Here is a 72089-nt window from a genome sequence, read left to right on the forward strand (position 1 = left end):
ACCATCTTTGCTCAATCTGAATTCACATTGTGTGCACTGAAGCCAGGAGGTGCAAGACTGTTTCGCTAGGTAGTCTTGCATTGCTTTGGCATAAACACAGACTGCTAAGAAGCTGCATTTCAAAATGACCAAATCCCCATAGCATTTTTTTTGCAATTTAACTTGGAATTTTAAATATTATTTAAGGTAATTGGCAAAAGAATCAGAGGGAAAAGAGGAGAATATTTTTTATGCACCAAGTTATGATGATCTGAAATGCGTTGCCTGAAAGGCTGGTAGAAGCAGATTCAATATATAACTTTTAAAGGGAATTCAATATATGCTTTAAGGGGAAAAGAGTGCAGCACTATGGAGAAGGAGCAGGGGACTGGGTCTAATTGAAAAGGTCTTAGAATGAGCCGATACAAGCACAATGGGTTAAATGACCTCCTTCTGGGCTCTATGACCCTGTAGTTATGATTGAAGCAACATCCGTAGGAACTTAAGAAATGGGAGCAGGCGGCCATGCAGTCCCTCAAGCCTGCTCCACCATTCAATGAAATCATGGCTGATCTTTGACCTCAACTCCACTTTCCCGCCCGATCTCCATATCTTTTGATTCCCCTAGAGTTCAAAAATCTATCTGTCTCAGCTTTGCATACACTCAATGATTGAGCAGCCTTAGTCCTTTGGGGTAGAGAATTCCAAAGATTCACAACCCTTTAAGTGAAGAAATTTGTCTTCATCTCAGACTTAAATGATCAACCCCCTTATCCTAAGAATATGCCCACTAGTTCTAGATGCTCTAGCCTGGGGAAACAAACTCTCAGCATCTACCTTGTCAAGCCTCTTCAGAATTTTATATATTTCAATGAGATCTCCTTTAATATTTCTAAACTCCAGAAGGTATAGGCCCTTTCTACTCAACCTCTCATCATAGGACACCCTCTCATCCTAGGAATCATCCTAGTGAGCCTTTGCTCCATCACCTCTAAGGCAAGTATATCCTTCCTTATAAAACCAGGTGTGGTCTCACTAAAGCTCTGTACAATTGTAACAAGACTCTCCTACTCTTGTACTCCAACCCCCTTGCAATAAAGGCCAATATTATTATATTAAAATTATACTATTAAAAATTAGCTGCCTCCAGGGCAAGGAGCAAAAATTTGTCTGGGTCCACCTGAAATGTTAACTTTCTACACAGCTACTGTCAGATCTGCTGGGTATTTTCAGCATTTTTTGTTTTTACTTCTGCTGTGTGCATATAGCTTTATGAAGGTGATTGATGGGGCAGATGTCGAGAAGATTTTTCCACATATGGGAGAGTCCAAAACTCGGGGCCATGAAAATAAGCTGGTCACTAATAAACCCAGTAAGAAATTCAGGAGAAACATCTTTGCTCAGAGAGTAGTGAGAATGTGGAACTTGCTACCACAGGGAGTCATTGAGGCATATAACATAGATGCATTTAAGGAGAAGCTAGTTAAATACATAAGAGAGAAAGGAATAGAAGGATATGTTGATAGGGTGAGATGAAGTAAGGTGGGAGGAGGCTTGTGAGGAGCATAAACACCAGCACAGACCAATTGTATTGAATGGCCTGTCTCAGTGCTATAAAATGATCAGCAATTCTAAGTAACTTTGCAGTTGTATAATGAAATCCATAGATCTCCCACAGATATGCTAAAAATGTAACATACAACGATTAACTCTAATAGAAAACAAACCAAATATACAACTACAGTCCATTGCTATTTTGGAATATTTCATACTCGCATTATATGGTTCCTTGTGGCTTTACTGGAAGGAAGCAGCATTTCATGTGGCTTGTGCTAATAGAACTACTCAAAAGCATTACTAAGTAAAAGCAAACTTGAAACACTTAAAAGAGGAATCAGTAACAGGCCAATTACAGCTGAGGTATAGATTTTAAACCCATTTCCTGCTGTAACAGTTTTAGATGAGTAGTTACTCTGTTTCTTACATTCTCTACAAAATGTCTCCAGTTTCATAATGAATCTTGGATTATCCTGTATATCCTGATTACTAGAAATATTCTAAATACTCCAAATGAGTCCCTGCTTACCAGCACCAGGGTTAGAAATAATAGGATTCCATCTGGCGTGCAAATCAAATGACAGTTTCCTCAGCACAAATTTAATCTTGTGGTCGTCGGATTTGGCATCTTGACTCAAAGCACCAAAAGCCATCTGAACTGATTCAAATTGTCCTTGAAGTGTAACAGAGGCTGATTATCTTAATAATGAATATGTTCTGCATGCAGTATTCATTCATTAAACTAAAGCTGCACACACTAACAGGCAGGGTAGGGACAGAGCGAAGTGCTGACCTAGGTCGCATCCACGTGACTGGAATGAATTTCAAAGGATGTTGGGGGATTTACTACTATAATTATCCAAATTTAGTGTAAGCAAGCATATTGGTTTTCAAAAGTGACGGATTTGAAATCCAGTATGAAAGGATTATTCAATGGGTTACTGTTGTGGTTATACTACAATTCAGGATTAATATATCCTGCACAACATGACAGGAATAGATTGTTAATATTAATAAGGAGTAAGGAAATAAGAAAAACAATGGATGATAGTCATTGCTGAGCATTTCCACCACTTTCTGTTTTTATTTCAGATTTCCAGCATCCGCAGTATTTTGCTTTTATTTTAAGGTGATATTCATTGCTTCTTAGTGGTCCCTATTTGCATTTGGATAAAATCAGAGTAGAGTCAGATCAAACAAAATGCAAACACTCTAATAATAAATCCAAACAATAGAATTAAGTTAATCAATATTTAAATTCAACTGAACACAGTAAAATTGAAATAAATATTGATAGATCCAACGAGACCCAATCTGCTTGTTTTTTAATGCTTACTTTTTATATACCTATTGGCATATTTTTTGGACTTTATTTTACTTTTTTTCCTCTTTACCCCTCCTAGATCCCTCTCTCCTGTCATCATGCTTCCTTTTATTCCTCCCCACTTGGGTACACTGCCCTTCAAAAACCCTGCCCCAAGCCTTCAGCAACCTCAACCTTCCTACTCTCCTGCCTCCGTCCCAGGGTTGACATCCTCTTAGATAAACTGACAGCTTCCCTCTGTGTTTCTCTGCCATGCTCTGAAGGGCCCAGCGAGGAATTATTTACGAGCAGCAACCCTAACTGCCCCATCCTACTTCCTCAAACATCTTCCCAACCAGCATACCAGCTGGGGGAGAATCTTTTCCACTTCCTTCCCATCCCACTCCCCCACCACCACCAACCGCACCCCCACCCCTTGCCCCCCCACTGGATCAGCTATCACCAATCCTCTCTGCATCTCTTTGCAGAATTTCCGTTTGTGATCAAGACCCTTGCCATCCATGAGATTATAATGGATGATTGCATTGACATCAAAGCCTTGACACAAACACAGCTGAGGGAGCATGATGCTTTCCCCCTAAATGGAGCCTCCCGCCTGATGATGTGTTCCACCATTTGCCCTTCCCAGACTGTCATGATGGCATTGTGACTCTTATCACCTGATCATACCTTGGGCTGCCTCCCCCTGCTCCCCTGGCAACTTCTCCTCCTTTGAGCATCTCAACTTGTTCCACCCCCTCACCTCTCATTTAAAATCCTCATTCTCTACCACCCACCCAAATACCATAAAGCTTTTCTCACCAAGTTATCCACTGCTTTCCGCCCTCAGCCTCTGCACCGAGCAGCTTCTCATCCTTTATAATTTCAAACTCCAACTCAACTCGCATGCTTTCTCGCCTCTGAGTTCACTGCCCTCCTATGCTCCGTGAATCTCCCCCTCCTTATAACCTCCCCAACCCATATTCGCGACGACCCCTTGATCTTGTCATCTTACATGGCCTCACTAATCCCTTTGTGTCAATCACAGATAAGGCCATGTCTAATGACTTTCTTGTATCGCTCTTCCCCCCACCCCCCACATTCCCCTTCCTCCTCCCAACCCTATTTCTATGTCTGCTTCTAGAAAAAGAATCTCTCCTAATTCACTTACAACTGTACTTTCAAAATCCCAGTGGTATAGCCTTTGGCCTAGCATTCATCACAACATTTCTGCAGCTACTGATCTCCTTAATCATATTCTCACCTCCACCTTTGATGACTTTGTCACCAGTAAAACCATTACCATCTCTCACCCTGGCCGTTCCCCCAGTATGGCTCTCATCTGTGCTCCTTTAAGCTTTAAGTCCAAGGGGCACAGACCTGAACAAATATTACAGACAACTAGTTAGTCATTCACTGCCAGATGTAGTTGGACCACATAAAACACTATCAGGTCCTGCTGTCATCAGCCAAAACTGTTCACTATTCCAGGATGGAATGCAAAGATAACTCACAGTTTCTTTTCCTTCCTGCAAACTGCCGCCTTAAACCATTCTCCCTGTCGCCTCAGCCTCATCACAAACAATAAGTGCAAGGAGCTCATCGACGTTTTGTCACTGAGATTGAAACCATATGTTCAGCTGCCTCTGTGCTTCCCTCCATTCCCCTAGCCCACCGGACCAAACTGTTCTAGGGTTCCCCCCTGCCCTAGCCCTGATTTCGCATCTTTCTTGAATTACTCTCCCATCTCCCCACATGCCCTTTCTGAGCTCACCTTGTCCTTGAGACCCACCTCCTGCTCTCTTGGCCCTATTCTCACTAAACTGCTGACCATCTAACTTTCCTTCTTGGCCCCGATGTTATCTGATTTTGTTAACAGTTCTCGAACCTCAGGTACAGTCGCCCTCTCCTTCAAATCTGCCATCATCATCCTAATCCTCAAAAAAAAAAACCTTGACCCCTATGTCCTTGCAAATTACCTCCCCATCTCCCTTTCCTCTCCAGAATCCTTGACTGTGTTGTCACCTCCATAATCCATGTGCATTTTTCCCAGATCCTTCCAATCAGATTTCTGCACCTGCCACAGTACCGAAAAGGCTTTTAGTAAAGTCACAAATGACATCCTATGTAACTGAGGGTGAGAAACTAATACCATAATCTTTGGCACACATGACCACACCATCTTCCTCCACCACCTCTTCACCGTCATCTAGCTGGATAGGATGCACTCACCTTCTTTCATTCTTATCTATCCAGTCATTGTCAGAGAATCACCTGCAGTGGCTTCTTTCCCTGTATCCTTGGCCCCTTCCTATTTCCCATCTACATGCTACCCCTCGGCGACATCATCCAAAAACACAGCTTTTGTTTCCACATGTTCGCTGATAACGCCCAGCTCTACCTCACCAACATCTCTTTCAATCCCTTCATTCTCTAAATTGTCTGACCTCTTGTTTCACACCAGCACTAGATGAACAGAAATAGATTCATAAATACCTTGCAACTAACTATTGGGAGTCACTAGCTGTGGAAAGAGGGAAATGACGACACATCCTGTGGATTGGTGTGCACCACCACAATGACCAGTGGTGACAGCAACCTGACAACAGGTGGCAACGTCGAAAACAACAACACACAGCATCACTTGGCAGCTTCATGTGCAGCACTTGTGGCAGAAACTGCCTCTCAAGGATTGACCTTCACAGCCATTAGCAAAGTTGGACCTAGAGAAGACACTCCACATAAATAGATTGTCCATCATCTTTCATAGATGGAAGGATGCTAACTAGCTTAAATGTTGGGAAGACCAAAGCATTTGTCTTTGGTCCCTGCCACAAATTCTTTTCCCTAGCCAGTGACTCTGTCCCTCTCCCTGGCAACTGCCTGAGGCTGAACCAGACTGTTCACAACCTTGTTGTATTTGACTCCAAGCTGAACATCCAACCACATACCCGTGCCACCAGTAAGACTGCCTATTTCTACCTCTGCAACATAGCCCAACTCTGCCCTGCCTCTGCACCTGCTGCTGAAACGTTCATCTGTGACTTGATTATTCAAATGCATTCCTGGTCAGCCTTCCATCTTCCATTCTCTGTAATCTTGAGGTCATCCAAAACTCTGCTGTCCATGTCCGAACTTGCATCAAGTCCTGTTGATCGATCACCCCTGTGCTTGGTGACCTATATTGGCTCCTGTTTAAGCAGCGCCTTGATTTTAAAATTCTCATGCTTATTTTCAAATTTCTCCCTTGCCCCTTCCAACATTTGTAACCTCTTCCAGCCCTACAACCCTCAAATATCTGTGCTGCTCCAAACCTGGCCTCGTGCACAGCCCTGATTTTAATTGCTCCACAATCAATGACTGTGCCTTCAGCTGCCGAGACCCTAAGCTCTATAATTCCCTCCCTAAACCTCCCTGCCTCTCTACCTCTCTTTCCTCCTTTAAGAAACTCCTTAAAACCTACCTCCATGATCAAGCTTTCGGCCATCTGTCCTAATACCTCCTTATGTGGTTTGATGTCAAATTTTATTTGTTAACACTCCTGTGACGTGACTTGGGACATTTTTCTACATATTAAAGGTGCTTTATAAATACAAATTGTTGTGGCAGTTATTTACATTTGCTGCAGCTGAGACCTATTACCAGCAGCAGAAAGTCAGAAAACCATCCAAATGTATATTTTCTTCCTCCAAATTTCTGCATATCTCTTCCAAGCTGATGACTAAACCAGTTTGAAAAGAAGCTCTGGAAATCCACTGCTTGATGTGCACTGCAGAATACAGATGGGGTGTGGTCCCAGTTTCAATTCATTGATCTTAGCCAGAATAATTGTGAGGGGGCTACATCTGCCCCCAGCAATCTTGATCTATCGAGGGAAATGTCAAACAGCTTTCCTGTTTGCTTCAGATCACCATGCAGTAACACATGATTTAAAAATCCACACATGTGGATGTCGGCTAAGGACAGGATTGGTGGTAGCTGCAATGCACCCTAAATTTCAATAGCTTGGCAATATTCACTGTCTGGCTTTCAGAGTGAAAATGGGTACTTGGACAAGGTACTGGGTGATTGTAGATGCCCACAGTATTAGTCCCCTCCATGTGAGGTACCGCCTTCTGGAGAAGAGAGGTAAGGGGGAAAATCAGAGGCAAGGGTTAGGAGAGGATGAAAACATTTTAAAATAATTTACTCACATTCTTAATCCTCTAACATGAATGATTTATTCTGGAGATGTTCACCTTTTAATATTTAATACCTTTTCACCACAAGGCCCTACTGCAAATCAGCTCTTAGATTAAGTCAAGATTATTTTTGCATGATTGAAGTTAGAGCACACTCCCTGTATTAGTATTAACAGAGCATACTTCAGTGCAGATTTTTATCTCACAGCAGGAAGCTGGCAGGAGCAGACACCCATTTCACCCAGGAGTATAAGTTGTAGGTCTGGCAGATGTTTAATACCACTGGTTAGCTGTTCACCCTTTTGGGGGTGAAAGTGACAGCTGGCCAGCATTTGGTCATGAAGATAAGGCAGCCCTGTAGCCACTCACTGACAACAAAAGAAGGCTGCTGAACAGAAGGTAAGCCATGGGTGGGGGGTGCTGGCAATGTTCTGAAAGTCTTCCAGGTGGCAGAGGGGTGGGAATTGTAATGAGAAAGTTTTTATGTTGTCTGGTGCAACATAAATGAGCTGCGTGGAGTTCGGTCGATTGAAGATCTCAAACAGGTTTATGAACAGCTAACAAGTATATACAGTGCAGAGCTATCTATTTACAGGACTTGCCTCTTGGTTTTACAGTTTGAGACTGGCATGCAGTCACATGACTGCATCCTGGTACTCGGCTCATTAGCATTGTTACGAGACTGCTCCGTTTCTTCTGTAAAATATGTCTTAAAGAAATTATAGTTGAATTCTGGACATTGAGTCATATGGAGATTGCTGAACTTTGTGTTTTAAAAAAAAACAAAAGGGAAGATCAACAGAAGGCCAGTTAGTCTTACTGGAAAGCATCAACCAGCAAGAGGTTGTGCTTGTGACTCTGAAAAGATGTCTGCAAGGGAATGATAAGCCAAGATTTATGGTTGTCATAGGACTTGTTTCTGGAAAATTTTAGTTTCATTTTTAACTGTTTAAAAAATCCAGTTGGTTTGGCTAAAAACAGAAGGAGGGAGTTGTTGTGGGCCTGCCAGGAGAAGACAGCTGATATCTCTCTTTGAAGAATCCCTGAATCTTTAAAGAATTCCTGCATCAAGTTGTACTATTTCTCTCTGTATTTGAAGAAACCTTTACTGCTATAGTGCTGCTATAAGGCCCAAGAAAAATCCTTGTTGCTGATTCCTGCTGTAAAGTCTGACTCGAGCTTTCTGTGCTGAATCTTTTGGAAGCCTACCCAAATGGATCATTAACATTGCCTGGAAAGAGCTATTTTAGGAAGATTCCATTGACAGCCGCCTATTCGCCTTTGGGACACCTTGCCAAAACAAAGGACTTTCATACCTTCTGTTCAGTCTGTGTTTTTTTTATTCCTTCTATTTCTTTGTAACAGCTGTAAACAAAAATCCCTGTTTTTCCCGGTTAACTGGTTTGTGTGTGTGCGTGAGGGCTAGGATAAAATAAGGGGCTTTAATAATTCCATCTGTGTGTATGTTTTACTTCATTATTGGTTACGACTTGGTTTATAATAAACAGATAATTTAGTTATTTATTAAAGAAACTTGGTTGGTGTGCTTTATTCTGGGGGAAAAAAAAGAGTATCTGATTGACAGTTTCGGTAAGTGGGAATAATTAAATATATGTTGTGACCTGTGGAGAAGTGGGACTGAATTAACAGTGCACTCCTCCCACCTCAGTCATAACAGCATACTAAGATGTTAAAGGAACATCACTCTTAAAGGCAATCACACAACAGGAGGCAGGGAGTCCAAGGTAGCAGAGACCTGATATTTCCTTGTGGGGCCCAGAGAAGCATTGCTGTCTCTCCTAGCTCCACAAACAATAGGCTTTCCATTTACCTACATTGGCTCACTGACTGCCCAACAGCTTTAACTGGCAGCATTGGCACTGTAGGTGCCCCATTCAGGAGTGGGTTAACATAACATTGGGGTCCTATGTGGCGGGCACCACATCCACCACCAACATTAGAGGTGTTAAAATGGGGAATCAGAAGGAACTATGCAAGAAATGGAGCCGCTCGATATTAACTGCTCTCCCGTTCCATTCCCATTGATTTGGGAGAGTTCCAACTCCCTTCCCCCACCCTTCCCCATTAATGTCATAATGCTGAATATAGAACATATTCGGTAAGTAGAAGATCTGAATAACTTGCAAGTACTGTAAGCACAAGTGAATTGTGATGATCTCATTTTGGAGAATGACTGATGTGTATTTCATGTTCAATTTAAGACTACTCCATTTAAACCATGTGATAACAGAGGATCATGTTTATTTTATGATTATATCAATTGTACTTCAGTCTGAATTTTATAAATGCGTGTCTATGTATAAAGTGGCTTCCACCACACTATGGGCAGATACAATCCAACAGGTGTCTATTAACATCTACTCATGGAGCTACCTGGACCTTAGAGTGCTGACAAGTTTAGCAAATGCCAACTCCCTGTGTTAGACACTTCTTTAAGAAAACAGTTTTTTGTTCACCACAGTTACATTACAATAACCAAGCTACTCGTTTGTCAGTAGTGTAATCATCTCTAATACTAATCTGATACATAAGATGAAGCACTTAAATACATTTTTAAAAATGACCTCTGATTGAATGAAAACTAGCTCCACATTCCAGTTTACCAACCAATGAGGTATGAGGTTCAACATATCCACATCATAAATATAACAATATCAATTTGTGACATTATTTCACACATCAAATACAGAAACACTTATTTCATCAACAGTGGCCTGATCAATACTTGTGTGCTTATTTGCAGTGCTGTAAGGTTTAATTTTCCAGTCATTGTACATTGCTGTTTGTGGGAGATTGCTGTGCGTAAATTGGCTTCTGCGTTTCGTACATTACAACAGGGAATCATAGAATCATAGAGTGGTTGCAGCACAGAATGGGTATAGCTATTCAGCCCGTCATGTCCATGCTGGCTCTCTGCAAGAGCAACTCACCTGATCCCACTCCCCTGCCTTTTCCTTGTAGCCCTACAAATTTTTTTCTCTTCAAATAATTGTCCAATTCTCCTTTGAAAGCCACAATTGAATCTGCCTCCACTCTCAGGCAGTGCATTACAGATCGTAAACACCTGCTGGGTTAAAAGGTTTTCCTCACGTCCCCATTGCTTCTTTTGCCAATCACCTTAAAACAGTGCCCTCTGGTTCTTGATCCTTCCACCAACTTCTCCCTATCTGCTCTGTCCAGACCCCTCATGGTTTTGAAAACCTCTATCAAATCTCCTTTTAATCTTCTCTTCTCCATGGAGAACAGCCCCAGCTTCTCCAATCTTTCCACGTAACTGAAGTTCCTTATCCCTGAAACCATTCCCATGAATCTTTTCTGTACTGTTTCTACTGCCTTCATTTTCTTTCTAAGTGTGGCGCCCAGAACGATACACAACACTCCAGTTGAGGCTGAACCAGTCTTTTATATAGGTTTATCATAACTTTCTTGTTTTTGTACTCTCTGCCCCTACTTATAAAGCCCAGGATCCCGTATGCTTTATTAACCACTTTCTCAACTTGCCCTGCCACCTTCAATGATTTGTGCACATATACCCTCAGGTCCCTCTGCTGCTGCACCCCCTTTAGAAATGTACCCTTTATTTTATATTGTCTCTCCTTGTTCTTCCTACCGAAGTGACTACACTTCACAAGCGTTTCATTGGCTATAAAGTGCTTTGGGATGCCCCGAGGTTCTGAAAGGCACATTATAAATGACCTCTCTAACTTCCTAGTGCTTGAAATAATAACAAGAACAAAACAACTTGTTATCAGTGTTGATTTGTTTATTGTATTGGAATTTGTAACTTACATCATTTCAACTGTTCAATGCCAGGAGCTTTTTGATTTACTGAATTTGGTATCCTATCTGTGGGCTGATTTGTGTTAGTAATAGGTTAATTAGTTGATTGAACAGATGGTGTGATCAGCCTATTGGTATCTGCTTCTTCTTTTAGCAATTGGGCTGTTGTGTGTATCAAGAGAGCACAAATTTGAGTTTACTAACTAACAGTCCCTATTGAGCACTGAGAGATTGTAGAGTGCAAAATTGAGCCCTAGGCAGGAGATCAGTCATGAGGTGTAGTTAGCCTAAAAATATATTTGAGGAGGTTAAATCTCCAAGTTGTTTTATTTTATTAAAATTTTGAGAACAAATAGTTAATGGGGGGAGAGGGGGGTGGGTGGAACAACTGAAACCTGGAATGTGTGCGGTACCCGCACCGTGTAGGAAGTTCTAGATGGTTCACTTGTCTGGCATAACCCCACATGTGGGAAGCTTGTCTGACTATTTATACTCAAACTCAAAGTTTTTGAACTTGAGAACCTGGGGATTTGCCGTAACAAGCAGGAGGCAGAATGGGTTTGTGGAATGCACATTCCAGGATGTGGTTACCCCTCAGTAAAGTGAGTTCATAAAAATGGGAAGTGATGATCATTTACCAGGGTGGTAGGAAAGGACAGAAGGCAGTGTAGGGATCCTTCCAAATGTGTTGAATTGACATCAGCACTGGATATCTATGATAATGGCAACAACTCGGAAGAGACACAAGTATCACTGTGTTGTTGCTGATGAACCAAAAAGGGAGGAATAAAATGCAGAAATGCAACAGCAATTTGGGATTCCATAACTAAAGAATTAGTGGGTATCTTTGTAGACACAACCGGGACTCCCAAATGTTGTGCTGCCTCCCAGGTGATCAGGTAAGGGTATATAATTCAGCGTAGTATAGAATATACAGAGGAGGAGCAAAAATGTCAATTATAATGGTGAAGTGCAAGGTAATGAAGAAAAACTGGAAAACAGTAAAGGTTTTCATAAACACAATGTGGAAAGAAAGGAGATTTTTCTAGGTAATGAAGGAATTGCAAAGATACTAAACGAGTGCTTTGGTTTTCACAGAAGAGTATGATGCTGAGAATGAAAGGGTACAATACGAAGAATGCCATATTGTGAGGGTATGTATATTCATTAAGATGATAGACATTAAGATGATAGAAGTGAAAGACTTTATTTTAATTGACCCCATTTTCTCCAACCTGTTATAACTACAGATTTAAAATGACATCATAGAGGTGCTCAAAATTAAGGTTTTGATAAGATAAATAAGGAAAAACTATTTCAAATGCTCTGCTGAGTTGGCAAATAGAGAGCATAAACATCACCCAAAGAACAAAGGGAGAAATTTGTTTCTTTTTTTATTATGCAGAGGGTTATTATATTTTATATTTAGAGATGCAGCACTGAAACAGGCCCTTTGGCCCACCGAGTCTGTGCCGACCAACAACCACCCATTTATACTAACCCTACAGTAATCCCATATTCCCTACCACCTATCTACACTAGGAGCAATTTACAATGGTCAATTTACCTATCACCTGCAAGTCTTTGGCTGTGGGAGGAAACCGGAGCACCTGGGGAAAACCCACGCAGTCACAGGGAGAACTTGCAAACTCCGCACAGGCAGTACCCAGAATTGAACCCAGGTCCCTGGAGCTGTGAGGCTGCGGTGCTAACCACTGTGCCACTGTGCAGTATATTGAATATCCAAACAGAAGCAGGGGTGGGGTGGTGGGTGGAATGCATAATAGCTTTTAAAAGGGAAAATACACATACTTGAAAAAGAAAATATAAAGGCAGGAGACTGAGACTAAGTGGATCACACTTTCAGTAAACTGACAAGTGCAATGGACCAAATTGCCACCACATGTGCAAGAAAACTCCAGGCCCTGAAATTCCTTGGCTCTGGGAAGGCAAGAATCATGATTTCTGTCCTGGGTGTAATTCCCTGCCTAAGCCACACCATCTCTCCACCTCCTTCTCCTCATTTAAGAACCCCTTTACACTCTACCTCTTTGACCAAGCTTTTCATCACCCCTCCTAATATATTTTCCTCGGCATCTATTTTGTCTGATATATGCCATTGCAAAACACCATGAGACATTTTTCTATAGTAAAAGCCTCACCTATACTTTAGTTACCTCTGAGCTTGGCTATTCCAATGGTGTCCTGGCTGGCCTCCCATCTTCCACCCTACAGAAGCTTGAGCTCGTGCAAACCTCTGCTGCCCGTATCCTAACTTGCAGCAAGTTCCGTTCACCCATCACCCCCCCGGGGCTCGCTGACTTACATTGACTCCTTGTCTGGCAATGCCTCATTTTTAAAATTCTCTTCTTTATCTTCAAATTCCTCCCTATCTCTTTAATCTCCTCCAGACCTTCAACTCTTTGAGATCTCCATGTTCGCCCAAACTCTGGAATTCCCTCACTAAATCTCTGTCCTTTTAAGATGCTCCTTAAAACCTACCTCATTGACTAATCTTTTGATCATCTGTCCTAAAATCTCCTTGTGGCTTGGTGTCAAATTTTGTTTGACAACCCTCCTGTGCAGTGCCTTGGAATGTTTTACTAGGTTGAAGGCACTACATAAATGCATGTTATTTAAAAGGGGGTTTAATCTATACTTGGACATAAAATATTATACCATCTTGTTTTCTGACAACAGCATTTTACAAGTAGTCATCTGGTTATTGAACCATGTTTGCTTGAAGCTTTTTAGCTAACACACCTATCCCCTGTAGCATGCAGCAATTTGCTGCTGTAGGAAAGGGCAAAGTCACTAGTTACAAATGACAATTATGAAATTGCACAAGATAATTCCCATCAGCAAAGTAACACCTGGCAGGAACAACGTGACAACGAACTGTGTGGATGAGAAATTGCAGAAATATATCGTCACAGTTGGAGGAGTTCTTTAAATGGGTGAAGTGCGTGCATGTATCAGTGATGCATTAACTGCCTTCATTCCAAATGCTGAAAGCGACAGTTCTGTCAAAATGTAGCTATTATTAGCTACAGAAGCAGCAAGTGCGTCACTTATTTGCTTTTTATTCTGCTGAACTATGGCTGATTGCACCATGATAGCATACCAGTTTTGAATCAAATTGAATTCCTCATTATTTTATTGCCAAACTAGAATGTGATAATAAGCACAATATGACAGTATTCAAGTATTGCTTCCTTCCAATGCAACATTTTTCCACTGGTTATTTCATTTAAAACACTGCAAAACAGTGAATTGAGTGGCTCAGTGGATTTGCGCACATGCCTTTCACCCAGGTGGTTTGAGTCCAGTTCACACTTAAACTCCTCTCCCTGCTAAACTATAAGGATCCAATGGGGCATTTAGTTTGGGTAGAATAAAGCTTGCTCGCGTTGTGTATAGATATACTGTGCCTGGATTAATCTGGCACAATCAGCATTTACATATAGTGCGTCTGCAAGGATGAGAGAATGCAGCAGGGAGGGCGTAGTTCTAAGGCTGGAGCAAGTATCTCTTTGTAGCTGGATGAGAAAAGTGGCCCGAGCAAAGATGTGTGAAATAATAAAAGGGAAGCCGAAGCATCTTTAAAATGACATGAATAGTTTGCTAAAACACTGTAATGATTTTACATCAGTGACATTGGAGGGTGCTTGAAGAAGAATAAGGAGGACATGTGCATTCATCATAGTGGTGTAACCAGAACCATCAAATGAACAGCATTCAATGACGAAGTCCATTGTGGGCTAAGAAGGAATAATGGTATTGTGGAGTTGAAACTTTTCCTCTTTGATGTTATAGAGCAAAAGATCCTAATTAAATTTGTTTTCAACTTTCTTTCCACTCTCCCTTCCTCTCTAGGGCTGATGGCTTTCACTCCTACTGGGGTATGGTACCATAGGTGCCAGTTGCTTCACACTGCCTCTCCCAACTCTATCTTCATGTGTACATAGACAGCAACGCCAGTGGGCTGCGCCGCTGAGAGAGAGCTTCACAGCGAAGCCTAATTCTGTCCTCATCCGTCATCTCCATACTTGCACTTTCCAGGAGGGATCATTTGATAATTCACAGGAGTAGCACTCTCCACTGTCATTTTTCACCTCCCTAACCTGTGCATGGAGGCCAAATGTTCCATTGGCTGAAATTAAACAGCCCATCCGAGATCTGGATTTGAATCTGGGACCTATTTTTCCTTTGATTTCACTACACACTTATTTTGCTGAGCTGTAGGCGGTGGCGTAGTGGTATTATCACTAGACGAGTAACCCAGCGACCTAGGGTATTTCTCTGGGGACATGGGTTCGAATCCCACCACAGCAGAAGGTAGAATTTGAATTTAATTAATAAATCTGGAATTAAAAGCTAGTCTAATGATGGCCATGAAACTATTGTCGATTACTGTAAAAACCCATCTGGTTCACTAATGTCCTTTAGAGAAGGAAATCTGCTGTCCTTACCTGGTCTGGCTGACATGTGACTCCAGACCCACAGCAATGTGGTTAACTCTTACATGCCCTCTGAAATGGCCTAGCAAGCCACTCAGTTGTACTTAACCACTACGAAGTCAATAAAAAGGAATGAAACCAGACGGACCACCCGGCATCGACCTAGGCACCGGAAACAACAACGGCAAACCCTGTCGACCCTGCAAAGTCCTTCTTACTAACATCTGGGGCTTGTATCAAAGTTGGGAGAGCTGTCCCACAGACTAGTCAAACAACAGCCTGACATAGTCATACTCACGGAATCATACCTTACAGACAATGTCCCAGACACTGCCATCGCCATCCCCGGGTATGTCCTGTCACACCGGCAGGACAAACCCACCAGAGGTGGTGGGACAGTGGTATACAGTAGGGAGGGATTGCCCTGGGAGTCCTCAACATCGACTCCGGACCCCATGAAGTCTCATGGCATCAGGTCAAACTGGGCAAAGTAACCCTACCGGGTAAACCTACCGCCCTCCCTCAGCTGATGACTCAGTACTCCACCATGTTGAGCACCGCTTGGAGGAAGCACTGAAGGTGGCAAGGGCACAAAATGTTCTCTGGGTGGGGGACTTTAATGTCCATCACCAACAGTGGCTCGGTAGCACCACTACTGACCGAGCTGGCCGAGTCCTAAAGGACATAGCTGCTAGACTGGGTCTGCGGCAGGTGGTGGGGAACCAACACGAGGGAAAAACATACTTGACCTCGTCCTCACCAATCTGCCTGCTGCAGATGCTTCTGTCCATGACTGTATTGGTAGGAGTGACCACTGCACTGTCCTTGTGGAGACAAAGTCCCGCCTTCACATTGAGGATACCGTCCATCGTGTTGTGTGGCACTATCACCGTGCTAAATGGGAAAGATTTCTAACAGATCAACAATGCAAAACTGGGCATCCATGAGGCGCTGTGGGCCATCAGCAGCAACAGAATTGTACTCAACCACAATCTGTAACCTCATGGCCCGGCATATCCCCCACTCTACCATTACCATCAAGCCAGGAGACCAACCCTGGTTCAATGAAGAGTGCAGGAGGGCATGCCAGGAGCAGCACCAGGCATACCTCAAAATGAGGTGTCAACCTGATGAAGCTACGACACAAGACTATCTGCGTGCCAAACTGCGTAAGCAGCAGGCGATAGACAGAGCTAAGCGATCCCATAACCAACGGATCAGATCGACGCTCTGCATTCCTGCCACATCCAGCCGTGAATGGTGGTGGACAATTAAACAACTAACTGGAGGAGGTGGCTTCACAAATATCCCCATCCTCAATGATGGGGGAGCCCAGCGCATCAGTGCAAAAGATAAGGCAGCAGCATTTACAACAATCTTCAGCCAGAAATGCCGAGTTGATGATCCATCTCGGCCTCCTCCTGACGTCCCCAGCATCACAGATGCCAAACTTCAGCCAATTCGATTCATTCCGCGTGATATCAAGAAACGACTGAAGGCATTGAATACTGCAAAGACTATGGGCCCTGACAATATTCCGGCAATAGTACTGAAGACCTGTGCTCCAGAACATGCCGCGCCCCTAGCCAAGCTGTTCCAGTACAGCTAAAACACTGGCATCCAGCCTGCAATGGAAAATTGCCCAGGTATGTCCTGTACACAAAAAGCAGGACAAGTCCAACCCGACCAATTACCGCCCATCAGCCTTCTCTCAATCATCAGTAAAGTGATGGAAGGTGTCATCAACAGTGCCATCAAGCGGCACTTGCTTAGCAATAACCTGCTCAGTGACGCTCAGTTTGGGTTCCGCCAGGGCCACTCAGCTGCTGACCTCATTACAGCCCTGGTTCAAACATGGACAAAAGAGCTGAACACAAGGGGTGAGGTGACATCAAGGCAGCATTTGACTGAGTATAGCAAAACTGAGGTCAATGGGAATCAGGGAGAAAACCTTCCGCTGGCTGGAGTCATACCTAGCGCAAAGGAAGATGGTTATGGTTGTTGGAGGTCAATCATCTGAGCTCCAGGACATCACTGCAGGAGTTCCTCAGGGTAGTGTCCTGGGCCCAACCATCTTCACCTGCTTCATCAATGACCTTCCTTCAATCATAAGGTCAAAAGTGGGGATGTTCGCTGACGATTGCACAATGTTCAGCACCATTCGTGACTCCTCAGATACTGAAGCAGTCCGTGTAGAAATGCAGCAAGCCCTGGACAACATCCAGGCTCGGGCTGATAAGTGGCAAGTAACATTCGCGCCACACAAGTGCCAGGCAATGACCATCTCCAACAAGAGAGAGTCTAACCATCTCCCCTTGACATTCAACAGCATTACCATTGCTGAATCCCCCACTATCAACATCCTAGGGGCTACCATTGACCAGAAACTGAACTGGAGTAGCCATATAAATACTGTGGCTACAAGAGCAGGTCAGAGGCTAGGAATCCTGAGGCGAGTAACTCACCTCCTGACTCCCCAAAGCCTGTCCACGATCTACAGGCACTAGTCAGGAGTGTGATGGAATACTGTCCACTTGCCTGGATGGGTGCAGCTCCAACAACACTCAAGAAGCTCGACACCATCCAGGACAAAGCAGCCCACTTGATTGGCACCCCATCTACAAACATTCACTCCCTTCACCACCGACGCACAGTGGCAGCAGTGTGTACCATCTACAAGACGCACTGCAGCAATGCACCAAGGCTCCTCAGATAGTACCTTCCAAACCCGCGACCTCTACCAACTAGAAGGACAAGGGCAGCAAATACATGGGAACACCATCACCTGCAAGTTCCCCTCCAAGTCACACACCATCCTGTTTTGGAACTATATCGCCGTTCCTTCACTGTCGCTGGGTCAAAATCCTGGAACTCCCTTCCTAACAGCACTGTGGGAATATATACCCCAAATGGACTGCAGCGGTTCAAGAAGGCAGCTCACCACCACCTTCTCAAGGGCAATTAGGGATGGGCAATAAATGCTGGCCTGGCCAGCGTCACCCACATCCCATGAATGAATTTTTTTTTAAATTAATTATTCCTATGCATTTCATCTTGTACTTCTCTATCATGGAAACAGCCTTTTTTTGCGCTCTTTAGTTTAAATGGATTCACTAACCTAAAATGGGTTAATTTAATGTGATGAACAAGGAATGCCATATGACCATGCTACATATTATTTAAGTTCATATCCCTATCAGGTTGAAGCCTTCAGCAATATTGTTAACTTACACAGACTACATTAAATTGCAACCTTCTCCTCCCCTCCCACACATGTACACACACATCTACCCTCTCTTTTATTCATTGCTGATATCAGTTCAAGATGTCTGCTATCTTCTATTTTGTCTTGATTGTGATGTTATTTACAATTACAGGAGCCCTTTTCCAGACTCTTTGTACACTTCCAGAAGAAGAAATTGCAAAATAAGTCAAAGAACATGACTTTGCTTTGTTTCAAATGTTTTTTTTTTAATTAGCTGTTTTTGTTCTATCACACTGATCTGTTTGCCAGTTTGGTTATACACCAGTTTTTAATATTTAAAACTCACAACCAAGTAGATACTGGATTAGTTAAACTGGAGCAATGGAGGTAATCTTTGGTATAAATTCATCTTGAAGTCGATGGAAAGAAAATCATATGGTATGCAAAATGTACGGCCAATTTGCTATCACCCATTTTGCACAACCTCCCAAGATTAATTTATAACCCTCTGCCATTATGCTATTAATACTAATGAAATTGCAATTGTTAATATAAGGGTTTCTTAGAAATGGGTTGGCAATTCACTTTAGCCTGAATACACACACTGCATTTGAAGCAGGATTCAGGTTTAGAATCCAGGCAAATAAATTTTCATATCCATAAAACTGCATAAGTGAAGGTTATGCCAGGACAAGAAGGTCCCAGCTTCAGCATGCTCAGCGTCATCTTTTCATTTTATCTATTTGCTTTTTGACCTTTATTCATGTCTTTTAAAGATAAAAAGTACATGCTGTCCTTTTAAATCAAGTTACTGAAAAGCATATCCAAAAACCCATATCTGAACCATAAGTACAGTAACTTGTGGTAGGTTGGAGCTGTCCTTGGCAGGGCAAATCTAAATTCGACTCCAATAAAAACAAAGTGCTGGAAATACTCAGAAGATCAGGCAGCATCTGTGGAGAGAGAAGCAGAGTCAATGTTTTAGGTCTGTCACCTTTCATCAAAAGATTAGACAAGAATTAAGTTTTACACAAGTGAAGGGGTGGGGGGTTTGGTGGGGAAAGAGAACAAAAGGGAAGGTGTGTGATCAGGCAGGAGAGATTAAATAACAAAGCTGTCATGGGACAACGGCAAAGAGTGTGTTAATGCTGCTGAGTATTTCCAGCACTTTCTGTTTTTATTTCAAATTTCCAGCAGCTGCAGTATTTTGCTTTTATTCTAGATTTGACTGTAATGCCTGAGTAGTAAAATTAAAACTATAGTTTTTCTGCTGCTTAGTTAGTCAGGGTCAAGTCTTTGATTTTCTCCATTAAAGCTGCTTTTTACAATCTTTATGGCTTGAAAAGGGAAGATATATATTAAACATTTCCTGGCTTCTTAGTAAATTCCCATCGCAGTCTTTCAGCAATTTTTCTTTGAAAACCAACTGAGTTAAATTTCAAAAATCTAAACGGCTCTACTTTTATTAAATTTTTTATTCCATTTGAATTTAATCAGTCTCTACTGCTTGCCAAGTGTAACCTTGGTTCAGTCACTCGAACTCTTGCTTTTGAGTTCAGAATCATGGGTTCAAGCTCTTCTCCAGGATTTAAATGCAATCCAGACTGACATCTAGTCGAGTAGTGAAGGAGTGCTATGTTATTAGAGGTGACTTCCTTTGGATGAGCTGTTAAGTCAAGGTTCCATCTACCTGGGCAGATAGGCATTAGAGATCCCATGACACTATTTTAAACAACAGGGAATTCTCCCAGTACCTGGCCAATATTCTCTCAACCAACACCACAAGAAGAAATAAATAGTTAATTCATTTCTCTGTTTGTTGGATTCTGGTATATATAAAATATCTGTCACATACCCCTACAACTATCATAATCATCCTGTGCAATTAAATACTTTTGAAACACAAACAGCTTTGTGATATCTCTGAGATGTGATGAGGTATGAAGAAATATGCATTTTTTTATTTTTACAGAGGTGCAGAACTGGTGAACCTGGGTCAATAGTGTGACCTAAAAACAAGAAATGCTGGAAATACACAGCAGGTCTGGCAGCATCTGTGGAGAGAGAAGCAGAGTTAATGTTTCAGGTCAGTGACATTTCTTCAGAACTGGCAAATATTAGAAATGTATAAGGTTATAAGCAAATAAAGTGGGGGTGGGGCAAGACAGAACAAAGGAGAAGGTGTAGACAGGACAAGGTCACAGAATAGCTGACTAGAAGGTTATGGAGGAAAGGCAAACAATATGTTAATGGTGTGTTGAAAGACAAAGCATTAGTACAGATAGGGTGTTAACGGACTGAACACCCTTCTTGTTTTTATTTCAGATTTCCAGCATCCGCGGTATTTTGCTTTTAATTCAATAGTGTGACCCTTGATCCTTTTTCCCAAGACCTCCAAAGGTTTCAATAATTTGTAATTTTAAAAAGAATATTATGTTCCTTAATAACTTCCCTCCCCCTCCCCCACCCCCAGGCTTTTCTCTTCCTTCCTGGCTAGTGACGCATCTGGGGGAACATCACCTGGTTCCTTACAATCCATCTATTTCTTGCTCAAATGTTTATTCTTATGTCACACTCTGAGAGCTGGGTTTTGTTCCCAGCCCGACGTTGGGCTCCATGGTGGTGGTGGTGGGGAGGGGCTGGGTCAGGAGATTGGAGCATCAGAGGCCCACCATGGAATCTGATGCCGTGATTGCTGGGCCTGATCTTTCCGGTGGTGGGGAAGCTCCATGATGGCCCTTCCGCTGCTCTGTGAAGGGACCGTGCTTTAAATATTGAAATGATCTGTTTGCATATATTTTAATGGAATTCGGCATGATCCAACTAGCTGTTTCCAACCTTCAGCTTGATGTGCAACACGCACATGCATTCACGTTCCCATCCTTGGAAAGCTGGTGCCATCGTGGTGAGAATCCTTGGCGCCTGCCAAGGTTGGTAGGTAATGCCCTGCTCTTAATCATTTTTTGCAGCAAACTCGGACATTAGCATTAAATTTAAATAGCCAGAAATGGCGGGGATGGGGGTGGGGGCATGGTGTTGGAACTCTGTATCCATTAATAAAGTATCGGCAAGGAGGGTGGAAGGGCTGAACTCTGCATTGCTCTGTTGGCAGGGGAGGTAGAAGGGGCCAACTCTGCATGTTTTGCATAGGGGAGGGGGGTAAGGGCAAACTCTGCATCTTTGGAACTGTCTGCAGGGCTGCCAGCCTTTTAAAAATGATGCCAACTCCTGCTCCTGGTCTCGGGTGACACGGCATCACCAAGGCCACCCCTGCCACTTGAATGGAGGGTGTGGGTGGCCATCATATGGCCAACATGCATATGTTAAAGAGCCGCTGGACGCAAGATCATGGCGGCATGTGGCCCATGCGTGCTAGCCACATTCTTTTCATCCGCCGCCACTCCCAGCGGCAGGAGGGTTAACAGAGGAGGCATCAGATCCATATAATATCTCTGCACATTTAAGGGTGAATTTATGCACACTCAATGTGCAACTGTATTAGTAGGGAATGCAAATTGAAAATCATGCTTAAGTGTTGGTGTTACAACCAGGTGAGGCAGGGGTCCCCTCTTAACGTTTTCCTGGTTTGGCCGTAACAGGGTTTAATTTTTAAAACACGTGTTTTTAGCTTCCCCTCAGTGAGTCCTTGCTCACTGCTTTCCTATTGTGATTGCAAAGAAATCAGGCAGACAGGCTTTCTCAAACTTACACATTTTTTGTTTAAATCTATTAACCTTAAAACTATAATTCAGTTAAAACTACGAAAGTTAGACGACGTGATCACGCTATCGTGCATACGCAATAAACACACATGCAAATAGATATAGAAAAGGAGAAAGAACCAAAGGGGAAAGGTTTGAAGCAGTGGATGGAATGTAGCTACTGGTTTTGGATTGGATGGAAAATCTTTGATTAAGTCTTGCAGTTCTCGTTGGGGCCCAGTGCACACTTTCAAACTTGTTTCGCTGGTCTTCTGTCTTGAGGCTTGAGATACTTCCATGGGTCCCTGGAACTTTGCATGAGAGAGAGAGACAGAGAGAGGGACGCTCTCTTCTTGAAGTTTACTTGCAGTCTCTAATAAAACTTCTGTGCGCACAATTCAATAAACTCTCATGTTGGTCAGCAGGTTAGTCATGTGACTAGCTCCTTATTTGGAACAGCCTCTCCTGTCTGTGGATTACTTCAAGTTCCAGGCACACTCAGGGTGGAGCAGGGTGGTGGGTGGTGGAAGGCTGACTCAATGACTCTCAGTGTCTCTTGATCACCACTGTGGATAAAATCCATCTGGCTAAGTGAAACAGGGAGTATTCCAACTGTCTTCTTCATGCAGCTATCTTTTAGAATGCAAATGTGCAGCCATGTTTTCAGCCACTGTCCTTTAGAATGCAAATGTGCAGCCATGTTCTCAGCCACTGCTGTGGTCTTTATAAGCCAGTTATTTCAAGTCCAATAACAGTTCAAAAATAATGTTCCATATGATGAAATTAATATGTCTCATTTTGACAGTTGTGGTTTCCGTCACAGTTGGTCAGTGAATTTTATGCATAATTTCCAGGATGGTCAATTGATAATGAGCAGGAACAATGGCAAATTTCCTCCTCCTTGTGCCAGGTGAATGAATATTGTTGATCGGCTAAATTTCTTGCTTTTCATTTACTTGTGTCTTTGGTTTACTTTACAAAGCTTTATGGACCAGGAGAGATCATAAATTGTTCCTTTTAAAATATAGTTCCAAAACTTGACTAAGAATTGCAATGTGCTTAAGGACCTCAATAATAGAGGCCACAGATATTGCAAAGCAGAATGGTTATGAATCTGCAGAATGTTGGCCTCCACTAACATGGAAAGTTTCCTTGGTGAGCAGAGGAGAAATCAAAATTTTTACTGTTGCATGGTCAGCAGACTTCAGTGTCAAAGTGCAGACACTTGAATTTGCAGGATTTTTTTTAACCACTTTAACTTCATCCCCCTCTTATGAATTTTCACTTTGGGGTTGGTCAGACTGCTTCCTAAACCCACTACTGGGGGGAAACGGTCACTCACTGGGATTTTAACTGGCATGGTGACAGATTCCCTGCCCAATTAAGGGCAGCAGGTGGCTCACAAAGCTAGAGGGCCAATCAAAGGCCTTCCATCTAGTGAGGATCAGCAGAATGCAGTAAATGGTAAGTAACTGAGAGGACACTTCAACATGGAGGCACCCACTCACCAACCTTTTAAAAAATTTAATTATAAAACAGAAAAAGAAGCTAAGCCACACTGTTGGGGAGTGAGGGGGAAGCCTCGGTGGTGATGAGATAGTGGGGAATCCCTCTACAGGGGAGCCTTTGACTGCACCAGGGCCCAGGCAGGCAGGGAGGGCCTGTAGACTTACCTGGAGCACTGGCCCCTCTGGCCTGCCACTGGGTGCCCACCTCCGGGCAGTTTAACTGCCCCCGTGACATCAGGAATACTGGAGGCTGACTGGAAAATCCAAGCTGGCCTTCTATAAATGCCCTTAACAAGCTTAATTGGTTGCCCACCTCGAACCCGCATCGGCAAAAATGGCCGGCACCAGGAACGGGGTCGAGAAACCAGTTCGATGGCCAGCGTTGGTATTTTCAGGCCTTGACCGCTTCCATTCTCTACCTCGGTGGGGCCTGAAAATCCTGACCCCCCCCCACCATTGGGATATTAACTTCAACTCTGGTCATCCTCGAATAGCTGCACCCAAATGTCTGAACTTTGACAGTAGGCTATACACTATTGGTTAGAGAGGATCACAGCCAAATCTAATCCTGTTTTCATGCAAAGTCCACATGCTCACTTCAGTAGTTGTTCCTGGATAGTGATCATAATCCCTTCCTTGATCTGGCTGTGATCAGCGAATGCAGTTCAGACTGAAAATTTAACGTGGATCTTGCTGGTCTAAATGACTCAAATACTTGCTGATTAAACTAACTGATCTATCATCTTTTACAATATTTTTCTAGCAGAGATTGTTTTCTAATGTTATAACCATGGGAGGAAAAATTGCTCTGCATTACAGACAGTACATGTGCTAAATGCGAATGAAGGTATAGCAATTTAGTGTATCAGTATGAGTTCAGGTCAGATGTTAAAACCTGTTAGCATAATGGCAGTCGACAGTACTACCTGTAATTGGCCAACACTGAGTGCTGGGCGATGCATATGTAAGCTGGCCACCTCCAGAAAGTGTGAACAGCCTTGGGTAGATGAGCACCTGGAGGAGGTGGTGGGTCCCTTGCTGAAGGAAATGCTGTCAAAAAGCAGCTAATTTTTAAATTAGTCCATAGCATCCACAACCTGTAATCTGTGATACAACTACAGTTTCTAACAAATCAATGAAAGAGCAACTATGGACAGTCAGAAGCACAACACCAGGATTCATGACTCTGCCTTAAGTGTGGACGACAAGTCATAGGAGCTTTAACACTAGTTGACTGATGATCTTCAATCTCACATCCCCATCAAGTTTATCATCAAAGCTGCCTACCTTTTGTAATATCACCTGTATATATCCCAAGGACACTGAGGAGAACTCCCCTGCTCTTCTTCTTCAAAATCGTGCCATTGGGTCTTTTATGTCCACCTGAGAGGACAGACGGAGCATGATCTTATGGCCCTGTCCGAAAGACACCACTCTCTCAGCCTAGAATTAAGGAGAAATGACCACGTATCTAGATTAAGGGCGGCACAGTGGCGCAGTGGTTAGCACTGCAGCCTCACAGCTCCAGTGACCCGGGTTCAATTCTGGGTACTGCCTGTGTGGAGTTTGCAAGTTCTCCCTGTGTCTGTGTGGGTTTTCGCCGGGTGCTCCTGTTTCCTCCCACCACCAAAAGACTTGCAGGTTGATAGGTAAATTGGCCATTGTATAAATTGCCCCTAGTATAGGTAGGTGGTAGGGGAAGATAAAGACAGGGGAGGATGTGGTAGGAATATGGGATTAGTGTAGGGTTAGTATAAATGGGTGGTTGATGGTCGGCACAGACTCGGTGGGCCTGTTTCAGTGCTGTATCTCTAATAATAATAAAGAGAAAGTTGTTGAAAGCATCCAGTATAGGTTTGAAGAGGGATGATTGTGCTTGACAAGCTACATAGGGCCAGATATATTCTGGCAATGGGGGTCCTAGTGGTGATCCAGAAGGTGGGGGAGAGACCCCACCTTGGACTTCTGTCAGATCCCTGTTGCATTTTCACAGCTGGCAGGCAATTAACTGCCTGCCGTTGGGGATGCTGTCCCTTTAAGGGACAAGATCTCGTCTCCAGAGCTGCCAGCCAATCAGAGGGGTACTGCAGTACAAAGACTGGAGAAGACCCTGGGAGAGGTGTGGGGTCGGGGTCACCAGGAGTGTTCAGGCAGGGTGGAGTTGTATTTGCGAGGGAACGGCTGTCGCTGGGGAAGCCCTTTGGGGGCCATGGATTCCCTTCTGACCACCCCCCCCCCTTTCCTCAACCCCGTTAGGAGGCCACAAGGCTTTACCTGGTGGTATCCCCCCATGGCGGCAGGCCCCACCACCTTCAACAAAATTGAGGTGGAAGCAGCCCTTAATTGGCCATTTAAAGGCCTCAATTGGCCAGGGGTAGGAAGGCCATCCTCAGCCTTCCCCACCCCGGACAAAATGGCAAGGGTCCTGGGAGATGTTGGGAACGGTGCCCCTGCCATTTTGTTTGCCCCCCCACCTGCCTCCATGCCCACTTTCAAGGGCAGAATAAAATCCTGCCCATAGAATTTTTTCAGGAGGTAATAAAGCCTTTGACATGGTACCACACATGGGATTACTAGTAAGATTAAGAAATATGGCATTGGGGGTGGGGGATAACAAATTGGATTAAAATTGGTTAGAAGGGAGAAAACAAAGATTAGGAGTTAAGGATTGTTTTTCAGAATAGTTGAAAATGGGTAGTGATATCCCACGATGTTAAATGCTGTTTACTGTATATATCAATGATTTGGATATTTTCCTAGATAGAGTCATGCCAACATTTGCAGCTGAAGGTGTAGGCCAAAGGGATATTGATAAGGTGAGGGAATGAACTAAACAGTGACAGATGGAATTCAGTGTCAGTAACTATGTGTATTTTGATTTAAAATAAATAACAGCAGTAATTATACTTTGAATTGAAGTAGGTTCGGTGCTTTGGAAGAGAGAAGGGTTTTACGGGTATAAATTCACAGGACAGTAAAAACAGTACCTCAGATGGATGAAGCTGTTAAAGAAAAGCTAATAGAATTCTACGTTTTTTTGCATGAGTTATAGAATATAAACACACAGGCATTTGGTGGGCTTGGCTGTTAAAGCAGTAAGAGGTGCACCAAGTGACCTAAAACAGACAAAATGTCCATATGAGACTATAGGAAAGTGGAAACAAATATATTGAATAGAAAGGAGATTGCCCTTAAAAAAAAGTCTGCCCTGATGGGAAAGTTCTCCACTTGCTACAAACACCCTGGATTGGATTTTGTTCTCCCCCAAACATCGGGTATATGCTATCACTTACTCAATTTTGCATTGACACTAGCTCCAAAGTGTCTAACCTGGAAGAGTTTTTATTTTTTTTAATTTAGAGATACAGCACTGAAACAGGCCTTTCAGCCCACCGAGTCTGTACCGATCATCAACCACCCATTAATACTAATCCTACACTAATTCCATATTCCTACCACATCCCCACCTGTCCCTATATTTTCCCTACCACCTACCTATACTCGGGACAATTTATAATGGCCAATTTACCTATCAACCAGCAAGTCTTCGGCAGGTGGGAGGAAACCGGAGGTAACCCACGCAGACACAGGGAGAACTTGCAAACTCCACACAGGCAGTACCCAGAATTGAACCTGGGTCGCTGGAGCTGTGAGGCTGCGGTGCTAACCACTGCGCCACTGTGCCGCCCTTTTGTATATGAGATAAAGGGAAATACACTGAATGATGTGAAACATGGGTGAGCGGGAGCAGCTTGCAGTGGCAGAAGGAGAAAGGCATTTGTGACTGGAGGGTCAAGAGGTGGTACCTCTTGGTTAACAAGACTGGGCATTTAGATCTCAATGGCCTTAGTTTTGATTTCTTTTTCCAACAAAATTTCTTCTGTACAGCAAAACCAATTCTGATAATGCTTGTCCCTTTAAGTTGCTGCAGGCCTTTAAATTCAATAACAGCATATTAGTTCCCATCTCCACAATGGGCAAGTTTTGAGACAGTTATTTCTGAAGATTGCAGTTCAATAGAAATATTAAATTGAGGTGGGGTCTATACTCATAATGTTAGGTGGTGTGATTCACACTGTCATGCTTTGTGTTGCATTTATTTGCCAAATCAGAATATGAGATGATGTTTCTTGGGGTTTGTCATGTGATTTACTCCTCCATACATTGAACAATTATTAATCTTTTCCTAGAGTTAGTAAACATGTACATTGGACTTCTTAATAGACCTTATCAAATAGATAGTGAGAACTACTTCTGCAGACAGCAAGTCTAACGCAGAATGCAACTTTTTATTTGCAAAATGTTGCCTGTTACCAAGTGAATGAGGGCTTTCTGGGTACATTAGCTTTCACATAATCCCAGTTTTTTGTGGGCTCGGTCAGCATTTATTGCCCATCCCTAATTGCCCTTCAGAAGGTGGTGGTGAGCTGCCTTCTTGAACCGCTGCAGTCCTTGGGGTGTAGGTACACCAACAGTTAACAGTGATATGAATCATCTCACTGAACATATATAGAGCAAAATAGGGTTTACTGTAATTGCACTTAAAAAGGAACATCCTACTCCTCATTTAATGCAATTTCAGTGGAATGAGAGTATTCTTTTCTCTCATGAAGGTCACCAAATGAGATAATATGCCAGCGCCATCTCTAATTTTGCCATACAATTGCATTAAATGATTGTTTCTTCCACCAAACAGGAACAACTATTAAAAAATGGACATTTGTCGTGATCAATAGAATATTGATTACATAAAAATGAATTAGCGATGGGATTGTCACAGTTATCATTTTTTTATTTGAATTTTTAATGTGGAAAATAATATGGCTTTAGCATTAGCAATAGTTGGTATTTGTCTCGTGAAGAATGGGCAAAATAGTTGATATGGAAGATACAAATGTTATTGGAGTTTCTGAAGAAATAAGCATGAAACGGATAAAGATTAAAAACAGAGGTAAAATGATGGGATAAGGATCTTAGTCACTGGTTGTAAAAAGTGGTCGGCATCCTTCCATCTACATGAGATGATGGGCATGCAGCAAATCAATTGGCGATGGGATAGTTTCACATGGTTGTAAAATTTGTGCATAAAATAACTTTAAGACAGTCCTAATTCCGTTGTTAGTAGATGTGGGTTCACAGCAAAAAGCCTTCCAGAATTTTACACAAATTGCCACCTAAATTGGTAATCTTAGTAAAAGGCCATAAATAAAATGGCCAAATTCAGTCTTGTGCAGCAGAGGTGTTTTTCTTAAGCTGAAGGAAAAGACACTGGGACAGAGCACAGGAAGCTTAGTTCTGCAGTTGCTGCATGCTTGATATTGACATTGGGCATAATGCAAAATGGGCTGCGGTGAGGAAATAGTTCTATTCCTCGGTACAATATCCCACACCTCGAGTACAAAAGTTACAAGTTTTATAAAGAAAGGATTCACTCTTCAAGGTAGAGATGACTAGTAATTTCAGTATCTGTTGAAAGGAGATGACAATTTAAAAACCAAAACAAAAATGCCTGCTTACCCTCATTGTTCATGAATTACATAAGAAAATAAAATGAGCACACTAACAGAACAAATAAGATAATCATTATATGCATCAATTGTCCTCAAAGATCATGTTACTCTGCAATTAACTTTAATGAAACAGATTCTCTGTAAATTGACCATAAACTGGTTTTGAATTATATTCCAACAAAGTGCATATTGTTGTCGGATTTCTGGTTCTATAATTGGCAAAGTTAATGTGTCTTTTCTTGCACAGGCTGATATGAGTGGCATTCCCCATCCCACCCTGGAGCTTTCCTGATGACCATGAAACAAATAGAAGTTTGCTGCAAGGTCCTGAGATGAACTGGAGCTAATTATTAAGGCCGCACATTAGCAAGTGTAGGTCTAAATCTAATAAAAAATCCTATTTGATGATCAACTGGAGATTCCAGTAAAGTATCCTACAGTAATCGGTAGAACTTCTCTGACTATTTACCTTATGGATGGCAAGGGATAATGTCAACAGGTCAACTTTTAAAGTAAAAATTTTAAAGTCGGCAGCAAACTTCATGATCAAAATATTGAAGGTCAGAGCTATATTACAATGGAACTCTATAATCCATTTTATGAATTTGTTGCAGACTGTCATGGGATCCATCAGTGTGCCTCCTGCTCAAAACTGAACTTTTTCACAAAACCATACATTATAGATTGTTGTTACAAAATGTGATTTAAGATTGTTTTCTAGTAATTATAACGAAGATATGCAGTGGTTTGAGGCTGTCTCTGTAGTGATTGACATTGGGCAAATAAAATTTAGCATGAACGCAGGGTAATTAAAATGGCCTTTGGTGGCTAATCGGTCTTGACCACAACAGGAAGAGCTGGAAGTTGTCACATTTCAAGATTACATTGTATCTTCTAATAAAGTTGGAAGTGAGGAAATATATTATATCATTGCAGCAGGACAATGAATAAAATGATAGAAGCTTTGTAAACTTGTTCCTTCAGCTCTGAAAACTAAATTAAATAAATCAAGAGACTTGTCTCTCGAAAGGACTTCCAGATCAGTTTCCACATTACCAAATGCAAAGTCTGAGTGAGAATTGATACTGACCTTTTTTTTGCTTTTCTGATAATCTTGTTGAAATACTAGTCCAGAACTTTGCCTTCCTGCCAGGGCACTGAAAGTGAAGGCGCTGTTACAACCCTTGCTGCTATGTGCTATCTAATGTATTCAGCAATATCTACCAGTGCTTCTCTAGGGATAGAAGAACTTTGGAGAAAAAGTTTTAAAGTTAGCAAACGGGAAAAGATTTTACCCCTGTGGTGCTGGATACTTGTGATTCTGTCTGTACATTGATAAAGAAGCTTTGGTTTTTAGTAATTCTATGTTTGGGTTAGTCTGGCTCGCAGACATTTCAGACTGTCTTAAAGTGCTTTACAGCCAATGAAGTAACTTTGAAGTGTAGTCACTATTGTAATATGGGATAAATGTCATGGGATCTCTGTTTATCATTTCATCTGAAAGACAGCACCTCCCACAGTGTAGCACTCCTCCGGTACTGCACTAGTGTCAGACTAGATTTTTTGCACTCAACTCCTGGAATAGGGCTTGAACTCCCAACATTCGGACTCAGAGGTGAGGGTGCTACCACTTATATTGATATAGGTATACATATTTATATTGAAGTCCATTTGCTAATCACACACCAGATCTGCAAGTTTATTCATGTCTTCCTATATTTTGTTGCAGTGGTCCTCTATTAACCATAACCTCCAATTTGGTGTGTGTATAAATTTTGAAAGTGTACTTCTGATTCCTGATTCCAAATTGTTTGTGTAAATGGCGAATGACAGTGGACTCAGCACCACTTCTTACCTTTTGCCAGCCTGAGTAACTGCCTTTAACCCCGACCCTCTGTTCTTTGTTTTGTGTGTTTGCTAAGGGGAAAAAATTTAAAATAATTTTTAAGAAGTAAATTAGTGTGTTACTTCCTTTTGATCTTGTTCAGTAATGACATTATTCATAAAATCACATAATTCCTCATAAATGAATACATCCATCTGGGAAATGGTCTTGGAAATGGAATAGATTAATTTTATATTGAAAACATGAGGAAATGTAATAGGTGCTAAATAAAGTAGGGGATTTCAGGTTAGCCTAAGTTACTTATTTTGTGACATTTTTCCTGTCATGTTCCAAGTGACATAGCAAATCCTCATAGCTCCCTATAATTCAGTGCAATGTTAGCTATTCACATTGTTCATTAGTGGCGGCTCGTGCTCTTTTTTGATCTTGTCTATTGTAATGGATGATTGATTCCTTTTTCACTTTGTTTCCTTAAATGATCATTATGGACTCCATTTCCAAAACACTGCCTTCTCTTTGAACGGTAGGAGGATAAATGTCCAGATCTCCCCTGCTGCCCTCATTGCCCCCCACCACCACATTGAGAGCAATATATTGCTCGGTGCCTTAAAGCTAATGGAGGGCTGCTGACATTCTCCCAATTATAACATCCTGTCTTTCATTCACAGGGCCCAGATGACATCGCTAAAGCAGATCTGTCTCTTAGCCGGCTATGTACTACTAAAATGCTTCAAGCATTTATACTGTGTTTTTCCACAATATTTTAATCAGAGGGAGAGGTGCACTTAAGCTTTCACCTTACATTCTGGAACATCAGTATAATTGACAGATGATTTGAATTAAAGGAAATGTTTGAGAACTGATGTCCGCATTTCAGACAATTAGGGCTGGAACATTGACTTCACATACATAATATATATATATATATATATATATATATATAGAAGGTATAGGTTACTTCAGTTAGATATAAATTTAATTTTCATAGAAAAAAGTTGAATTGCAATATCTAACCATTTGAATTAAGGAATTTAAGCACAGGAGATATTTTTGGCACAGTTCTATTTTGAATTAACAGATATTTCAATATAAGCAACTTTAAATTGAGAAGAGTAAACTGTGCATCCTATTTAGTTGAAATGAACAAAAGATAATTGGGTTCTACTATAGGTATATAAGTTTCAACTAGTCTATCTTATATGTAGAACATTGGAAAAATTAAAATTTAAATATAAAAGAATTAGAACCAATCAATTACTTTTATATAAACAATTGGGCCACAAAATTCGGCTCCTTGGTGCTATGAGTGTTGTTTTGCTCTGAAATAGCATCTGTGGCACTTCCAGTGTGGGCCATGCTGGATGCCTTTTTGGTGGGGTACACACACACTGAGCATCCAGCAGTAGTTTGGAGAGTAGGCAGGTTGTGATGTCAATCAGCATGTAATGCCGAGTTGACGCCAGCACTGCTGTTTTGAAGCTCAACATTCCAGCTATTGCCCTCTCTTAACCTCACACAGCTGAACACATGTTCATTAGCAGGAAGGCTCCTCACCAATGCAATTTAAAGGGATTATCAACTGCTTTCAGTTTAGTTGCTGGTTGAATCCTTCTGATTGTTGCTATGATTGTACAAGTGTTTGGTGATTACTAGTGTTCTCTAAAAGTATTAAAGTCTACAGGGAGTGGTGTGACACTTGCTGCAGACAGTGCAAACCACTTGCTCCCAGACATGGATACAGTAGTATGCAATCCCTTGGACTACAGGGAGTGACAGGGAGAATGAGCAGAGGTGACACAGAGCAGGACATGCTGCTGGAAGAGGGTGGAGGAATGAGGAAGGGGAGAAGCACTTTCAGCAGGAGGCCATATCTTCCCAAAGTGTTCACGGAGCAATTCTCCAACCTGAACCTCAGTGAGGAACAGTGGCTGGGATTTTCTCAGTGCTTTGGAGACAGGCTGGAAGGTTGGATAGTTGGGAAAATGGTGTCGAAAGTTGTTGGGAGGGAAGCCTAACACGTTCATGTCGCAAGCGGACATTACCAGAGGCAGCTGGGTGGGTGGGTGGGACAAGATCATGCTTGAACATGGCGGGAAGGTAATTAAGCCTGTTAAACAAGCAATTAATTGATTTTATGAGCTTTTTACCATTTTATGAGGAGCTCACAGGAGCAATGGAGCTTTAGAGCCTCGCCGACTATAACAAGGCAGACTCAGCAGAAGGTCAGTGCTGGCTGCAGTCTGCAGTCATTGCGAGAGGTAACATCGCTTGGTAGGTTAGGTGATATAGTGTTGACATCAATCGAGAGCAAAGTCCAGCACAGCAGAGGCATTCTGATTGTCCTCTCCAACTTGGCTCTTGTATATCCCTCTGGCTCCGTGCAGCCTGGAGAAGCACTTTTGGGGAGGCATCAGTGAATCATTGATCTGTCTTTGTCTATTTCAGTAATTTATTCAGCTACCAGGGCACCCTCGCTGTTCCCTCTGGGACTGCTGCCTTTACAAATACTGTTGGCTACCTTTTAAAGATAACACCAGCATTGCCTGAGCTGGGACCTCCCCGCCTGTGCTGCCTGATTGGATGGCTATCTTGCCTGATGGCCATTAATTCGCCAGCCTTGACAATATCGTGTTCAAAACTCCAACTCCTGCCGGCACGGCCACGCCACCCGGTCCCGATGTAGCGACTTCGTTGCTGATGGTAGAATCCCAGCCATGCTTCACTGAGACATACGTGCAGCATCAGAGAACCTTGGTGCATGTTCTCTGCCTTGTTAGACAGTAATTCATTCTTTATTCTCAGACTCTCTTCCACAAGCAGTTCCAGTACCTGTCCCAGCCAGAAATCATCACCTCTTTAACAGGTGCAGACTGGCTTTAAGTAGTGCAAGCTAGCTTTAAGTGGTGCTAACCCCTCATGAGCTGGGGCCCCTTACTGAGGCCGCAGCCACTTAACCGCACACTTAGCACTGGTTGCATGCAGCAGTCATGCAAATAGGCAGGCAGCACAAATTTGGTATGCTGCCTGCATTGGAAGCAATGGGTAAGAGTTAATCGCATGTCATGAACCCAGTTTGTGGGGGCCTGTCCAAGTTAGTCCTCTTGGTAATTAAACAACCCTCCTCTTTAAAATGTGAGACAGATCTGAGCAATACAGTTTCATTTTTATTTTATTTTTCTTTCAAGTTTCTATTTAAGGGTTTCAGAGTACACAACTCATAATTTTCTTTCCCGAATGATGGATAAAGAAACAATGCCCTTTATAATAGGCAATGAGTAAAAAACAGAGCCTGGTGTAATTCAAGAAGGAGGTGAATAGATATCATTGCATTAGATTAAGGGGAAATAACTAAGCCTAATGAGTCCAGGTCCACCCAAGAAAGCTTTGTGGTGATTCTGATCCACTTAGTCAGTAATGAAGTAGTCAGCTGTCCCTGTATGACATGGGAAATCTTTTGCAGCTGTAGGGTATTTTTACTGTCAGTATGTTGCAGGAGAGATGGTGTAAAAGGTAATATTACAAAAACAGTTCTGAATTAGAGCAGACAAGGTGTCTTTATTCTTTTTTGATGCCTCTTTCTCCTTTTCTTGGTCTTAACACTGCCATTAATTTCCAATAAAGGCTTTGTTTCCATAATTGATTTCAATCATGATCCAAATGGGATATTGATTCAATGCTTTTTCATGTACACCCAACACTTTGCAGTAATGCATGTACAAATCTTATTCCTTTCCAGCCATGTTTTCATATTGGTGCTCTACTAGGTAGGATGCAATGATCTGCAGTGGAAGGCTACTGGCCTCTCTTTAATTTGCACACTTTTAAGTTCACTTATGCAATAGTCTGCAGTTATTTTGAAGTTGCTAATCCTTTGTATTAGAACCCAAGGTGTGCCTTAGTGCAGATTTTGCACTTACTTCCGTGACGATGAGAAAATACTCCTGGGTGGAGAAACGTAACGGTGGCACTTTGTTTCAGGCTTGTAATTGACTGGAATAGATTACTATACATGCCAACACAACTAATATTCCAATTTGAATGAATCAGAAATCATTATCATAGATCAGGATCATCATTAAAATTTCAGTAAAGCTTAAAAGTGGATGATTGAAGTCGATGTGCAATCTCACTGTCACTGTTTTATTTTCTAACCAGAATTTTAGTAATGACAGGTATATGATACTCTACTGTGCCCAATTTAAATAAGAAAAATACCCAGCCGTTTGTCTGTGGGGAGCTTTTTGAACTAGTTAACATTACAGTGAAGTATTGGTATGGATCTGTCATGCCCAATGTTACTGATGGAATAAATTTGAGATAATGAATTAGGGGTACCACCAAAGAAGCATTTAGACACAACATTAAAACAGGTTGGTACCAATATATTAAATATAATGGAATCTCCATCATTTGTTACTGTGGGTAGTAGAATTTAGTCAAAGGTGGGAGAATCGTCAATTTTTGGTCTTGCAAATATGGTGTAATAATATCTGAAGCAAGAAATGAAGACCAGTGCAATACACAGCACCAAATTTATTTTTCTTGATGTGTAAGATTGATTTATTTTAAACAGGTATTTAGTGTTGGGCTACGCAATGTGTTCATATCTTGCAAGCAAAGCTTTGCCTAAGTATTCTGGCTGATAATCAGTAAGGAAGATAATGGAGTTTTCACTGTAAGTCAAGTGACAACATTGTACAAAAAATACTTGCATTTATATAGCGCCTTTGAAACCTCAGGACATTCCAAATCGTATTATAGTCAATGAACGTAGGAACACAGCAATGTGATATTGACCATAATCTGTTTTAGGAATGTGGATTGAGGGAAAATGGGGATCAATCCCTTACTCCTCTTCGAAATAGTACCATGGGATCTTTGAGAAAGCAGAAGGGGCATCTCATCCGAAAGACAGCAGCACTCCTTCAGTACTGCACTGAAGTGTCAGCCTAGATTTTTGTGCTCAAGTTTCTGGTGTGGGACTTGTTCCACAACTTCCTGACTCAGAGGTGAGACTGCTAACAATTGAGTCACTGCGTACATTATTTATCGCTCAGTTAGTACATCATCCATTAACTCTAAATTCTGAATTTCATATTTGTTTTGAAGTTTTCAAATTATCCACTTTCTATTATCTAATTAAACTTGATCCGTTTTTAAATTCCAAAAGATGTATAATAGAATTAGATAAATGTGCTAGTTTGGTGGGAATATCAAATCCTTTGCCATCTAGTGGACGTACAGTAATCTGATTTGATGAGGGGGCAGATGCATACTTATTTTATCTTCTCTTCTTTGGCCTCCTTGTCTCGAGAGACAATGGGTAAGCGACTGCAGGTGGTCAGTGGTTTGTGAAGCAGCGCCTTCCGTGTTGTTTCAGTCGCTGTGAGGCAACTATGGAGTGACCTCTCCATGGCGCATGCCTGGGCAAATTTATGGAGGTTGAGAGTTGCCCAGTCGTCAAAACCCCCCTCTCGGCCTTTCTGGTGGGGTCCAAAGGAGTGCAGGACACGACGTTTGGCACCAGTATGGCTGCAGGAACTGCCGGAAACATGCCAAAGGTGACACATGACCGCCTACGGGGTTCCGCTCCGGATTTTCTGTTAGGGTTTACTCCCTTAGCCTTATTTTATACTGGCAACAATACTAGTACAGTAACCAGTATCTGTTGGATTTCTGTGCGGAGGGAAAATGTGTCTTTGTTCTTCCATTAGTCCAGTAATAGGTATACATGTAATCCTGCCCAGTTTAGCAGTGATTATATCTGTTCTGAATTTTGCAAAGTCAGAATGTGGGTTTTCCAAAATAAAAGCTTGATTAAACTCGAACAAGCATCTGTTGCTTACAGGTGCTAAAGTCCATATTGTGGTGACATAGAAGTAAATTTTAGGCACATTGCATGGATGTCAGCTATTTTTATAAGGCTTTCAGAGGACGATAGTGTTGTCAGTTCCTGAAGTGCAGATCTTGCACAGCCAGCTGGAACCTTGATGTCATCCTAATGGCCGGCATCCATTAAGATGAACACTTGCTTTATTATTATTTGTGCCTTCTTGTAGTCAGCGGCCAGATTTTTTTTAGACTATGCCACGTGTTGTTAATTTGGGGCTGCCTCAGGCTACTCCTTTAGCGATGTCAGTTGCTACATTAAGTGGGCTAGGTGCCTGCTTTTTCATGGAAGCTGACTCCCATTACCCTGAAATAAAAGCAAAATACTGCGGATGCTGGAACTCTGAAATAAAAACAAGAAATGCTGCAACCACTCAGCAGGTCTGGCAGCATCTGTGAAAAGAGAAGCAGAGTTAACGTTTCGGGTCAGTGACCCTTCTTCGGAACTGACAAATATTAGAAAAGTCACAGGTTATAAGCAAGTGAGGTGGGGGTGGGGCAAGAGGTCTAGATTGGACCAGGCCACATAGCTGACCAAAAAGGTCACGGAGCAAAGGCAAACAATATGTTAATGGTGTGTTGAAAGACAAAGCATTAGCACAGAATAGGTGTTAATACACTGAATATTGAACAGCAGCAAGTGCAAACCTGAAAAAAAACAGTGGGTAAGCAAACTGAACAAACTAAGATGAAATGAAATAAATGCAAAAAAAAGATTGTAAAAAATGTAAAAAAGAATGTAAAAAAAAGGAGAATAATAATGAAGCGCTTTTGAGTTGGACCATATCTCTGTCTTCAGCATATGCACTCCCTTCATCTCTGATGGATGACAGATATAATGGACTAGATGCAGTTGACCTATGTAGAATGTGTAAGGACAGCACAGGACAGGCAGAGGTGGAGATACATGACCGTCAACCTTCTGGGAAGAAGATGACACCAACAAATGAAAAAAAATCTCTCTGAAGATGGAGTAAGTTAATAGTAGGCATGATATCATTTGGTTCAGATTATAAACTGTTTCATTCCATAGTAGCTAAAACATACAGAACACTGAATATGATGAAAGTTACTTGGCACAATCAATTCAACTTCTATTTCCCTCTTATTACAAAAATAAAGAACATGAATACATTAGGCCACTTCATTAGGCCTCCCTTGTCCAGGGCAAAGATTTGTCCATCACTTACTGCTGACAATTTTTTACAGCCTTGACATTGTCTTGACTGTCTGACTTTAGATGACTTTGTTTTTATTCCTTTCAAAAAAGCCTCCCTTCAAAGACATGCAGAGGGCAAAGAAAATTGTCAACACATAGGTGCTAATTGCCTCCGAAATGATCACACACTGCTAATGATTGGGAAAAGTGCAAAACAATTGTGAATCCCAGATTTAAATCACTTAGTCCATCGTTGTGCTGCTAACCGAACATGGGGTTATCTGGGGAAACTATTTCATTTCAAGCAAACTTCTGCCAAAAGTACATATTAAAATTGCTTAAATCCAGGTCTTTCTCATGGAAAAAAATGGTTGCATATTCCCAAACAGCAACAGCAAGGAAGAGTCATTTTTCATTTCGCCTTTTTGATTGTTGCTGGTCAGACTGAGACCAAAATGTGGCAGTAATCACACCTTGTGGGGTGATTTCATGATGTTCCACTATTACAAAGTCACCTCAAGCACCTCTATTATCTTTGTAGCAATTTTATGATACAATGCCAAGGACAGTCTGTGCATGTGCACAATATTGGGAGGTCGCAAAATCTGGTTGCGTAGCGGCCATACTTTTGGTGCTATGGGAACTTTAGGTCCAAAATGGCATCTGTGCCACACCTGCACACTCCTGGTGCGGGCTGTGCCGGATGCCACTACGTTAAGTGCATTAGAGCAGGTGCAGGGAGCGTATGCTCAAAGTACATTGAGTCAGCAGATCATGATATCAGTTATTGTGTAACACTGATTTGAGGCCAGTGGTGCCACTCTCAATCTGAAGGCTTCAGCTAATGCCCTTTCTTAACCTCGCATAGCTGAACATGTGTTCAGAAATAGTAAGACCACACCCACCAATGCTATTTAAAGGGATTGTCAACTACTTTCAGGTTAGTTGCTGATTAAGTTCTAGTAGCTGCTGCTGATTGAAAAGTATTTTGTGGTTTGTACAATTTTTAAAAGTTGCTGAAGTTTACAGGGAGTTGTGTGGCACATGCTGAAGGCCTTGGTTCTGCCTTCAAGGGTTCTGCTCAGGCCACTTGCTGCCAGACATGGCTGCAGTAGTTTCTCTCACTCTTGGCTGGCAGCATAACACGGAGAATGAGCAGAAGGTGACAGAGGAGAACAAGCAGCTCAAAACTGCCTAAAATACAAACTATTGGAAGCCACGAGATGAAAATTCATCATTTCTAAATCAAATATTTGGCAAATTGTTGTGTCTCTGGTCGAATGCATAATTTGCATATATAATAAACAAAATATATGTATTGACTTTGTGTTAGTAGACATTTTTTAAAAAAATAGACTTAATTCTGAATTAGTTTTTTATGATAATTTTGTCAATAAAGTCATCTTTAAAATCAACTTTAACTTAAGATGTGTAGGATAAAGACAATCTTTCCGTTGATGATTTTTGTGATTCAAAAAGCTTCTAATAGCACATTCAAAATAATGTATCATCTCGGCTATATTGGAAACTAAAATGGTTGCAACCATAAAACCTGTTCCGAGAACCAAAGGCATTATCTATAACCATGGTGTAGCTATACCACTCAAACAGGTTTATTTAGAGCACAGTCCATGGCAGATTAGTCCATGAAGATTAGTCCTTGATAGTATTGGTAAGAGTGACCACTGTACAGTCCTTGTGGAGACAAAGTCCAGACTTCACATTGAGGATACCCTCCATCGTGCTGTGTGGTACTACCAACGTGCTAAATGGGATAGATTTCGAACAGATTTAGCAATGCAAAATTGTGCATCCATGAGGTGCTGTGGGCCAGCAGCAGCAGCAGGATTGTACTCAATCACAATCTGTAACCTCATGGCCTGGCATATCCCCAACTCTACCATTGCCATCAAGCCAGAGGACCATCCCTGGTTCAATGAATAGTGCAGGAGGGCATGCCAAGAGCAGCACCAGGCATACCTCAAAATTAGGTGTCAACTTGGTGAAGCTACAACCCAGGACTACTTGCGTGCCAAACAGCGTAAGCAGCATGCGATAGACAGAGATAAGTGATCCCATAACCAACTGATCAGATCTAAGCTCTGCAGTTCTGCCACATCCAGTCATGAATGGTGGTGGACAGTTAAATAACTAACTAGAGGAGGTGGCTCCACCAATATCCCCATGCTCAATGATGGGGGAACCCAGCACATCAGTGCGAAAGATAAGGCTGAAGCATTTGCAATATTCTTCAGCCAGAAGTGCCGAGTTGATGATCCATCTCGGCCTCCTCCTGAAGTTCCCAGCATCACAGATGCCAATCTTCAGCCAATTCGATTCACTCCACATGATATCAAGAAATGACTGAGGGCACTGGATACTGCAAAGGCCCTGACAACATTCCGGCATTGTACTGAAGATCTGTGCTCCAGAATTTGCCATGCCCCCTAACCAAGCTGTTCCAGTACAGCTACAACACTGGCATCTCCCCGGCAATGTGGAAAATTGCCCAGGTATGTGTACACAAAAAGTAGGACAAGTCTAACACAGCCAATCACCGCTCCATCAGTCTACTCTCAATCATCAGTAAAGTGATGGAAGGTGTCATCGACAGTGCTATCAAGCAGCACTTGCGTAGCAATAACCAGCTCACTGATGCTCAGTTTGGGTTCCGCCAGGGCTACTCAACTCCAGACCTCATTAAAGCCTTGGTTCAAACATGGACAAAAGAGCTGAACTCAAGAGTTGAGGTTATAGTGACTATCCTTGATATCAAGGCAGCATTTGACCGAGTATGGCATCAAGGAGCCATAGCATAACTGAAATCAATGGGAATCAGGGGAAAACTCTCCACTAGTTGGAGTTGTACCTAGTGCAAAAGATGATGGTAATGGTTGTTGGAGGTCAATCATTTGAGCTCCAGGATATCACGGCAGGAGTTCCTTAGGGTAGTGTCCTACGCCCAAACATCTTCAGCTGCTTCATCAATGATCTTCCTTCAATCATAAGATCAGAAGTGGGGATGTTCACTGATTATTGCACAATATTCAGCACCATTCGCAACGACTCATACTGAAGCATTCCGTGTAGAAATGCAGAAAGACCCGGACAATATCCAGGCTTGGGCTGATAAGTGGCAAGTAACATTCACGTCACACAAGTGTCAGGCAATGACCATCTCCAACAAAAGAGAATCTAACCATCTCCCCTTGACATTCAATGGCATTACCATCACTGAATCCCCCACTATCCACATCCTTGGGGTGACCATTGACCATAAACTTAACAGGACCAACCATATAAATATCATGGCTACAACAGCAAGTCAGAGGCTAGGAATCCTGTGGTGAGTAATTCACCTCCTGACTCCCCAAAGCCTGTCCACCATCTACAAGGCACAAGTCAGGAGTGTGATGCAATACTTTCCACTTGCCTGGATGAGTGCAGCTCCAACAACACTCAAGAAGCACGTCACCATCCAGGACAAAGCAGCCCGCTTAATTGGCACCCTATCCTCAAACATTCACTCCCTCCACCACCGACACACAGTGGCAGCAGTGTGTACCATCTGCAAGATGCACTGCAGCAATGCACCAAGGCTCCTTAGACAGCACCTTTCAAACCCGTGATCTCTACCACCTCGAAGGACAAGGGCAGCAGATGCATGGGAACACCACCACCTGCAAGTTCCCCTCCAAGCCACACACCATCGTGACTTGGAACTATATGGCCGTTCCTTCACTGTTGCTGGGTCAAAGTTCTGGAACTCCTTTCCTAACAGCACTGTTGGTGTACCTACCCCACATGGACTGCAGCGGTTCAAGAAGGCAGCAAACCACCACTTTCTCAAGGGCAATTAGGGATGGGCAATAAATGCTGGCCTAGCCAGCGACGCCCACATTCAAGGAATGAATAAAAGAAACAAAGATGTTTCTCGTTAAAATAATCACTTGAAACTGTAAAGTGCAGCATAATGATTAGCCTTTTATCTCATTAAAAAAAAACAAGGCTCTTACTTTTCTTGAGTTAATTTTTTTTGGCTTTTTCTGTGTTAATGTGATTCAACTGGAAAAGGTTGGGAGCCACAAATGAGATGTTAAAGAGCCATATGCGGATCTGGAGCCGCAGGTGACAAACCTGCTGGCCTAAACAATGCTTCTTCTGCTTGGACCACTTTGGAGGTGCCCTGCAGTACTGGCCAGGATGTGTATCCTGATTCATTGTGGTCTGCTGCATGCTGCACAACCTCGCCATCATGAGGACACATATGGCAAGCAGCTAAGTAGGATGAGGCAACTAACGTTTCCCCATTTCCGGCCAGGCTGTTTGTGATCAGCTCATCTGGTTACGGTAACAGTGGACACAAACCCCAATTCCCCTTTCACCAACAGTCCAAAAGCTCACCAAACCTCTATCACTGACCGTCACAATGCTGAAATAAAGGACAAAACAACATAAATAATTCAAACCAACTTTATCAACCAAACAATCCAATGTTCCATACAAAAGTCAACTAATCATTCTTGTGTATTCCCTTAGTGCCTGTCTTAGTACTCTTGCATTGTGCTACCCCAGCTGACAGCAGGCTGCTGACTTTCAGTGGAATATTCTCCGGATGGCCTGGCAGATGACCTCGGACAGCTCTGGCCCTAGAAGGCCCAGCTTCAGACTGCATTTGGCATGGGTGACAGGCAACAGCAAGGGCACTGATGGAATGGCAGTGATGGAAGGACGAATGCTGTTTAGCATTCATACCCCATGCAGCTACTGCCACTGCAACAGAGCGGCCACCAGCAATCTTAGCAATGTCTTGGAGGATAGATTGCTGGACATCTGTGAGACCTGCAAGCCCCTTTGCACAGTGTTACATGCAGCCATGATGGCAGCAGTCTGAGCCTGTGCGGCAGCAAGCTGAGCTTGTGTGACTTCAGTCTGAGCTTCCATTGCAGCACGTAGATATTGGGTGGCTTCTGCTTATGCTGAAGTGGAAGCTGAGAAGTTGGCCATCAAGATGCTGCATCAAGGCCGGGCCCACTTCCACACTTAAAAGGATGGGCTCCAAGCTCTGTGCAAAGCCCTGTGCTAACTTGGTACTGGACTCCTCCATGCTCCTTGACAGTGACTGCATTCTTTCTGCCAAACCTGCCAATGCACCAAGCATTTCATTGTTTATATCCATCAGCCTTTTTCTCTTGATCGCTCCATAGTGGTGCCCATCCAAATCCTCTGAAGCTGAGCTTGTGTGCAGCTTTGCCCACTGGAGAACTGACACCTGTGCTACCCTTCTCCCCTGGCCTGGATGCAGGCAACACCTGCTCAGTGCCTCACTATGTACAGATCCAACGTTTTAACTACCCTCTAAAATACATGTCAATATCTGAGCTGGTGGCTGTGAGAGTGAGAACAGGGGATGGCGTTTCTTCTTCCTCACTGTGTTCCTGCACCTCCACTTCTTTATCTTGCACCACTGCCTACCCAGGTGGCAGCTTTGGGGTATCTGAAAGGAGAAAGGCTCAAGGGTAGGGTTGAGATGTGGGAAGGGAGGGGGGAAAGCAAAAGGTGCACGTTGACACCCATGTGCAGCCTGCATAAAAGAGATTGTGAGATGAGGAGGAAGTGGGACATGAGAAGGAGGATTAGGAATGATCATATTGTCATCTTCAATGGTTTTAGTGCTGCCATGCCCTCAGTCATGGCTGCTCCAATAATGTCGAGCACCATCTTCTCCATTGGTGTAAGAACATGCAACTATGCCTGTCCCTCGCAGATTAGAGCCTACTGGCTCCTGTTATGTACCACCTTGTTCTGCAAGAGAGAGGGAAGCATGCCAGAGAGTGTGGTGCGATATGTTTGTGTGGCGAGGCTGTCATGGTTGAATAACTGATATGTGTTACCTGAAATGTGACTGTAAGGCTTACAGCAGTACTAATTGTGAAAAGGTGAGATGAGGCATATGAATGTTAGGTTTGAATTGTGATTGATAGCGATTGCTGGTAGGTGAGTGATGGGGGTATGGTGCATTGAGCAGTGTGTGAGGATGGTGGGAAAAGGCATTTGAAGATGCATTTGCTAACTTTGGCCCCTCAGGTGAGGTCATCGAACTTCTTGCAGTATTGCATCCAGGTCCTTTGGGCTACACACCTGGCATTGTCTGCCATAGTTATCTGCTCCCACCACTTTCTGAGAGTTTGTCCAGAGGGAATACTGGCCCCCTGCGATTGTTGACATCTCTTGTCCTCTACACGTCTTCAACCAAGGCCTCCAGTGTCGCGTTAGAAAACCTTGGAGCCTGCTCGTTGTCATCATTCAGTGTTATTCTTGCTCACAGTCTCCTCATCAACCAGTTCCAGCACCTGCTGTAGCCAGAATGCCTGTCTGCTGCAGGTTAAAGAATGAAATTGCGTTGGAGGCAGTACAGAGAAGGTTTACTAGACTAATACCTGGAATGGTCGGGCTGTCTTACGAGTAAAGATTGGACAGGCTAGGCTAGTATCCACGAGAATTTAGAAAAGTAAGAGGTGACTTGATTGAAACACATAAGATCCTGTGGGGTCTTGACAGGGTGGATGTGGAAAGGATGTTTCCCCTTGTGGGAGAATCTAGAACTAGGGGTCACTGCTTAAAAATAAGGGGTCGCCCATTTAAGACAGAGATGAGGAGAATTTTTTTCTCTGAGAGTCCGGAGTCTTTGGAATTCTCTTCCTCAAAAGGCAGTGAAAGCAGAGTCTTTGAATATTTTTAAGGCAGACATAGATAGATTCTTGATAAGCAAGGGGGTGAAAGGTTATCGGGGGAGTAATCAGTTCAACCATGAACGTATTGAATGGCGGAGCAGGCTCGATTGGCTGAGTGGCCTACTCCTGCTCCTAATTCATATGTCTGTATGTAGAATGCACCTTCCCATTAAGAGGTGCAGGTTGGTCTAAGTGGTGCTAGCCTCTCACAATTTTGCAACCCTGCTCGGGCATACAGCCACTCAACAGGGCACTGTGTGCTGCCTGCATTTGAGATAATGGGTGTGAGCTAATTGTGCATAGTGATCTTCTTGTCTGTTTCTGGGCCTTATTGAATTTTGTGCCCTGGGTGTCTACAGTGCAGCAGTTTTTGTTGTTGTTCATCCTTTGATATCGAAGAAGACAGTCAGAATGAGCCTCTAAAAATTGAACAGATGATCCCGGATATATTAAGTTGGGAATCTTAATTTTTTTCAAGTGACACTTCATCAGCTGGCAAACATTTCCATTCAGTATCAGCAATGTGATGGACCTCATCGTAAAAAGTGCCTCCATGGATGGTTTTCCATCATGCTTTCTTGTCTTGTACAATTTGTTCCCTACTCAGGGAGGTCTGTTTTGCATTTTCAGAATCAGGTTTAAGTAGTCTTTATATCTCTTTTGCTGTCCACCATGAATTTCCAGTTGCCAATGCACCACAAAAGATCTTCTTCGGGGTCTGTATCTGACATTCATACCACATGACCTAACCAACATAGCCAAGCCTTCATGATCGCAGCAATTAGGTTTGGCACGCTACCCTTTTTTTGTTTAAGAACTTCTGTGTCAGGGATCTTGTCTCACCATCTGATCTTCATTAGTTGTCTTGGGTAGTTTCTTAAGTGATATGTATACATCACAATGATAGCCCTGTATTCTTTGAACTTGGTGTGTAGCAGCAGGTTTACCTGATGACTGGCTGCACTATACAAAGCTAGATACTGGAAAGAGCAGCTCATTTAGTTTCTTTCAATGTAGTATACTGTATTCGCTGCTCACAATGTGGTCTCCTCTACATTGGGGAGACCAAACACAGTCTGGGTGACCGCTTTGCGGAACACCTCCGCTCAGTCCACAAGCAGGACCCTGAGCTTCCGGTTGCTTGCCAGTTCAACACTCCCCCCTGCTCTCATGCTCACATCTCTATCCTGGGCTTGCTGCAGTGTTCCAGTGAACATCAACGCAAGCTCGAGGAACAGCATCTCATTTACCAATTAGGCACACTACAGCCTGCCGGACTGAACATTGAGTTCAATAATTTCAGAGCATGACGGGCCCCTCATTTTACTTTTATTTTTAGTTATTTTTTCTTTTTTCTTTTTTACATTTTTACAATTTTTTTAATGTTTATTTCATTTCATCTTAGTTTGTTCAGTTTGCTTACCCAGTGTTTTTTTTCATGTTTGTACTTACTGCTGTTCAATCTTCAGTCCATTAACACCCTATCTGTACTAATGCTTTGTCTTCCAACACACCATTAACATATTGTTTGCCTTTGCTCCATGACCTTTTGGTCAGCTATGTGGCTTTGTCCAATCTACACCTTCTCCTTTGTTATCTCTTTCCCCACCCCCACCTCACTTGCTTATAACCTTTGACATTTCTAATATTTGCTAGTTCCGAAGAAGGGTCACTTACCCGAAACGTTAACTCTGCTTCTCTTTTCACAGATGCTGCCAGACCTGCTGAGTGGTTCCAGCATTTCTTGTTTTTATTTCAGATTTCTAGCATCCGCAGTATTTTGCTTTTATTTTAGCTCATTTAGTTTGTTCTTCTGTGAAAATATCTACTGGACACCAGCAGTAGTGAATGTGCAGGTTTACTTTGGGCTTATAGACGGTTACATCATACCCATGCTTCAGGAACCAGCAGTGTAAACACCCAACTGAAACCAATGTAAAAGCAGCTCTTTCACTCTTTCTATCTTTTTCTTTCTCTTTCTATTTCTCTTTCTATTTCTATTTCTCTCTCTTTCCCTTTCACTCTCCTTTCTCTTTCTCATTTTCTTTCATAAATATAAACAAGCAGCAAAGATGCTTCTCTGCTCATTCAGTTGGAATGACATTACACTTCCTGTGCTAATGACACTGGACTCATCAAGGAATACATTTTGTCCTGTTGCACTAGTTTCCTGGTTTGCTTCGAAAGCGAGGATACATTTGCAGAGTAGTGGAATCATTAATTATCCATTACTTGGGGGTATTGTCACTCAAACATGTCAAAAGTAAAGGTCATCATTTGGGGAGTTGCATAGAGCACAGTGAATTGGGAGGATCATGAAGTATTTATTAGTTTGTGAGTTTCTGTGTATTTTTAGCAGTGATAGGAGGGACGAAATGCTCCTTTTAACCCTTTCATCTGTCAATTACATTAGTGCAGCAGCTCTTAGAATGGAACTACATTCTGATTGTTGTGAAGCTATCTTAGAATGTTTTTGTTCATTCAGTTACTGATTTATATTCAAGAAGTTTCTTCTGCATTGTATGCAGTTTACTGGAGTACATTTCTAAAAAAATCTGTCAAGAGGAGAAATGTTTAAGTTGGAAAGCAAAGCTGCAGCAGAAATAGAAACCTAGGCTTGTATGGCTTAGAATGCAGTTTTTACATATCCTAAATGTAGAGTTAATTATATTGTTTGCGTGACATTTGAGAGATACTATATTTCTATTAGCCATTTGTTATTCCTATCTCATAAGGTGCCAGCACCACACAATAGGTGATTTTTGAGCCATGTCTCTGATAATGACAATTCCTCAAGCTTCAATGTAAATTCTGATATCCAAGGCAAATGTAGTCAACGAGTGTGGCCGTTAGATGCGGTTGAAGCATGCTTGGTGCATTTATACTGCAATTTCCACTTTGTACCAACATTAAGCTTGCAGTGCAAGTCAGGAGTCGGGGAGCAAAGCAGATTGAGATGCCCAGGGACCAGAAGAGAGATAGTTCTGTACCTGCAGGTATTGTGTGGAGAGAGCTGCACACTGCTCTCCTGGGCATTATATTCGGACTTCCAGGCAAGCAAGAACCAAGCAGTACTTTTTTTTCTATTAATTCCTGGATGTTGGCGATGCTGGCAAGGCCAGTATTTATTGGCCATCCCTAATTACCCATGATTAGTTGCCTTCTTGAACCTCTGCAGTCCATGTGATGAAGGTCCACAGTCCAGTTACAAAGAGAATTTCAGGATTTTGACAATGTCGAGCTTCTTGAGTGTCGTTGGAGCTGCACTGATCCCGGCACATGGGCAGCATTCCATCACACTCCTGACTTGTGCCTTGTAGATGGTGGAAAGACTTTGGGGAGCCAGAAGGTGAGTTAGTTGTTGCAGAATGCCCATCCTTTGACCTGTTGTTGATGCCACAGTATTTACGTGACTGGTCCAGTTAAGTTTCTGGTCAATGGTGACCCCAGGATGTCGATGGTGGGAGATTCAATGATGGCAATGCCATTAAATGTCAAGGATAGGTGATTAGACGTTCTCTTGTTGGAGATGGTCATTGCCTGGCACTTATGTGGCACCAATGTTGCTTGCCACTTATCAGCCCAAGCCTGAATGTTGTCCAGGTCTTGCAGTACTTGCTGCATGGGGAGTTGCAAATGGAACTGTACACTGTACAATCATCAACACACATTCCCACTTCTGACTTTATGATGATGGGAAGGTCATTGATGAAGCAGGTGAATATGGTTGGGCCGAGGGCATTGCCCTGAGGAACCCCTGCAGTACTGGGGTTGATATGATTTGTCTGCAACAACCACAACCATCTTCCTTTGTGTCAGGTATGAGTCCACCGGTAGAGAATTTTCCCTTGGTTCCCATTGACTTCAATTTTGCTAGGGCTCCCTGATGCCACACTTGGTCAAATGCTGCCATGATTTCATAGGGAGTCACTCTCTCTCACCTCTGGAATTCAGTTATTTTGTCCATGTTTGGACCAAGCCTGTAATGAGATCTGGAGCTGAGTGGTCCTGGCAGAATCCAAACTGAGAATTGGTGAGCAGGTTATTGCTTGATAGCACAGTCGACGACACCTTCCATCACTTTGTTGATGATTGAGAGTTGACAGATGGGGCAGTAATTGGCCTGATTGGATTTGTCCCTCTTTTTGTGTGCACAACATTCCTAGGAAATTTTCCACTTTCTTGGGTAGATGCCAGTGTTGCAGCTATAGTGGAACAGCCTAATTATGGGTGTGGCGAGTTTTGGAGCACAAGTCTCAGTACCACAGACTGGATGTTGTTAGGGCCCATAACCTTTGCTGTATCCCATGTACTCAGTGTTTGTCACATAGAGTGAAATAAATTGGTTGATGATGGAATTCTATATTGGTGGGGTCCTCAGGAGAGGCCAAGAGGGATCATCAACTCGGCACTTCTGGCTGAAGATGGTTGCAAATGCTTCAGCCTTGTCTTTTGCATTCAGATGTTGATCTTTGCCATCTTTGAGGATGGTAATATTTGTTGAGCCTCCTCCTTCCATTATTTGTTTAATTGTCCACCATTCATGACTGGATGTGACAGGACTACCAAGCTTTAATCTGATCCGTTGGTTTTGGGATCACTTAGCTCTGTATATTGCATGCTGTTTCCACTGTTTATCATACATGTAGTCCTATGATGTAGCTTCACCAGGTTGGCATCTCATTTTTAGGTCTGCCTGGTGCTGCTCCTGCACACTCCTCATTGAACCAAGATTGGTCCCCTGGCTTGATTGTAATAGTAGAGGGAGGGATATTCTAGGTCATGAGGGTATGAATTGTGGTTGAATACAATTTTGCTGCTGCTGATGGCTCAATGTGCCTCATGGATAACCAGTTTTGAGCTGCCAGATCAGTTCTGAATCTATCCCACTTAGCATGGTAATTGTGCCACACAACACAATGGAGGATGTCCTCAGAGTGAAGACAGGACTTTGTCTCTACAAAGACTGTGTGGTGGGCCCTTTTATTAATCCTGTCAAGGGTGGATGCATCTGCAGCAGGTAGATTAGTGGGGAAGAGGCCAAATTGTTTTCTCTCATGTTAATCTTCTCACTACCTGCTGCAGGCCCAGCTTAGCAGCTGTATACTTCAGAACCTGGTCAGCTCAGTCAGCAGTGCTGTTACTGAACCGCACTTATTGATGGACAGTGAAGAAACCTCTCCCCCCCCCAGCACAGTCCCCCCGCATCCCAAACCAGAGTACATTCTGTGCCCTAGCTATCCTCATTTCCTTTTTCATGTGGTGTTCATGTATTGATTCATCAGCTGAGGGAGGGCGGTAAGTAGTAATCAGCAGGAGGCTTGTTTGCACATTTTTGAACTGATGTCATGAGACTTCATGGCATCCAAAGATAATGTAGAGAACTCACAGGGCACTCCCCTCCGGCCTGTGTACCACTGTGTCATCACCTCTGGTGGGTCTGTCCTGCTGGTGGAACAGGACATACCCAGGGATAGTGATGGAGGAGTCTGGGACATTGGTTGAAAGGTGGAGGAATCCGGGACATTGGTTGAAAGGTGGAGGAGTCCGGGACATTGGTTGAAATGTGGAGGAGTCTGGGACATTGGTTGAAATGTGGAGGAGTCTGGGACATTGGTTGAAAGGTGGAGAAGTCCGGGACATTGGTTGAAAGGTGAAGGAGTCCGGGACATTGGTTGAAAGGTGAAGGAGTCCGGGGCATTGGTTGAAATGTGGAGGTGTCTGGGACATTGGTTGAAATGTGGAGGAGTCTGGGACATTGGTTGAAAGGTGGAGAAGTCCGGGACATTGGTTGAAAGGTGAAGGTGTCTGGGACATTGGTTGAAAGGTGGAGGTGTCCGGGACATTGGTTGAAAGGTGGAGGAGTCTGGGACATTGGTTGAAAGGTGAAGGAGTCTGGGACATTGGTTGAAAGATGGAGGAGTCCGGGACATTGGCTGAAATGTGGAGGAGTCTGGGACTTTGGTTGAAACGTGGAGGAGTCTGGGACATTGGTTGAAAGGTGGAGGAGTCTGGGACATTGGTTGAAATGTGGAGGAGTCTGGGACAATGGTTGAAAGGTGAAGGAGTCCGGGACATTGGTTGAAAGGTGGAGGAGTCCGGGGCATTGGTTGAAAGGTGGAGGAGTCCAGGACATTGGTTGAAAGGTATGAGCTGTTCCTTGATGAGTCTGTGGGACAGCTCTCCCAATTTTGGCACAAGATGTTAACATGGCTGAATGTCACCTACCTAGTCTACAACCAGTATCTGCAATGCGAGTGCAGCCCCAGTCTTTTAGCCAAGTAGAAAAGATGGTTGCACTACCATTCGTTTGGTATAACTTTCCCCTCAACCTTTAGGATAGTGCCAACATTAAACAGTGGATTTCAAATAGTGAAGGTAACAAGTTTCAAGGCTGCCTTCAACATGCTTTCTGGAACAGAAGTGCTGTTGACTATTGTTAGTGGTTAGTATGTCTTAAATTGAGAAGTATGCCTGTACTATCCAGTACCTAATTAAACAATAGCACAACCCAGGGATATTGCAATACATACATACGAATTAGGAGTGGGAGTAGGCCACTCAGTCCCTCGAGCCTGCTCTGCCAATAGGAGTCACTTGTGATCTGACGTGGATATTGGGGGCAGGAATTTACCATGGTGGGGGCTAAAATAGCGGACATTTTTCCAACAGCGGGTTTGGATGTGGAGTGGCTGTCCTTTCCATGGAGGCCGGCAGCCGATTTGCATACTTAAAGGCCATATTAAAAGACATTTTATGGAGCCGCTGGCATTTTGCTAATGGCAGCGAGACCTCCGGCTGTGTGGGAAGGCCCCTAGCTTAATGGAGGTGGCCACTGTGTGGCAACCCAGGGGAGCCATTGCGGACAGGAAAGGCAGGCCCCAATGAGTCCCCTCCACACCCCTGGAAGGGGTTTCCCCTCTGGCCCTCGGCCCCCTGAATTTTCCACAAAATTCTCACAATCCATAATAAACTTTTTACAATCAGTTGTCTGTGAATGAACATTGAAAAGTGTCTTGTGAATCTGTTTGCTGTTATGACACTGTCCCTTTAATGGTGAAGTGTAGGATAGAATTCAAAAGCAAGAATGCTGCAACAGTTATATCAGAACTCAATATCCCCTTGGTCCTTTTAAGTGTTAATGATGCGCGATTACTCTGTCAACATTCAATTTGACACCAGTTTTCCACACACTTTCCATACTGTGAGAGTCCTGTCACCTGTGGCCCAGCATTCCTTTCTGATCTTCCACTGTTTGATTTTCCACTTTGCACATACACACGCTCTGCCAGGTTCTTCTGAGCCCAGCTGCTGTCGTTTAATCAGGTGCAGCTCTGGAAAAACACAACAGCCTCATGAGTTCAGAGCACCATGAATTGATCTGTGGGAATGTTAAAGCAGTTTTGTAATCTGTTTCCAGCCCCAGTAGAGCAGTGCTCAGAGGTTCATGACCTCCGGGAACCACACTTCTCTGCTCATGTTTGCTCATACCACCATAACTGAAAACACCAAGAGGTATGTGAAGACCTATAGCAGCTCACAGAACCCATCAAAAAATCATTCTTTGGTACCTTTAGATATCTGAAGCCTGTTGGCTTCAAGTGTATGTGCCATTGATCGCAGGAAAGCAGGCCATCTGTTACCAATGGTTTAATATAAAGCTATGTTTACCTAACCAAACTCAATCCTTTTCATAAAACCTCTCTCTCTCTCCACCACCCCCCCCCCCACCCCCCCCCCCCCACTCCTTCCCTTTGCCTCTTTCTCACTAAAGAGAAAAGCATGAGTTTCCTGTTATCTTCTTTAACCTTCCTGGTTAGACTCATGCAAGGGTCTCTTGAGAAGATGAACCTCAAAAAAAAAGCTATTGCTGACCTTACATCATTAGTATTTGGTCAACATAATTCATCTTTGGATACACAGTCTCTCTTTTTAAGAGTTTAAAATTACTTTTAATTTTGACTTCAGTGCAGACTTACAAGTCCAGACATTGTAAAGTAAGATAGTAACAGAACAGGAATAGACCAATCAGCCCATCAATCCTTCCCCATTATTTTATCAGCCACATCACAGCTCTATCTTTCGTGCCCATGATTTTGTTGCTTGCAGACTCGACTATAGTCAATTCTGTCCTCCCATCTTTCACCCTTCATAAACTTAAGCTCATTCAAAGCTTTCTTTGGGTGGTGACGTTTTTCTTGAATTTGGGTTGAACCAGTATAGCTAAGATTCTAAGTTTATTTCTTCTTGTTGGTGATTTCCCTGTTAGAAGGAAGAGTTGTTCTCTCTCTACCCTATCAATTCCGTTCATTATTTTAAACACCTCAACTCGATCATTTCTTAACCTCCTTATCTCCAGGCAATATAAGCTAGGTTTACCAGTCTCTCATTATAACTCAATCCCTTAATGCTACGTATCACTTTGTTTAATCATTGTTGAACCTTCTTCAAGGTCAGTATATCACTCCTACAGTGGGACACCCGCAAATGCCTGCCTCCATGTGAGGCAACCCAAAATTGGAGAAAGAAAACATTTAAATTCTCAAGTTCTGGTGGTGATTCAGGTAAGACATGTACTGCTTGTTTTCAAGTCCCTCCATGGGCTCACCTCTCAATATCTCTAAAACCTCCATCAACATTCTGCGATCTCTGCATTCCTCCACTTCAAGCCTCTTGCGCATCCCTGATTTTGATCATTCCACCATTGGCAGCCATGCCTTCAGTTACCTAGGCCTTAAACTCTGATGTCTCTCCCTGAAGACAAAAGTAGGTCCCTTATAGTCAGAAACAGGGGAATTTATTATGAGGAACAAAGAAATGGCTGACCAACTAAATGCATACTTTGGTTCTGTCTTCACAAAGGAGGACACAAATATCATACCAGAAATGTTGGGGAACACAGGGTTTAGTGAGCGGGAGCAACTGAAGGAAATCAGTATTAGTAGAGAAATGGTGTTGATGAATTGAAGGCCGATAAATGCCCAGGGCCTGATAATCTACATCCCAGATTACTTAAGGAAGTGGCCCTAGAAATAATGGATGCATTGGTGGTCATCTTCCAAGATTCTATAGACTCTGGAACAGTTCCTACAGATTGGAGGGTAGCTAATGTAACCCGACTATTTAAAAAGGGAAGTAGAGAGAAAACAGGAAATTATAGACCAGTCAGCCTGACGTCAGTAGTGGGGAAAATTCTAGAGTCCATTATCAAAGATTATATAGCAGAGCACTTGGAGAACAGTGGAAGAATCGGACAGAGCCAACATGGATTTACGAAAGGGAAATCATGCTTGACAAATCTACTAGAATTCTTCGAGGATGTAACTAGTAGAGTTTATGAGAGACAGCCAGTGGATGTGGTTTATTTGGACTTTCAGAAGGCTTTCGACAAAGTCCCACATAAGAGATTAGCGTGTAAAATTAAAGCGCATGAGATTGGGGGTAATGTATTGCGATGTATAGAAAATTCGTTGGCAGACAGGAAACAAAGAGTAGGGATAAATGCCTCTTTTTCCGAATGGTAGGCAGTGACTAGTGGGGTACCGCAAGGATTGGTGCTAGGACCCCAGCTATTCACAATATATATTAATGATTTAGATGAGGGAACTAAATGTAATATCTCCAAATTTGCAGATGGCACAAAACTGGGTGGGAGGGTGAGTTGTGAAGAGGATGCAGAGAGGCTTCAGGGTGATTTGGACAAGTTAAGTGAGTGGGCTAATGCATGGCAGATGCAGTATAATGTGAGGTTATCCACTTTGGTAGCAAAAACAGGAAGGCAGATTATTATCTGAACGTCTATAAACTGAGAGAGGGGAATATGCAACGAGACCTGGGTGTTCTCGTACACCAGTCGCTGAAGGTAAGCGTGCAGGTGCAACAGGTGGTTAAAAAAAACAAATGGTATGTCGGCCTTCATAGCGAGAGGATTAGAGTACAGGAGCAGGGATGTCTTGCTGCAATTATACAGGGCCTTGGAGAGGCCACACCTGGAAAATTGTGTGCAGTTTTGGTCTCCTTATCTGAGGAAGGATGTTCTTGCTATAGAGGGAGTGCAGTGAAGGTTTACCAGACTGATTCCTGGGATGGTGGGACTGATGTATGAGGAGAGATTGAGTTGGTTAGGATTATATTCGCTGGAGTTCAGAAGAGTGAGGGGGGATCTCACAGAAATCTATAAAGTTCTAACAGGACTTGACAGGGTAGATGCAGGAAGGATGTTCCCGATGGTGGGGGAGGCCAGAACCAGGGGTCATAGTCTAAGGATACATGTTAACCCTTTCAGGACTGAGGTGGGAAGAAATTTCTTCACCCAGAGAGTGGTGAACCTGTGGAATTCGCTACCACAGAAAGCAGTTGAGGCCAAAACATTGTATGTTTTCAAGAAGGAGTAAGATAGAGCACTTGGGGCGAAAGGGATCAAAGGATATGGGGAGAAAGCGGGAACAGGTTACTGAGTTGGATGATTAGCCATGATCATAATGAATGGCAGAGCAGGCTCAAAGGGCCGAATGGCCTACTCCTGCTCCTATTTTCTATGTTTTTATGTTAAACCTCTCCACTTTTCTATCTCCTGTCCTAAAATCTCCTTATGTGACTCGGCACCAAATTTTGTTTGAGAACACGCCTATGAAGCGCCTTGGGATGTTTTACTATGTTAATGATGCTAATTAAATGTAAGTTGTTGCTGAGTGTAAAATAATATATAACTACTTCATATTGTTAGGGCACAGTAAATATGTATGACATAGTCCATCCTGATATTTCAGTAATTGTAGAATTAGAGTACCAATGCTGGTCAGCAACCTCTTCCTCCACCAACACCACCCCCTAACCCCCACATAGAAAATGTGATAACCAGTTTGATGTGTAAATGTTACTCAGTAGTCGACATATTATCCGAATTCTGTCTAACACATGGGACCTGATACTTTCACATGTTAAAGCTTTCTGTCATTATTTTGTCCTTACTTGTGTAACCTTGGCTATGTCTATAAACAAAAGAGATTTCCAACTTAGCCTTAATAATCAGTAGATATGGGATATGGAAACATTGATAGGTCATTCAGTGTTGGAATGCTTACAAATTTTGTTTTCCATACCAATGTGATCCAATTCAATTCTTGCCTTCAAACGTCATGGAATTTGGCAATGAAGTTTCTTTGCATGAAGAGATTAAAGAGGTGTGTTTGCTCGAATCATCTAAATCTGTTACATATAACAAATACTCTATCAACAAAGAGAATTGGTGCAGTTCAGGAGATCTGCAAGCCACATACATCCAATTTGATCTTTTCTCCTGCTGAGGTAATCCTGCTTCGCTTATTAAACAACATCCCATGTGCAAAACTACTTGTGTTATATTATAGATTATTTTCTGCCTATGTGGAGTCCTATAAGTACTTCACAGAGATCATGCATTACATGATTTGCATGATACCATTATGTAACCAACCCTATGGAGTCTGTGATAATAGGCTGTAAATCACATTATAGCCTATGCTTGGCTATGATCTGTAGATTTGTTTAGGTTAAAAGGGTTCAGTGTAACTGCTTTCATAACTCAGTGGGAAAGTGTACTGCATTGGGTGGTAATAAGTCCTACAAACCAGTAAGATCCCATGTTTGATCTCTGATCTGTCCTGCATTAGCTAACTTCAGTCCAAAGGGTACTGTGAATGCTGCAGTTGGCCTCCACATCCCAGGTTAACTAGGGTAACAATTGTCTAGTAACCACTGGTGGAATTCCATATCCCCAGATGTTGGGTGAAAACAAGATTAGCCTCTGCTGCAATGTCATCAAAGTTGAAAAGGTTGTTGAAACCAAGGGGGGAGTTTTATGCTCTCTGCCGTGGTGGATTTGGAGGCAGGGAGAACATAAAATTGGGTGGGATGGTGACAGTTGTGGGGGTGGGGGGTGGGTTCCTGGCACCATCACACCTCCACCTAAGTTTAGTCCAGGACGGGAAGGCCTGTGAACAGCCTTCCTGCCCCGCTGCCAATTGAGGTCCTTAACTTAGCAATTAATCCCCAATTAAGGGCCTCTTTCCACCACAGCTGCAATTAGCTGTATGGTGGGTGGCCCTGTTCCTGCACAGGAAGCACGGCATGGAAAACCATGCGGGCTGCTCCCCGGCTCTGGGTGGGGGAAGGGGGGTGGGGGGGTGGTCCTTCAGTAAAAGGCACTTAGTGTCTGAATGAGGAACCTGGCATTGGGAAAAGGGAGCCACCCGCCCCTGACCCACCTCCCTTGTGACCCCCACCCTGGGAGACTCCTCCTGCCCTGACCTACCTGTGGCTTGGGTCCAGCGATGCTCCTTGGCCGCCAGTAAGTGCTCCCCAGCAGCAGCCACCATCTCCGTGGTGGTGCTGCAGCTGCTGGCCTTTGATTGGCTGGCAACTTTCCAAGGGCTGGGCTTCCGGTGACAGGGTCCTTGATTCTGTGGAAGGCCCGCTGCTGACCACTTGACACTAGATTCGGCAGGCCATCCAGAGAAGAGGCGATATGGGGATCTCAGCATCGCTTTTTTCGGACATCAAGGCCCCTGCCGCCAGAATAAAATTCCCCCCACTGTCTGCATATGAAGAATGGCCCATTGGGCAAGGTATTAGAAAACGCCTCAGCATGGAAAGGAGGGAAAGAGAGAGAAAGCTGGAGAAGAAGAGCGAAATATTCCAGTAAAGCCAATCACCACAAACAAAGCCTTAAATACATAACTATCACCAAGCAACAATCATCCACATGGGTCTGAGATAATCTCGAGACACGATTAATGATTTGGACTCGGTAATTGGAAGTGTCATGCAGTGGTGGTGGTCTGCCCAAGAGAAGGTCCATCTGTTCTTTTTCTTCATCCAAGAGAGATAAACATGATTAGGGAAGTGGGTATATGAGGTGGTTTCCCATTACCTTCCTCAGACCAGAATGAAACTTGAACTTGTGGTGTTTGACATTATTCTGAACCACACACTAGCCATCGAGCTAACTGAGCTACCCAATCCGTACAAATCCTAAATTGGGGGATATAGTTAATACAGAGGAAGAATGCAACAAAAAACAAAATGGCATTAATAAATTGGCAGAATGGTTGTGTAATTGGCAAATGAATTTCACTATAGATAAGTGTGATGTTCTGGTGGAAAGAATAAGGAGGCCACAAACTCCTTGGATAGGCAGACGAGTAAAGAGGTCTGAGGGTACAGATGCACATATCACTAAAAGTAGTAACCCAGGTTAATAAGGCCATAAAAAGCAAACAAAGCACTCATTTCCAGAGGGATAGAATTGAAAAGCAGACTGGTTATGTTAAACTTGTACAGAACCTTAGTTACACCACACGGAGTACAGTTCTGGTATTGGAGAAGGCGCAAAAAAGATTCTCAAGGATAATACCATAACTGAGAGCATATACTTATCAGAAAAGCTGAACAGATTGGGGCTCTTTCCTCTGGAAAAGAGGAGGCTGAACAGTGTCCTGATAGAGCTCTTTAAGATTATGAAAAGATTTGATAGTGTACATGCACAGCAAATAGGTGGGGTGTGCAAAACTACAGCTTATAAATATTATTCACTATTAAATCCAGTAGGGAATTCATGAGAAACTTCTTTACCCAAAGAGTGGTAAGAATGTGGAATGTGCTACCACAAGTAGTTGAATCAAATAGCCTAGACACATTTAAGGGGAAGCTAAATAAATACATGGGGAAGAAATGGAATAGAAAGGTAAGGTGATAGGATTAAATGAAGAGGTGTGGGAGGAGGCTCATGTGGAGCAAAAATGCCAGTCAAGACCAGTTGGGTTAAATGGCCTGTTTCTATGCTGTAGAGTCAATGGGCTTGATTTTCCCATGGACTTCGGGACCCTGACGTTCGGACCAAATTGAAGACCTGCCAGCAGCAAGACCGGGGGAGCCATTTACCCAGAGGTGGCCCCCTAATTGGCTGCCTCGCCTCGCTTCTGATGCTGCCGATCCTCTGAAGCCTCGGCAGCCCCAGCGGGAGAGGTGGACACTGCTGAGGGAGGTCAGTTATGGAGAGAATGCCTAAACATGGAAGTGCCCTTGGAGGGGTAAGCTTAAAATAAAATTTCAGAAGGACCAAGCAGGCAGGCTCCTCGGATAGCAGGGAAACCCCTCTGGATGGCTCACTGGGGCTGCCTTTCCTGTCCATGGCCCTCTCTTTGGGGGGTGAAGGCTCCATCTCCGATGCCCCCCCCCCCCCCAGATCGCTGCAGGGTGGCTGCCTCCATTAAGCTGGCAGTTTCTGTACGCGGTGGCGGCGGGGAGGGGGAGGCTCTCCACCTCTGGCAAAATGCCAGCGAGCTGATAATGTTGCCCTTAATTGGGGCATTAAGCAGGCAAATTGGCCACCCACCTCCAATCAGCAGATAGCCGATCCATCTCCCTGTCTACCACTGGGAAACTTCACCGACAGCGGGAATGTGTCAGGGAGTCATCCCGACATGGCTGCCCGCTATTTTCCCAGCTCTCCAAGCCTCCCACCCTGGGCCAGGAAATTTCTGTCCAATGTAACGAGATGTAACTCAGGTTTTTGATGCTTCTCTGACACTTTTACAAAGATGGTGTAACAGCTCCTGAGCAGGGTAGCAGCAATTTGAGAATTTGCTCTGGACATAATGAATTTGTTGGCACTTAGTTGTTCCATCTGAAATGTGGCATGGCTCGTTTGAGCATAGTGGTTACCTTCCCTGGCAGGGGGCAATTAATGTCAAGTGGCCACTATGATTATTGGCTGGAATTTTATGTTGGGTGGGAGGTCCCAGCTAGCAGCCTAAAAGTCGGAGGTGAGCCCACCTCCATCGGCCCTGGGGAGACAGGCTGGAATTTTTTGCTCCCCAGGCCCTTAATTGGTCTTGGGCAGCACTTCCACCTCCTCGAGGCAGCAGCGTCAGCAGTCCCAGCAGCGCCACTGGGAGCGGTGGCCATGACAGGAACTACACCCAGCCATCGGCAGCAGGAGGAAGGATGACCCCGAAACTCAGGTATGTTTTTGGGGCCTCGCCGGGGACAATCGGCCGTGCCCTGGTGAGGTGGGTGGGATCAGTTGGGGGGTGGGGGGATTGTTGTGCGTTGGGAGTGGTTGGGGCTTCGGGGGTGGCTCACCATGGAGCACAGAGTGCCCAATCAGGAGGGCTTCCACCCCAGACCACAAGAAGGCTGCCTGGTTTTAGCAGCCGGGATTCTTGGGGTCTTTGCCGTCTGGCCACCGTGGGTAAAATACCAGCAGCGGCGGGAGGAGGCCCTTAAGTGGCAGTTAATTGGTCACCTACAGGCCTTGACTGGCCCGTGGCAGGTGGGCTGTTTCTCGCCGCCACCCCAAGTAAAATCGGGAACAGCCCCCACCTCCGACTCAATTTTTTGCCGGCCCCTCCCCACCAACCCCACCACCAGCCTGCTCATTGTGGGGCCGTAAAATTCCAGCCATTGTCTTTAAACTTGTCATGCTGTTATGGAGCATTTGTCTATTAAATATAAATCTCTAATTAACGTCAATAAAATTGATGCACACACAATATAAAGTGGAACACATTAACAGAACTTATTCACTGTCTCTTTTTCCTAAAATCAGACTTCCTTTTTGGTATCACAGAAGCGGCTGAACTTTGCTAGCCCTCCGATGTCGGGGGGCGTGGTGGGGGGGCTTGGAAATTCTTCTGGGAGAGGCCCCCACCATGACCCCCGACACCAAGAAGGCCCCACCACATTTTACTGGCAGTGTCAAGGCCTCAGTGCAGGTCGCTCCCTCTGCTGCCAAGCGGCGGGGCCTTCATTTTAATATTAAAATTAATTAAAACACATGTAAATAAACTTCCATCCCACACCGATATTCCGGCCACTGGCCAGAACTCCTGCGACACTGGTAGGGAGGGGGGCAGAGTGGGGAAAAGTGTTTCCGTTGGCTGAGGGGATGGTGGGAAGGGGTTGAAGGGCAAAGATTATAAAGTTTGGTGGTGAAAGGTCAGCACCGGAAAAAATGTTTTTTTGTGGGGTGGGGAGGGGGGGAGAGGGATAAAAATATATTTTTTGATCATTGGCGAGGTGGAAGAGGGGCTTTGATGTTCAATTGACAGTTTTTATTTAAAGTAAAGGTGCTGTGCTCTTTAAAAATGTAAATTGCTGTTAAGGGCTTGAAGCCCTTTAAAAATGGTGCTGGTGCCTGCAGGGTGGCGCCGGACGCCATTGCCGGGACAGAGCAGCCACCCCCTCTACATCATCGGAGGGCAGCCATTCCGCCCCCTCCACGCAGGAGGACCGCCAACTGCAATGCGTGGCGCTACTAAAATTCAGGTCAAGAGTAAACACAACTAAACAGGCTGTTTTGCTTGTATTTAGCTGATTAAGCATCTGAAGCTGGCTGAAACATTTACTGTCAAAAGCATGTGTTTGGAACTATCAATGAAATAGATACATGACCACCTCCAGGCGCGTATCCATTGTCTCTCGAGATAAGGAGGCCCAAAAGAAAGAAGAATACAGAACAAGCTGTTGGTTGATGCATACTGACTCATTTACTCTGAGATTTTTACTGGCATAAGAAAAAAGTATTCACTGATTAAAGTATTAGTTGTACACATTGAACGCACACTTTACAAATATTGACAGTAATTGAAGGCTGCATTGGTAGAGCACCGCCCCATAGTTTGCAGAGTATGTATTATCATGCTGAAAGCTGAACGTGTTTCTTCACAGTTGAAGTATTTATGTTGCCTAAGAGGCAATCCGCTCTTGTAGTCTGAGAATTCCACTCAATTTTTTTTAATGCATTTTGGGCTAAAGTATGTTTTTGAAAAGACATGTCTTTGTCAGTCGACGTTTTTTTATGAGCTCTGTTGCCTCTCTTCTACAAACTACTGATGGATAATTACAGAAAACAGATACTGGCTGACATCAATTCAAGTATGATAGTGGTAGCTCTTTTTTCAGTGATGTTCAGGATTTTATACCAATGTTTGCTATTAATAGTAGGTTTAACTCGTTGAAAATCGAGATGAGCAATCAGCATCAGTATCCCTTTCAAATGCCAAAAAGTTATTCAATATTCACAATAAAATAAAATACCTGCCCTCCTATTTAATTTTCTCACCCAATTGTTCTGTCCATTCTTCCCCGTCCTCTCATGAAGTTTCTGACTCATTGACTTGGACTGCAACTAACTTGCCATTGATCATGAATAAGCATAGACAGTAAGTTAGAAGGAAATTCAACTAAGGGAAGCATCACACATGAGTTTGATCTTGACCTTGCACATATCCTCATGCATACATTTTCTGGTATAATTTAGCAGACAGTGATCAGAAGCAGAAATCCTGACTGTATGTCACTCCACTTTTTAAGAAGGGTGAAAGGGGGAACCAAGGAAATTACAGACCAGTTAGCTTGACATCTGTGGTGGGCAAGTTGCTGGAGTCTATAATCAAGGATAGGGTGACTGAACACCTAGAAAAATTTCAGTTAATCAGGGACAGCCAGCATGGATTCATGATGGGCAGGTCATGCCTGACAAATCTCATTGAATATTTTGAAGAGGTGACTAAGGTAGTGGACAGGGGAATGTCTATGGATGTTATTTATATGGACTTCCAGAAGGCATTTGATAAAGTCCCACATAAGAGACTGTTAACTAAGATAGAAGCTCATGGAGTTGAGGGCAAATTATTGACATGGTTAAGAAGTTGGTTGAGCGGTAGGCGACAAAGAGTGGGGATTATGGGTAAGTACTCCGATTGGCAGGATGTGACTAGTGGTGTCCCGCAGGGATCTGTGTTGGGGCCTCAATTATTCACATTATTCATTAACGACTTGGATGATGGCATAGTAAGTCATATATCCAAATTTGCTGATGATACAAAGTTAGGCGGCATTGTAGACAGTCTAGATGATAGCATATAATTGCAAAGCGATATTGACAGACTAGGTGATGGGCAAAACTGTGGCAGATGGATTTCAATGTGGGCAAGTGTGAGATTATCCATTTTGGACCAAAAAAGGACAGAGCAGGGTATTTTCTAAATGGGAAGAGGTTAAGTACAGTGGATATCCAAAGAGACTTGGGGGTTCAGGTGCATAGATCTTTAAAATGCCGCGAGCAAGTGCAGAAAATAATCAAAAAGGCTAATGGAATGCTAGCCTTTATATCTAGAGGATTGGAGTATAAAGACACAGAGGTTATGCTGCAGCTGTACAAAACCCTGGTTAGACCCCACTTGGAGTACTGTGAGCAGTTCTGGCCACCACACCTTAGGAAGGATATATTGGCCTTGGAGGGAGTGCAATGTAGGTTTACAAGAATGATACCTGGACTACAGGGGTTAAGTTATGAGGAGAGATTACACAAATTAGGCCTGTTTTCGCTAGAATTTAGAATGTTAAGGTGTGATCTGATTGACGTCTTCAAGGTATTAACAGGAATAGACAGGCTAGATAAAGATAAACTATTTCCACTGGTTGGAGATTCTAAAACTAGGGGGCATAGTCTAAAAATTAGGGCCAGACTGTTCAGGAGAGATGTTCACAAGCACTTCATCACACAAAGGGTGGTAGAGGTTTGGAACTCTCTCCCACAAACAACAGTTGAAGCTAGAACAGTTGTTAATTTTAAATCTGAGATAGATAGATTTTTGTTAAGCAAAGATATTAAGGGATATGGGCCAAAGGCAGGTATATGGAGTTAGGCCGTGGATCAGCCATGATCTCATTGAAAGGCGGGGCAGGCTCGAGAGGTTGAATGGCCTACTCCTGTTCCTATCTTCCTATGTATTTTCCCCTATGCACTCCAGGACAGCACTTCCCGTGACCTTTACCACCTAGAAGGACAAGGGAAGCAGGTGCATGTGAACAGCTCCACCTCCAAGTGATACACCATCCTAACTTGAAAAGATATCGCCATTCCTTCATCGTCAATGGGTCAAAGTCCCGGAACTCCCTACCTAATAGTACCTTCACCACATGGGCGACAATGGTTGAAGAAGGCGGCTCACCACCATCTACTCAAGGGCAATTAGAAATGGGCAATAAATGCTAACCTTGCCAGTGATGCCCCCACCCTATGAAAGAATAACTTTTTTTGAAAAGTCAATTCTAGCACTCCGAATACTTCCTTAATTAAGATTATATAACTCAACCCAGGCCAAGGAGGGAGCCAAAACCTTGCTGCTTTGTATGACCTACCATCATCCTAGATGGTGTAGTACTCAGAACACTTTGATTTCAATTCTTCTTCTTCTTCTTTCAAACCTATTTGTTTAAACAGTGAGTGTTCACGTCACAGTTTTATTTTTGAAAATCAACCCCACAGATTTTTTTTTAATGGAATATTTGTTTTTACTTGTAAAGGCCCTGAATTTGCCGTAAAGTGTGTTTAACTGTCACAATTCATTTGTGACCAGCGTCCACTTGAGGTTTGTTATTGTGGTTTGTATTTACACACTGATTCTCTCACTTTGTCACTCTTCATTCTGTGTTTTCTTTAAGCTCTCGTTCTGTTTGTGTAACTCTATATATTTGCCAATTCTCTGGAATTTCTTTGCATCCTGGATATCATTCATGCGACTTGCAACATGGCAACAGTAACTTTTGATTGTCAATATACACTATGTGATGGTAAGGTGGCTAGTTCTGTATCACTACAATATTTTGAGCTTTGCATGAAGCAGAATCATACCAGAAAGTGATTCTTGGGTTATATATAGAGATTGAAGCTGATTTCTGTCCCCATTTTCGTGTGTGAATGGGGCTGTGGTACACTGAAAATCACAACATCTGCTCCAACTGCCCATCTGTGCTGCCCCATTATGGTAGGGACCTTGAAATGGGGAACCACGTGCCCACCAGTTCTGATTTTTTTCCACTATCTTGGGCAAAATTGGGTGAGATAACTACGAAAATGTTGGGAATGGGGATGGTGATGCCTACTGCTGCCTCCCAGTGCCAACCTAGATTTTTCATCCTCCTACTTGCTGGAACTGCTGGGCATTATTAAAGCACCAGTTGGGCTGGATTTTGTGCTGGAGGCGGGACTACCGGCACTGCCTTTTCGTGCTCCCCTGGAGCGATCCTCCAGTCTTTTTAAATAAAAGTTTTAGGAGGTGGGATTGCTGTCCCTTTAAAGACAGGGATCCCACCTCCATGAGCTGCTGGCCAATCATAGGGCCAGCAGCTTAGTAGTATGGGCAGTTCCACTGGAAGCGGTGTCCACTGCCGGTACTGCAGAGGCCTCAGACTCAGACCCAGAGCTGGAACCCTGGACAAGAGGTAGGTGAGGTGGGGTAGCTGGGGCCAGTCCGGAAGGCCCCGGCGAGGGGGGACTGGGGAGTGGTCTTACGATCCCAGGGGGTGAATTGATTCCCAGTAGAGGTCCTCTGTGGGACACATATTGCCCATGGAGGAGGGAACCCCCCCCCCCCCCACCCACCATGCCCACAGGGAGAGCGCCTTGTATTACCAGGCGACCTCCCGGTGTGGCGGAGACTACCCCGTTGCTGGTAAGATCCCAGCAGCGGTGGGAGGAGGCCCTTCATTGGCCGCTATTAGGCCATTTAAGGGCCTCAATTGGCTTCTTGGCGAGAAGGCTGTCATCGGTCCAACCCGCTCCTGGGAAGACTGCTGGGTGACGGGCCCTCTGCCCCAATGCCAACGCCTGCCACCGGGCGAGATACTCCGTGCCCGCCCCACCTCCGATCCTGCCCCAGGGGGTCTCACAAAATCCAGGCCATTGTGTGTAAATACAGACTGGATGTGGTGTCCTTCCTCCCATCTGCCTGTTACTACCAATCACTGGGAAAATCTGGTGGAAGGAGCAGTAGGCCCAGGATAGTGCTGGCAATGTTCCCAAAGTACAACAATGGAACGAGATAGCCCAGTAAAGGTCTTGTCTCCCTTCACTCATTTAGCTGTGTAAGCTTTAATCTCTGCCAAGACCCACAAGATTACAGCCCCTTCCATCTTTGAGGCTTTTCTGCCATTTTAGATCTGGTATCACTGCTGCAGCACTGCCAGAGTCACTGGCAGATACTTGGTGGTGGGATTCTGTCAGAAGCCCATCATGCATAAATAATGAATCCTGACCCAAGAAAATGAGACAAGAGCACAGAATCTGGATTGACACATCAGTGCAGTGCTGAGAGAGTGCTGCACTGTCATAGGTGCCGTCTTTCGGTTGCAACTTGAACTGAGACCTGTCTGATCACTCAGGTGGACGTAAAAGTTCCCATGGCAATATTTTGAAGAAGAGCAGGAGAGTTCTCCTGGTGTCCTGGTATCCCTCAACCAACAACATGAAAACGGATTATCTGCTTGTTGATTCATTGCTGTGTGCAAATATGCTACTATGTTTCCAAAATTGCAACAGTGACTTTACTCCAAAAGTACTTCATTGGCTGTAAAGTCTTTGTGGTGATCCTGATGTTGTGAAAGGTGCTATATAAATGGAAGTTTTATCCTTTTATGTTGGAAGGATAAACTGAAGTCCTGCTCCACTCGAAGACACCGCAAAGGGGAAAATGCAGCCCTGATCTCTATTGGCTGTGTGTGTGTATCTGGATGTTGGGTAAGGTCAAGGTTTAAGCTTGGTTGTTACATTCCCTGTACTTAAATGGCCTACTGACACTCACCATCAAGACTCGCATGTGAATAATGGCCACTGGGGACAGGTATGGCAGGATGCTTAGTGCTTATTGAACTGTCCCTCATCAAGAGGTTAGTGCTTTGGGGAAAGAAGGTGACAGGAGAAAAGTAGAAGAGCAAAGTGGTGAGGAATAAAAAAAGGCAGTGAGCGCATAGGCGTCGCAAGGGGTGAATTTTCACAGGGCTTAACAACAACTTGCATCCATATAGCATCTTTAATGTAATAAATCATCCCAAGGTATTTCACAGGAGTTTTATCGAAGGTTTCTGCTCATCTGCTGAAACCTTGATAGAAGAGTCATGGAAACAAGTCAATTCTGGTTTCTCCATTTCTCTAGGGGTATCCACTGCTCCTCCATTAATGTTATGGTGGAATATGTGGGACAATCCCTGTTGGAATTAACCCCCTCCCCACCCCACCCCACCCCACCCCAACTCCCCCAAAGCCCCTTAGTTTTAAGCAAGTTTTTAGTACTTGACTGAATAGTGACAATTATTTCAAGATACAGTTGTGAGGAAATTACCAGATATGTAAGTGTCATTATAGCATTAAAAGAATAAATTGACTGCAAGATTGTGCTTATAATTCGATGTAGTGACTCATAATCGTTGAATCACACATTCTTTTATTGGAACAGCCCACCATATATCAGGTGGAGAGTGACAAGGATTTAACAAACTGAACAATTAGATCAGCCAGACAGACTTTTTTTTAAGGAAATTTAATTGAAATGTTTTGTAATCTGTGTGAGGAATTGAAAGAAGGGCTACATTCCAGCAAATTGTAGATCAATTCCTTATTACTATTGCTACTGGAGTTAAACACTCAGTGCTTGCTTTATATTCCAAGGTTCTCCAACTGACTCCTCCCACAGGCTGTACACTGGGTATCATCCGGGCATATTAAAGCCCTGCTTCTAGTCCTTTTACGTCACATTTGATTTGCTGAAGCTGATGTCTGCCAAAGCAGTATATAGAATGCATGAAAGCACATAAATCTGGTTGGTGTGCACTGGTGCATAAACAAAATGTAGTCTGCTGAGTTTACAATAACATTACTCTTGTTATAGCAAATAAACAAGTACCCCCATAGACATACTACTCAGCTAAATGAAAGTTCTTCCCACAAGAAATGACAGGTTTGATTGGTGGGCTATTATCATTTAATCTGGCAATCTATTCAGTAACACAACATTTTTAAACCACAAAATAATTTATATACAAATGATGACTGATTACATTGTGTTTTTAAAATAATTATATTTGGTATAAATGCTAAGCTGGCTCAATTTACCTGAGCACATTTTCCTAACAAGCTTGGTGTCAAGATCACGATGAAAAATGTCATGATTGGACATCTGATTACAATATCATGTAAATAGGTTTTAGCCGACCCCCACATCCTTGAGTTCATGAATTGGGTGATTCCCAGATCAGGAAACAAATGCAGCCGAGAGTGCATTGTACTGCATTGAAAGAAAAATAACTTGATTACTCCACAAACTCCTAGAAACACAGACAAGCAAGTTGTGTCAGTTATCAAGGGCTGAATTTTCCCCACAGAGGCAAGAAACAGAAGTCGGGGCTGTTTTCAGGTGCCGAGCCTGCCTCCAGTGGGAAACTGATTAAAGTTAAGATTTTCACATGGGTGAGCCCTGAATTGACACAGAGACAGGTTCCCTGTCCAATTAAGGGTGGTGGGTGGGCTCTCGAAGTGGGAGGGCCAATCAGAGGCATTCCAGCTTGAGAGGAACACCCAGCTAGGGTACAAGGTAAGTAACTAGGAAGGCACCACAATGAGAAGGAACCTCCTCAGCCACTTTTTAAAAACTAAATAAAAAACAGAAATAAGCAGTCAGGCCACGACTGTGTGTGAGGTGTGGGGGTGTACCCGTCTATGGGGTGGCCTTTCATTGCACCCCTACCCAGGCAGGCAAGGATGGCCTGTAGGCCTGCATGGAGTGCTGGCACCCAAGGCTGTCGCTGGGTGCCTGCTTCCAGGCAGTTGGTCTGTGTGCCCTGTCCCCTGTCCATCGTCTCAGGAAGCTGCAGGCTGACTGGAAGATCCACTTACCTTTAACAAGGCTCTTAATGAGCCTAATTTCCTTCACAGGGATGGGCGGACTTCCCTGACCCTGAACCCATGTCGGCCATGTTGGGAATGGGGTTCGGAAGCTGGCACGCCAGCCAGCCTTGTAATTTTCGGGCCCCATCCACTTCCGTTCCCGATGTCAATGGGACCCAAAAATTCAGCCCCAACAGTCAGGTGCCTAGTTTACCAACTGCACCAAGACCAATCACTTGCAAAGTGTGCTAGTTTACAGAGGGACTTTGTCTTAAGTGTCTTCCTAAGTGTTCTGCTGTCATGAACAAGATCTTGCTCCACTGTCGGGAAGAATACAGTTTGGGGAGTCCAGTCGGAGAAAGGCGAGGGAAAGTTTAAAGAGGAAGTACTTTCATCATGCAGTAGCAGTCACATTGTGCAAGTATTTTTACCTCCTGGCTCACATCATTTCATTCTGAAGGTCACAGCAGCTTGCAAAAAACTTTCATTGGCAGGAATTTTACGTTGGTTGGGAAGCCCTTCCCAGTGAGCAAAAAGTCATGGACGTGCCTGGCCTGGGAGCCACGCTGTGATTTTACGTGGCCGAGGTCCTTAATTGGCCTCGGGCGGGACTTACGCCCGTCTGAAGCAGAAAGTCCCACCTCCAAGAGCTGCTGGCCAATCAGCAGGCTGGCAGCTCTCAGTCCCAGCAGCACCACCAGGAGCGATGGCCACTGCTGGGACTGCAACCAGGGAGAGGAGCAAGAGGGATGCTGACCCCAGAAAAAAGGCATGGGGGGGTCAGTTGGGCCATGGTGGGAGGGGGTCCTCTGTGGGGCACTGGACTCCCACCAGCCTGCAAGGAGGTTGCCAGATTTTACTGGGTGGTCTCCTGGGGCCTTGAGCTGCCTACCAGCCACTGGTAAAATACCAGTAGCTGTAGGAGGAGGCCTTTAAGTGGCACTTGAGTACTGTAATTGACCTGGGGCAGGCAGGCCATTCCTTGCCACTGCTGCCCCTCATAAAATTGCAGTGGGGGCGGGAAGGCGATGGGAACGGCACCCCCTGAGTCCCACACAATTTTACAATCCCACCACCTCCCCCCCCCGGGCCTACAGCCCGTTCCTGTGAGGTGGGGAATGGGGGGAGGGGGGAGGCAATGTAAAATTCCAGCCATTGACTGAAAATCAGCTTTGAAAATGCAGAATGTAAAGAGTGTGCTGGCCAGAATTGATCACTGGGGACCAAAATTCATCAAATATGGAAGCAACTGTAGCCAATTGTAAAATTTCTACCACAACCCAGGTGAGATCAACTAATGCAGCACCGACCAAAGACTGAATCTGGGACCTGCGCTGTGGGTATCACTTAACTTTGTACTTCCCAAACACTTGTTGATCCATCAACAAAGCTCTAATGCCTTGTGACTGAAAACTTCTTCAGTTCAATGCTGCACAGCAACCAGAATGAAGAGAGAAGCCAATGGGTAGCACCTGAATGGGAATTTCCAGCTTTGATTCTTGGTTTGTACGGGTCCTCTCAGCTGCAGGTAATACAATTGATGCCCCTGTCCTTGAACTAAGAAGGGAAAAGTCAATCAGACTTCTCAATTTGATTTCTGTCCAATGAACCATGTTGGAAGTGCATAGGGGTGGATGTCAGGTGAGCATGGAGCATGCTGTTAGCCCCTCACAGTAGAATAAGCATCAATATTCAGTGCCTACGCTGGTATGTTTTTAAAAAAAAGTGGGTATTTGGGTGAGGAAATGGAGGGCTGCCAGTGCCTGTGAAACTGTGTCCTAGCAAAATAACCACTTTTAGGAGCAGAGGAGTAAGGAAAGTCCATAGGTTTTTTAATGCATTTGAGCATATATAAAGAAACATATGTATTTTTTAAGAAATAGAGGAAATGTGAATCTAATCCAATTATAGGGTTGCATGTTGCAGATCCATTTGAAACCATTGACAGTTCTTAGCACCTTGTGAAAATTAGCAAAAAAACCCACTCCTGCTACACGTGACACCACATGCCCCACCAGCACTTTGTTGTGCCTTTGTGTTGATTATCCGTTCGTTGCAGGTTTTTCAGTTGGATGTTTATCTTATGAATTTAAATTTGACTTTTGCAAAATTGAGGCCTAGCAATTCAGCTCCAGCGTGCTACAGAAGGCCCTCAGAATGGTGTTCACAGTGCTTCTAACACGGCCTGCACAGTGCCGCCTGCTGGGAAGGTTGCCAACATGGACGTGCTGTGTGTGCACTAGAAGCATCCGGAATGGCCAGAATGTCATGTCAAACAGCTGTTCTGGCCAATTGGACACATTTTTTAAACAGGTCCACTTAACGTAAATGCTATCTACTCATAAAAGAACATGCAAGATGAGTCCCCCACTAGCACTATTTAAATGGACAGGCATCCAATTAGTAGGTAAGGGGATTTAAACTAACTTCTGCTATTGCAAAGTTTGTGGAAGTGTTGTGGAGTTTTTTTGGAGATGTTGTGTTGGGTTGCTGGATCTGGCAGGGAGGACTGAGGAATTGGTGACCTGTCCACAAAATGACTGCAAAAAGTCAGAGGGCTGCAGTCACAGTGCCTCTGGGACTGCAACATGGCAGGGAGATGGAGCAGAGGCTGTGGAGAGGGGAAGCTCTGGACTGGATTTTACAGCCCTTCCCCCCAAAGTCGGCGGTTGTGGTGGGAGGGCCTGGAAACTGCCACCGGGAGAAGCCTCGAAGCCGGTAAGGCCCAGCCTCATATTGCCGGCGGCATGGCCTTGTGGCAGCCTCCCGCCACTCGGCGATGGAAGCCAAATTGACATATTTTTAAAAATGCAAATTATTGAATTAAATACTTACCCTCTCCCGCCGTCCATTCCATTGCCATATTGGAGCTGGTAGCCAACACTCCCACTCCGTCAGATCTCCGTTTGTTGATGTAAAGCGGAACACTGGTGGGAGGGGGGAACAGGTAAGTTTCTCAGTGCGGGGCGGGAGAAGCCGTGTAAAACTAATTTCATTGGTCAAGGAGATTGTGGGAAGGGTTAAAGATTAAAGATTGTGAACTTTGCAGGGGGGGGCGGCAAGGTAAGTATTTTGCGGGAGAGAGGGAAAGGAATGAATTGTTTGGTCATTGTGGGGGTGGGAGAGGGACTGGAAACATTTATTTAATTTGTTTGAATAAATTCTAAGTGACTATTTCTTTAAAAATTCAAATTAAATGTAAGGGCTTGAAGCCCTTTAATAATGACATTGGCGCCTGCCCCCTCCACGTCATCAGGCGGGGCGGTAAATGAGCTACTGCGTTTAATATCGTGGTGGCTCCGCGGGCCGCCATTTTTTACGACCGCCCTGTATTATGGCAGCGACAACATACAATTCAGCCCTCTGTGTGGAGAGAGGAGGGGGAGGGGGAGGAGGAGGAGGAGGAGGTAGGGAAGAGGCATCTGGGATGTCTTCACTCCAGACAGGCTGCCTGTCAGTGCCTACTCAAACTCCGGTTCCCTCAGGACGATATCCATTACACCACTATACCCCATCTTCCCATGCACCCACAATGCCCCATCACAACAT

General features: G+C 43.6%; 1 long non-coding RNA gene across 1 annotated transcript; it reads left to right on the top strand.

The window, feature by feature from the left end:
• Nucleotides 1-7236: 7236 nt before the first annotated feature.
• Nucleotides 7237-30237, top strand: LOC137384996 (uncharacterized). Its single transcript, XR_010977717.1, has 4 exons — nucleotides 7237-7419; nucleotides 11920-11975; nucleotides 20459-20572; nucleotides 29453-30237. It is a non-coding gene; the product is annotated as an uncharacterized lncRNA (long non-coding RNA).
• The last annotated feature ends 41852 nt before the right edge of the window (nucleotides 30238-72089 follow it).

Source organism: Heterodontus francisci, chromosome 27 (genome assembly GCF_036365525.1).
Source record: "Heterodontus francisci isolate sHetFra1 chromosome 27, sHetFra1.hap1, whole genome shotgun sequence".
In the NCBI taxonomy this organism is placed as follows: Eukaryota; Metazoa; Chordata; class Chondrichthyes; order Heterodontiformes; family Heterodontidae; genus Heterodontus; species Heterodontus francisci.